Here is a 72,089-nt window from a genome sequence, read left to right as displayed (position 1 = left end):
TTAAGAAATTAAAACCGAAGATTTTGGATAGCGGGTGCTACCTATGAGAAAATTTGAAATTCCCAGACCCAGGCCCAACAGCGGCATCAGTAACCCATATATTGCCTGAATGACACAGCCTGGAGTTGGCTGATGCATCGGTACACACCAGCGCTTCACAATCTCCTCGAAAAAACTCCACAATTTTAGAAATTTTTTTAAAAGATTTTGGATAGCGGGTGCTACCTGTGAGAAAATTTGAAAGTACCAGACCCAGGCCCCACAGCGGCATCAGTAACCCATATATTGCCTGAATTACACAGCCTGGAGTTGTCTGATGCACGAGTACACACCAGGGCTTCACAATCCCCGCTAAAAAACACCACAATTTTAAAAAATTTTGAAAAAGATTTTGGATAGCGGGTGCTACCTATGACAAAATTTGAAATTACCAGACCCAGGCCAAGCAGCGCCATAATTTTTTTATTTGAAAATTAAAACACACTTTGAGTGTCCCGGACCCCATCTTGTGGGTACGAAGGACCAAATCCAACAAGCCCCCACAGCAACATCAGTAAAGCATATCTTGCCTGAATGACACAGCCTGGAATTGGCTGATTCACGAGTACACAGCAGGGCTTCACAATTCCCCCCCCCAAAACACCAACATTTTAGAAATATTTCAAAAAGATTTTGGATAGCGGGTGCTACCTATAAGAAAGTTTGAAATTACCAGACCCAGGCCCAACAGCGGCATCAGTAACCCATATATTGCCGGAATGACACAGCCTGGAGTTGGCTGATGCACGAGTTAACACCAGGGATTCACAATCCCCCCCCAAAAAACACCACAATTTTAGAAATTTTTGAAAAAAGATTTTGGATAGTGGGTGCTACCCATGAGAAAATTTTAAATTACCAGACCCAAGCCCCACAGCGGCATCAGTAACCCATATATTGCCTGAATGACACAGCCTAGAGTTGGCTGATGCACGAGTTCACACCAGGGCTTCACAATCCCCCCTAAAAAAACACCACAATTTTAGAATTTTTTGAAAATGATTTGGGATAGCGGGTGCTACCCATGAGAAAATTTGAAATTCCCAGACCCATGCCCAGCAGCACCATCATTTTTTTTATTTGAAATTTAAAACAACCTTTGCGTGTCCCGGACCCTAGCGTGTGGATACGAAGGACCAAATCCAACAAGCCCTCAAAGGGCTCATGTGGCCGTGAGATTTAGGTGCAACGTTTCCAGCGCCCTGACCGGCCATTGTTTCCAAGACTTTTCGCCAAGGCAAACCATGTGAAGAACAACGTGACGCCGCGTTGACCTGCACACATGGTATGCTGAAGGGCCACTGAGACTTGTCCGGGCAGTGGAGGCTTAAGACACAGTGGAGGATGTGGAGGCGGAGTAGCACACTGTCGCAGGACCAACGGGCTGACAGAGTGTAGCAGGAAGCAGAATTGAGTACACACCAGGGCTTTAGAATCCCAAAGAAAATACAACCATTTTTAAAATAATTTTAAGAATATTTAGGACAGCGGGTGCTACCTATATATTGCCTGAATGACACAGCCTGAAGTTGGCTGATGCATGAGTACACACTAGTAGACATGTGCAATTCGGTTCGGCACGAATGTCTAATTTACCGAATTTTACCATTTTCGTGCATTCGGATCGATCCGAATGCACGAAAACATATTTTGAACATTCCCGAATAGCCACGATAATACGAATAGCAAAGTAACGAATACATTCGTTATTTCCCGAACATATACTGTAAATAGCGAATGCATTCGTTATCCGTAAACGAACGTGAAGAATTCATTCTGATAACAAAGATAATAAAAAGGATACAGATAGTTTGATTTTTCGGATACATTCGGTATTCGGGTACATTCGGTAGATCTTTTTATTCTTTTTTGGGACTTTAGCGATCCTAAAAAAATTATGGAGATACCTTTTTTTATAAAAATTTCATAGGTTATCATAAAAAAATCATAATAAAAAATATACAGTAGTGATGGAAAAAATTGTATCTAACGAAATGTATCATTTTTATTATGAAATGTTTATTTATTTTTAAACAGGGATCAATTTATGTGAGCGGGTAAAGCACTAAAAATGTAGCCGACAATAAAAAAAATTTAGTGTGTGCGTGTTTTTCACTTTTTTTAAAACATTTTTTAGGTAGTACTACTACTCCCACCATGGAACACACTCTTCCATGATGGGAGTAGTATTTACCTGTACTAATTGGCAGATCGCAGGGGTCCCTTGCGATCCTCTTGTATAGATGCGGCGGCTGCTCTTCTATGGTCCCCTGCACTCACGTATATATACACATATTCATATTTCCCGCAGAGCTGTGATTGGCCAGATGGTTCCAGCCAATCACAGCTCTCAGTGAGAAATAGGAATATGTGTATATATATACGGCTGTGTAGGGGACCATAGGAGAGCGGCCGCCGCATCCATACATTATACAGGAGCATCACAGCAGGTGTCAGGAGTGATACCTGCAGTGATCTTTCCTTTACTAAAAGTACTACCACTCCCAACATGGAGTACACTCTGCCTCATGCTGGGAGCTGTAGTACCTGCATTAATAGACAGATCGCAGCGGGTGTCAGAAGTTACACTCGCTGCCATATGTCTATTAACGCAGGTACTACAGCTCCCAGCATGGAGCAGAGTGTGCTCCATGTTGGGAGTATTAGTACCTGCAGTAAGGGACAGATCCCAGGGATGTCACTCCTCCTGACACCCGCTGCGATCCTCCTGATGTGAATGTCGGGATCAGCTGTTCTCAGGGCTACAGAGCCGGGAGAACAGCTGACGCTGAGCCGTAGGTATACATCTTATATCTACTGCCCAGCAAGAACTTACAGTGAGCCTGCAATGTGTATACAGTATACACATTGCTGGCTCACTTAACCCCCTTGCTGAGCTGTACGCTATGCGCAAGCCCAGCAAGGGAAGAGTTAACTTACACTGCTGGACAGTGTAGGTTAACCCTTTGGGCGATATACACTATATACAGCTATCTATAGATAGCTGTATACAGTGTATACCGAAGACGAAGTCCAGCTTACTTCCCTCAAGTCCCGGGCAGGTCCGTGTAGCTCCGCCCCCTAGTGATGACGTCATTAGGGGGCGGAGCAACAGAAGGGAACAAGGCTAGTTAATCTGAAGCTCTGTTCACATTGTACGTTTTGTATAATGTGAACAGACCCTTCTGGCAGTGTCTACCCAAACAGGGAGACTCCAGCTGTTGCTAAACTACAACTCCCAGCATGCCCAGACAGCCAAAGGCTGTCTGGGCATGCTGGGAGTTGTAGTTTTGCACCAATTGGTGGCTCCCTGTTTGGGTAGACATTGCATTATGGGTGCTCTCCCCAGCGGACAGCGCCAGAAATGTCATAACCATTTTTTTTTGTGTTTTTTTTCGTTTCAGATCCGTGTATGCAGAGGATTACTGCGGATTCGATGGATTACGGCGGATTATTTTTTTCCCCTTTAATAAAATGGTTAACGAGGGCTGTGGGGGAGTGTTTTTTTAAATAAAATAATTTTTCCAATGTGTTGTGTTTTTTTTTTATTGAATTTTCAGGGTTAGTAGTGGAAGCTGTCTTATTGACGGAATCCATTACTAGGCCAGGGCTTAGTGCTAGCCCCAAAAACAGCTAGCGCTAACCCCCAATTATTACCTCGGTACCCACCGCCACAGGGGTGCCGGGAAGAGCCGGTACCAACAGGCCCGGAGCGTCAAAAATGGCGCTCCTTGGCCTAGGCGGTAACAGGCTAGCGTTATTTAGGCTGGGGAGGGCCAGTAACAATGGTCCTCGCCCACCCTGGTAACGTCAGGCTGTTGCTGTTTGGTTGGTATCTGGCTGAGAATGAAAATACGGGGAACCCTATGCGTTTTTTTTTAAAAATTTTTTTATTTAAATAAAAAAAAAAAAAACGCATAGGGTTCCCCGTATTTTCATTCTCAGACCAATACCAACCAAACAGCAACAGCCTGACGTTACCAGGGTGGGCAAGGACCATTGTTACTGGCCCTCCCCAGCCTAAATAACGCCAGCCTGTTACCGCCTAGGCCCAGGAGCGCCATTTTTGACGCTCCGGGCCTGTTGGTACCGGCTCTTCCCGGCACCCCTGTGGCGGTGGGTACCGGGGTAATAATTGGGGGTTAGCGCTAGCTGTTTTGGGGGCTAGCACTAAGCCCTGGCTTAGTAATGGATTCAGTCAATAAGACAGCTTCCACTACTAACCCTGAAAATTCAATAAAAAAAAAAACACAACACATTGGAAAAATTATTTTATTTAAAAAAACACTCCCCCACAGCCCTCATTAACCATTTTATTAAAGGAAAAAAAAAATAATCCGCAGTAATCCATCGAATCCGCAGTAATCCTCTGCATACACGGATCTGAAACGAAAAAAAACACAAAAAATTGGTTATGACATTTTTGGCGCTGTCCGCTGGGGAGAGCACCCATGATGCAATGTCTACCCAAACAGAGAGCCACCAATTGGTGCAAAACTACAACTCCCAGCATGCCCAGACAGCCTTTGGCTGTCTGGGCATGCTGGGAGTTGTAGTTTAGCAACAGGTGGAGGCTCCCTGTCTGGGTAGACACTGCCAGAAGGGTCTGTTCACATTATACAAAACGTACAATGTGAACAGAGCTTCAGATTAACTAGCATTGTTCCCTTATGTAGCTCCGCCCCTAATGACGTCATCACTAGGGGGCGGAGCTACATGAACCCGGCCCGGGGCTCGAGGGAAGTAAGCTGGACTTAGTCTTCGGTATACACTGTATACAGCTATCTATAGATAGCTGTATATAGTGTATACCGCCCAAAGGGTTAACCTACATTGTCCAGCAGTGTAAGTTAACTCTTCCCTTGCTGGGCTTGCGCATAGCACACAGCTCAGCAACGGGGTTAAGTGAGCCAGCAATGTGTATACTGTATACACATTGCAGGCTCACTGTAAGTTCTTGCTGGGCAGTAGATATACGATGTATACCTACGACTCAGCGTCAGCTGTTCTCCCGACTCTGTAGCCCTGAGAACAGCTGATCCCGACATTCACATCAGGAGGATCGCAGCGGGTGTCAGGAGAAGTGACATCCCTGGGATCTGTCCCTTACTGCAGGTACTAATACTCCCAACATGGAGCACACTCTGCTCCATGCTGGAAGCTGTAGTACCTGCATTAATAGACATATCACAGTGAGTGTAACTTCTGACACCCGCTGCGATCTGTCTATTAATGCAGGTACTACAGCTCCCAGCATGGAGCAGAGTGTACTCCATGTTGGGAGTGGTAGTACTTTTAGTAAAGGAAAGATCACTGCAGGTATCGATTCTGACACCCGCTGTGATGCTCCTGTATAATGTATGGATGTGGCGGCTGTTCTCTTATGGTCCCCTGCATGGCCGTATATATACACATATTCCTATTTCTCACAGAGAGCTGTGATTGGCTGGAACCATCTGGCCAATCACAACTCTGCGGAAAATATGAATATGTATATAGATACGTGAGTGCAGGGGACCATAGAAGAGCAGCCGCCGCATCTATACAAGAGGATCGCAAGGGACCCCTGCGATCTGCCAATTAGTACAGGTAACTACTACTCCCATCATGGAAGAGTGTGTTCCATGGTGAGAGTAGTAGTACTACCTAAAAAATGTTTTTAAAAAAAAGTGAAAAACACGCACACACTAAATTTTTACTATTGTCGGCTACATTTTTAGTGCTTTACCCGCTCACATAAATTGATCCCTGTTTAAAAATGAATAAACATTTCATAATAAAAAAGATACATTTCGTTAGATACAATTTTTTTCCATCACTACTGTATCTTTTTTATTATGATTTTTTTATGGTACCCTACAAAATTTTAATAAAAAAGGTATTTCCATAATTTTTTAGGATCGCTAAAGTCCCAAAAAAATTAAAAATTTACCGAATGTACCCGAATACCGAAGGTATCTGAAAAAAATCAACCCGAATACCCGAATACCGAATGTATCCGAAAAATCTAAACCAAAAATATTGCCGAACCGAAATTTTTTTCCAAAACGAAAAAACGAAACGAAATGAAACGAAAATTTTTCTGGTGCACAAGTCTACACACTAGGGCTTCACAATCCCTCCAAAAAAATACAATTGTAGAAATTTATGAAGAAGACTTTTGGATAGCGGGTGCTACCTATGAGAAAATTAGAAATTCCCAGACCCAGACCCAGCAGCGCCATCAGTAAACCATATATTGCCTGAATGACACAGGCTGGAGTTGGCTGATGCATGAGTACGCACCAAAGCTTCACAATCCCTAATAAAAAAGACAAACATTTTTGACGAAAAATGTTAACAAAAATTTAGGGCAGCGAGTGCTCTCTATATTTTACCAGAATGACGCAGCCTGGAGTTGGCTGCAGCATGAGCATTGAAATATGTGATTTTTTTATTTGAAATTTAAATCAAAATTTGTGTCCCGGATCCCGCCATGTGGGTATAAAGGACCTAATCTCACAAGCACCCATAGGGCTCATGTGGCCGTAAGATGTAGGCGCAACGTCTCCATAGCCCTGACTGGCCATTTTTGGTTTTTGTACCTTTGTTTAAGAACAAGCGCATATCCAAAAGTCCAGAAGACTCTATAATGCAGGACGGTGGACCACCAAAAGACATTTTTCTATGAAATAATTTTTTATGAAATAAAGAAGCAGAGTTCATCCCTCTGCATATTTTTTTTTTGAAAATGTTACTGTGATAATTATCAGAAAATTTGAAAAAAAAACACTATCCAAGAGTGTCTAATAATACATACATTGCACCATAAATGTTGAAATTTAAATTAAGCATGTATGTATGTATTTCAAAAATCCTAAAATTAAAGGCCCAAGCCCAGAAGCATCATGAAGTCAAGTAGTTCCTGAAAGACATAGGAGCAGTCAGGAGTAGGCATCAACAGTACCCAAGAGGCTTTAATAACCCCTTACATTGCACGATCACTCGCGAGATCGAACAATAACAGGTGTGTTATGCCCTCAGATGTCCGCATGCGCGCTACACTGAACGAACCAGCGTGTGTCTATCTTTCACCGACAGGTGCGGGTAACCCGCTGAACCCCATTCGCAATAGGGATCAGGGATTGCAATTATTTGCCAGGAAAGAAGAATCGCAACTAAGCGCGGGTCATAAGCTCGGGTTCATTAAGTCCCTGCCCTTTGTACACACCGCATGTCTCTACTACCGATTGGATGGTTTAGTGAGGTCCTCGGATCGGACCCGGCCGGGTAGGAGAAGGCCCTAGCAGAGCGCCGAGAATTTAAAGATCATAGTTGAAATTCGCATTAAGCATGTATTAGCTACTGCTAAACTTCCAAAAATTGAAGGCCCAAGGCCTGAGGCCTCAGGGAGGCAATTATTTCCTGAAAGACACAGAATGAGTCAGGAGCAGTCAGGAGCAGTACCCAAGAGGGTTTCATAACCAACCCCTTACATTTAAAGCTGAATGGGAGGTGGCATGTGGCCTTTAGGAAACGCTTATGGTGCCAGGACAGCTACACCCCTCAAGGAATGTAACAAGGGGTACAGTGAGCTTTAACACCCCACTGGTGTTTGATGACTTTGGATGTGTAAATGTAAAAAAAAAATTCACTAAAATGCTGGTTTTTCACCAAATTTAAAATTTTTACAAGGGCAATAGGAGAAAAATGTCCCCCAAAATGTATAACCCCATCTTTTCTGAGTATGGAAATACCCCATGTGTGGACGTCAAGTGCACTGCGGGCGCACTACAATGCTCAGAAGAGAACGAGTCACATTTGCAAATTTTGCTGAAATGGGGAGGGGGCAAAAAAAAAAACACATGTCATACTATTTTGGAAACTACACCCCTCAAGGCATGTAACAGGTGATAAATGTTCATTAAAGTGGAATGTGAAAAGGAAAAATTCGATTTTTTTACACTAAAATGCTGTTACCACATACCTCATATCTGGGCGTAAACAGCTCTGCGGGTGCACACTGGTCACGGAAGAGCAGGAGCACAGTCAGGGGCCTTGAGCTTCTACATAGCTGCCATGGAGCCAGAGCAGTGGGACCCCCCTCAAGGAGCCTTACATGGGGTAAATTACTAAAATGGGGTACACTAAGTTACTAAAGTGGGGTACAGGGGGACGTAAAATCATAAAAAAGGTTATGTTCCCAGAATTATGACCGCAGCGCATAGCCAGAACAAAAAATATGCCCACCCCAAACCCTATGCTCTGAGTCATCATTCTGGGAATGTGATGTGTGGCCATCCCTAACCTGTTGCCTCATTTGAGGCAACATAAAATAGTCCCCGATGATATTGACTCAGTGACCCATGACCCAATTTTGTAAAAAAATACCTCCAGAGGTCTTATCAGTTTTTTTTTCTTTTTTTTCTTTTTATGAAACATTTTTTTGGGCAATTTAGTGGTTTATTGGGTTAAAACTTGGAATGTACTCTGGACTTGGTACATTGGGGTCAAATTATGGAAAATTAAAATGAAAAGGGAAAATTTAGTACTGCATGGAAGTGTGATACTCCCTGAAGCAGTTTTTAATGCAGAGGCCCAGATGATCGGGGCAAGTGTCAATTTGAGTGGTGGTGTCCTTCCGTATCCCCCACTTGTGACACTCTGCATTTATTCTGGGATTGTCTCTTCTTTCCAGTGTGGGGGACCTCACCTGGAAAGTGCTGGCCCGGCACAATCCTGGCACCTATAACTTCAGTTCCTTGAGAACTCCGGCCTGCTCTTTCCTTTAGAACTTCTTCTTGGAACTGGAGGAATGTCCCTGTGTTGCCGGTGTGCTGGGACAGTACAAAAGAGTTGTACCAAGCAACCTGTACCAAGTAGACAGTAGTTTTTTTGTACCATACCGGTGTTTTCCGCATGTCCATGTATGGCTTGAGGACTTGTATATATATACTGATTGTAGCCCAGAATACAATCAGGCTTGAGGACCATTGTTATGGTACTTCACGCAGGGACAGTCTCCCCTTAAAACTGATAAGAGAATCATCTACCGAGAGCTTCCTGAAGGGTAGGTGTCCAAAAATTTGGCCCCAAAGTGATCGATGACTGGCCTCACTTTGTAAAGCCGGTCATAGGCGGGATGACTTCGCGGGGGACATGCCGCATTATCAGTGTAATGGAGGCCTTTCCGAATGGCCTCAAACCACTCCCGTGTCATGGCCATACTGTAAAGCTGGGTCTGGTAGAGGATGTCCCTGCTCCAGTACTGCCTGACACTGGGTTTTTTAACCGGGGGGGGGGGGGGGTAAAGTATGTAGTGTGTGTGCCTGATGCAACTTATGAGGGGGGGGGGTATCGCTGCGGCCCAAAAAAAACTGTCCACCAGTTTTGCTTTAGAAACAGTGGTGACATCATTGCCTGTGGCCGGAGCTCCTGAGATGAGTGCACATCAGGCATTCTGCTCTTCCTGCTCTGCTTATCTCAGCCCATTTATCATGTCTGACAGTTGCAGGTATTGTGCTTTGGGGAGCTGTCAGACACAGAAGCAGATGACCTGTCTCTGACCCCACACCCGTGTGAGTGTGAGCACACAGCAGCAGGGAAAGAGTGAGAGAGAGAGTGAGCTTAAAAAGTATTTTGAATTGATACATAAAACACAGTAAAAAAAAAAAAAAAAAAACATCATACATACATACATACATACATATATATACAAATCCATATGGTTAAGAAGAAAGTACAGGCAACTCACCACGTTGTAGTAACTTCGTGTTTATTTCTGGGACATACAGGTAAAGCGGCTCCACGCCACACCGGGATGCCGAACACTAGTGCGTTAACCGATGACAGCTGTTTCTTTCCTTTCAGGAACTTCAACAGATCGTCTCCATTCACCTGTGCACGTGACTATATATCTCCTCCTTCATTTGTGACGTCGTGCCGAGGTGAGCGGAGTTTCAATCTTACAAATAGATTTACCAATATTAAATTTATAGAAAAATTACTTATAAAACATAACATAGTTGTATATAAGTGAAAATAGCATATCTGCTGTGGTAAAAAACTGTTTAAAACCGGGCTAGTAAAAACAGAACTATTTGTAACCAAACCGATGTTCAGAGAAAGACTCCCATATCTATTCTATCATTTAACCCTCTCATGTCTTGAGCTCCCGTCCTCAATATCCAACGGGCTTCTATTTCTCTTAATTTTTTCACATTGTCTTGATCTGGTTTTATTTTGACTTTTTCTATGCCTAAGAATTTTATGTTTTTGATGTTTCCTGCGTGTTCAGAGACCACATGTTCTATCAATCGCGGTGAACCCTTTTTTGTTACTATAGAGTGCATGTGTTCTCTGAATCTAATATTCATGGGTCTGATTGTACTGCCTATGTAAAATCTCATACATTCACATACGATTGCATATATTACATTTTTGGATCTACAACACATGAAATCTGTCAATTCTCTAGTAATGCCCCCTATGTTTATACTGTCGCCAGCTATAAAGTGGTGGCACCAGTTACAATTTCCACATTTTTTATTTCCTCTGATTATTGATTTATTTAACCAGTTTTCTTCTGTTGTTCTTTTTTCCGTTATTTTACTTTTTACTAATTCGTCTTTTAAATTTTTTGTTCGCTTAAACGCTATCATGGGTTTTTCTATTTTTATTTTACTAAGAATCTGGTCTCTTTCTATTAAATGCCAGTTCGTGTATATAGATCTTTTTATTAATTCATGCATAGGACTATATTTAAATGTAAACGTAAACCTCTCTTTCTTTATGTCCTCATCTTTTATTTTAGTGTGTTTTCTGTGTCTCCTATTTTTTAATAGTGTGCTTCTGTCAATTTTTTTTAACTCTTTCTAGTGTGTTTTTTAATATTTGAGGTGGATATCCCCTATCTTCTAACCGTTGTATCAATTCATCGGCCTGCGTGTTGAATGCCTCTTCTGTACTATTTATTCGTCTCAATCTGAGTAGTTGTCCATATGGTATTGCTTCTTTTGTGTGGGAAGGATGGTAGCTCTTATAATGGAGTAGGGTATTGCTTGCGGTTTCTTTTCTGTAACCTATTGTAGCGAGTGTGTTATTTTGTTTTTTTATGAGAACGTCCAGAAATTCTAGTTCTGTATTGCTATATTTGGAGGTAAAAGCCATATTCATTTGATTAGTATTAAGATATTCAACAAATCTCTCAAAGTCTTTAGAAGAACCCTTCCAGAGCATGAACACGTCGTCTACAAAACGTGAATAGTGTCCAATATGCTCTAAGAAGGGATTTTCATCTGTAAAGACATATTTTTCCTCAAAAACCGCAAGATACAGGTTAGCTAGTGTGCACGAGACCGGGGTCCCCATTGCGGTCCCACCCCTTTGGGCGTACCATTGTTCCCCAAATTGGAAGACATTATTTTTCAGAATAAACTCTATCGATTCACAGACAAAGTTTACAAAATCTTCAGATTTCCCTGTCCGTATCAGGATTTCTCTAATGCAGTCGACGGCTAACCCCTGTGGTATTCGAGTGTACAAGCTTTCCACGTCTATTGACGTTAAGAGATAGCCTTCCACACTGGAGATGCCGTCGAGTGCACCCAGGAAATCATCCGTATCTTTCACTAAGGATGGTACGTCAGCCAGCAATGGCCGTAACAACCAATCGGTATATGCAGAGAGGGATTCCGTCAGTTAACCTACCCCAGAGACTATTGGTCTCCCTGGAGGGGAGTCCATAGTCTTATGTATTTTCGGTACAATGTACCATGTGGCATTTTTGGGGTTTAGTGGAAATAGCTTCTCTGCCATTTTGTCTGTTTGTAAGATTGAAACTCCGCTCACCTCGGCACAACGTCACAAATGAAGGAGGAGATATATAGTCACGTGCACAGGTGAATGGAGACGATCTGTTGAAGTTCCTGAAAGGAAAGAAACAGCTGTCATCGGTTAACGCACTAGTGTTCGGCATCCCGGTGTGGCGTGGAGCCGCTTTACCTGCATGTCCAAGAAATAAACACGAAGTTACTACAACGTGGTGAGTTGCCTGTACTTTCTTCTTAACCATATGGATTTGCATCTATCTTACCACTATCGTAGTACATGAGCACCACCACATGAAGATACGCTGCTAGCTAGAGTGCGCATATAGACTACCTAAGGGAGAATATATAGAGGGAGAGCAGTGCCAGCACTTCACTTTCTGTTATGAAGCCTTGTGATACATATATATACATATACATACATACAACCAAAGAATAAGTTGGCCAGCACTTTTGAGTCCGAACTATTGTAAAGACCTGGCTTACAGGTGCAGGCTGCTGGGCTAAATATACAGCAACAGGAGAATACAGCAGCACACTGCTAGCACAAAGATATAGATGAAACATGAGTATATAGATAAAACATGAGTATATAGATAGTGCAATAAATGAAAATATGAAACTATGAAATTATGAGGTACTTAGCTTGCAAATTTGGCACCAAATAGCGTGGACCGTCCCACCATGGTAAGGTGACCTCTTTCTGGGACGGACCCTACACTATGAATATGCCTCTGTGTGAACAGTACAGCAGGCATTGCAAGGTCTGAAACATCCAAGGCACCTTATATACATCTAATAGAGGTGGGTGGGGTGCAAGAGCCAACATGGAGGTAGCCACTCCCCCGTATGTGTAATACAACCAAAGAATAAGTTGGCCAGCACTATTGATTCCAAACTATTGTAAAGACCTGGCTTACAGGTGCAGGCTGCTGGGCTAAATATACAGCAACAGGAGAATACAGCAGCACACTGCTAGCACAAAGATATAGATGAATATATGCTAGATATAGATGCTGATGTATTCTCCTGTTGCTGTATATTTAGCCCAGCAGCCTGCACCTGTAAGCCAGGTCTTTACAATAGTTTGGAATCAATAGTGCTGGCCAACTTATTCTTTGGTTGTATTACACATACGGGGAAGTGGCTACCTCCATGTTGGCTCTTGCACCCCACCCACCTCTATTAGGTGTATATAAGGTGCCTTGGATGTTTCAGACCTTGCAATGCCTGCTGTACTGTTCACACAGAGGCATATTCATAGTGTAGGGTCCGTCCCAGAATGAGGTCACCTTACCATGGTGGGACGGTCCACGCTATTTGGCGCCAAATTTGCAAGCTAAGTACCTCATAATTTCATAGTTTCATATTTTCATTTATCGCACTACAGCTGTATAGCTTTTCATGTTCTATCTATATACTCATGTTTTATCTATATATCTTTGTGCTAGCAGTGTGCTGCTGTATTCTCCTGTTGCGGTATATATATATATTTTTTTTATTTTTTTTATTCAAAGGGTCACGTATACTTGGTGAACACTGAATGCCCCTTTAAAATATATTTGTGCAAAACTGTGAAATGTATTAAATAATTAAATAGATATAAAAAGCTGTTTGAATTTTTTCTTTTTTTCAGCTTGCTCATTCTTACACTAAACCTCTTGCTTGGCTTCTCCACAATGTTATGATCGCTTATAACATTGGAAGCAGACTGACCAATAGTTACAGTTTTCCTTCTATTGCAGCAAAAAATTCTAATGATTGTAAATTAATAATTTAGGCCTGGAAAAAAAATAAGGTGTGCTAATATTGATAAAAGAGGTTACATATGACAGCCAACTGCATATAATGAACCCTTGGGGGAGTCTGGGTCTAAGTACAGAGCAAAATAGCAGTGCCATAATGTATGAAATATGAGGCAAATTAAATTGTGTTTGCGCTACGAATGCAGCAGTGAAATGTTTGGCGTGTACACGCTAGGTGGCATAATAAATTGTCTTTCCATTTCTAATTTGAGATATGTTTAATAGCCTTTCACTTTGGAAAAGCAAAACACTGTGCTCCAACACCGGCGAGCAGGAGAACATTGGGGAAGGAATCTTAAATGAAGAAAAGCAAATCCACATAGTACAATACACATGTAGCAGAGCTGACTCTGATCACATTTGACTGATGATGGCTGCATATTCTCTGCACTTTCATAATAACCATCTGTCTTACTGGTAAAGGGTTATTATCATAAAAAGTGATGGCGTATCATATGGGTTTGTCATTTTTTTCTAAACAGTGGGGGTCCGACTGCTGGAATCTCCACAGATTCTGGGAAGGAAGAGCCTCAGTGCTGGTGGGTATCTTCAAAGGATCTCTGACAACTGCACGTTCTAAACTGCTGGCACGGTTAGATAGTGTTAGAGCAAGGAGACACATGATAGCATATACTTGTCAGAGACTCCATTAAGTAAAAATAATGACCAAGCCCCTGAGGGCTGGTACACCTTTTTGCTTTCCCTTCTATCAATGTCCCTGCTTGATTGACAGTCAGCTAGAAGCTGAGCCCTGTCTCCAAATTTTGAACATGCGCGCATTTTTTAAGCACAGAACAGGAAAGAGGTTTTGAGGCTGAACCCTGACTGACCATTAAGCAGGGACAGGGATGGACAGAGAGCAAGGAGGTTGTTACGCCGAGCGCTCCGGGTCCCCGCTCCTCCCCGGAGCGCTCGCTACACTCTCCTCACTGCAGCGCTCCGGTCAGATCCACTGACCCGGGGCGCTGCGATACCGCCTCCAGCCGGGATGCGATTCGCGATGCGGGTAGCGCCCGCTCGCGATGCGCACCCCGGCCCCCGTACCTGACTCGCTCCCCGTCAGTCCTGTCCCGGCGCGCGCGGCCCCGCTCCCTAGGGCGCGCGCGCGCCGGGTCTTTGCGATTTAAAGGGCCACTGCGCCGCTGATTGGCGCAGTGGTTCCAATTAGTGTTATCACCTGTGCACTTCCCTATATCACCTCACTTCCCCTGCACTTCCTTGCCGGATCTTGTTGCCATCGTGCCAGTGAAAGCGTTTCCTTGTGTGTTCCTAGCCTGTGTTCCAGACCTCCTGCCGTTGCCCCTGACTACGATCCTTGCTGCCTGCCCCGACCTTCTGCTACGTCCGACCTTGCCTCTGTCTACTCCCTTGTACCGCGCCTATCTTCAGCAGCCAGAGAGGTTGAGCCGTTGCTAGTGGATACGACCTGGTCACTACCGCCGCAGCAAGACCATCCCGCTTTGCGGCGGGCTCTGGTGAAAACCAGTAGTGACTTAGAACCGATCCACTAGCACGGTCCACGCCAATCCCTCTCTGGCACAGAGGATCCACTACCTGCCAGCCGGCATCGTGACAGTAGATCCGGCCATGGATCCCGCTGAAGTTCCTCTGCCAGTTGTCGCTGACCTCACCACGGTGGTCGCCCAGCAGTCGCAACAGATAGCGCAACAAGGCCAACAGCTGTCTCAACTGACCGTTATGCTTCAGCAGTTACTACCACAGCTTCAGCAATCATCTCCTCCGCCAGCTCCTGCACCTCCTCCGCAGCGAGTGGCCGCTTCTGGTCTACGACTATCCTTGCCGGATAAATTTGATGGGGACTCTAAGTTTTGCCGTGGCTTTCTTTCCCAATGTTCCCTGCACCTGGAGATGATGTCGGACCAGTTTCCCACTGAAAGGTCTAAGGTGGCTTTCGTAGTCAGCCTTCTGTCTGGAAAAGCCCTGTCTTGGGCCACAACGCTCTGGGACCGCAATGACCCCGTCACTGCCTCTGTACACTCCTTCTTCTCGGAAATTCGAAGTGTCTTTGAGGAACCTGCCCGAGCCTCTTCTGCTGAGACTGCCCTGTTGAACCTGGTCCAGGGTAATTCTTCCGTTGGCGAGTACGCCGTACAATTCCGTACTCTTGCTTCAGAATTATCCTGGAATAATGAGGCCCTCTGCGCGACCTTTAAAAAAGGCCTATCCAGCAACATTAAAGATGTTCTGGCCGCACGAGAAATCCCTGCTAATCTACATGAACTCATTCACCTAGCCACTCGCATTGACATGCGTTTTTCCGAAAGGCGTCAGGAGCTCCGCCAGGATATGGACTCTGTTCGCACGAGGCGTTTCTTCTCCCCGGCTCCTCTCTCCTCTGGTCCCCTGCAATCTGTTCCTGTGCCTCCCGCCGTGGAGGCTATGCAGGTCGACCGGTCTCGCCTGACACCTCAAGAGAGGACACGACGCCGCATGGAGAATCTCTGCCTGTACTGTGCTAGTACCGAACACTTCCTGAAGGATTGTCCTATCCGTCCTCCCCGCCTGCAAAGACGTACGCTGACTCCGCACAAAGGTGAGACAGTCCTTGATGTCTACTCTGCTTCTCCACGTCTTACTGTGCCTGTGCGGATGTCTGCCTCTGCCTTCTCCTTCTCTGCTGTGGCCTTCTTGGACTCCGGATCTGCAGGAAATTTTATTTTGGCCTCACTCGTCAACAGGTTCAACATCCCGGTGACCAGTCTCGCCAGACCCCTCTACATCAATTGTGTAAACAATGAAAGATTGGACTGTACCATACGTTTCCGCACGGAGCCCCTTCTAATGCGCATCGGACCTCATCACGAGAGGATTGAACTTTTGGTCCTCCCCAATTGCACTTCTGAAATTCTCCTTGGACTTCCCTGGCTTCAACTTCATTCCCCAACCCTGGATTGGTCCACTGGGGAGATCAAGAGTTGGGGGCCCTCTTGTTCCAAGGACTGCCTAAAACCGGTTCCCAGTAACCCTTGCCGTGACTCTGTGCTTCCTCCTGTAACCGGTCTCCCTAAGGCCTATATGGACTTTGCGGATGTTTTTTGCAAAAAACAAGCTGAGACTCTACCTCCTCACAGGCCTTATGATTGTCCTATCGACCTCCTCCCGGGCACTACTCCACCCCGGGGCAGAATTTATCCTCTGTCCGCCCCAGAGACTCTTGCCATGTCTGAATACGTCCAGGAAAATTTAAAAAAGGGCTTTATCCGTAAATCCTCCTCTCCTGCCGGAGCCGGATTTTTCTTTGTGTCCAAAAAAGATGGCTCTCTACGCCCTTGCATTGACTACCGCGGTCTTAATAAAATCACGGTTAAGAACCGCTACCCCCTACCCCTCATCTCTGAACTCTTTGATCGCCTCCAAGGTGCCCACATTTTTACCAAACTGGACTTAAGAGGTGCTTATAATCTCATCCGCATCAGAGAGGGGGATGAATGGAAAACGGCATTTAACACCAGAGATGGACACTTTGAGTATTTGGTCATGCCCTTTGGCCTGTGCAACGCCCCTGCCGTCTTCCAAGACTTTGTTAATGAAATTTTCCGTGATCTCTTATACTCCTGTGTTGTTGTATATCTGGACGATATCCTGATTTTTTCTGCCAATCTAGAAGAACACCGCCAGCATGTCCGTATGGTTCTTCAGAGACTTCGTGACAATCAACTCTATGCCAAAATAGAGAAATGTCTGTTTGAATGCCAATCTCTTCCTTTCCTAGGATACTTGGTCTCTGGCCAGGGACTACAAATGGATCCAGACAAACTCTCTGCCGTCTTAGATTGGCCACGCCCCTCCGGACTCCGTGCTATCCAACGTTTTTTGGGGTTCGCCAATTATTACAGACAATTTATTCCACATTTTTCTACCGTTGTGGCTCCTATCGTGGCTTTAACCAAAAAAAATGCCGATCCCAAGTCTTGGCCTCCTCAAGCGGAAGACGCCTTTAAACGGCTCAAGTCTGCCTTTTCTTCGGCTCCCGTGCTCTCCAGACCTGACCCATCTAAACCCTTCCTATTGGAGGTTGATGCCTCCTCAGTAGGAGCTGGAGCTGTCCTTCTACAAAAAAATTCTTCCGGGCATGCTGTTACTTGTGGTTTTTTTTCTAGGACCTTCTCTCCGGCGGAGAGGAACTACTCCATCGGGGATCGAGAGCTTCTAGCCATTAAATTAGCACTTGAGGAATGGAGGCATCTGCTGGAGGGATCAAGATTTCCAGTTATTATTTACACCGATCACAAGAACCTCTCCTACCTCCAGTCTGCCCAACGGCTGAATCCTCGCCAGGCCAGGTGGTCTCTGTTCTTTGCCCGATTTAATTTTGAAATACACTTTCGGCCTGCCGATAAGAACATTAGGGCCGATGCTCTCTCTCGTTCCTCGGATGCTTCTGAAGTTGAACTCTCTCCGCAACACATCATTCCTCCTGACTGCCTGATTTCCACTTCTCCAGCCTCCATCAGGCAAACTCCTCCAGGAAAGACCTTTGTTTCTCCACGCCAACGCCTCGGAATCCTCAAATGGGGTCACTCCTCCCATCTCGCAGGTCATGCGGGCATCAAGAAATCTGTGCAACTCATCTCTCGCTTCTATTGGTGGCCGACTCTGGAGACGGATGTTGTGGACTTTGTGCGAGCCTGCACTATCTGTGCCCGGGATAAGACTCCTCGCCAGAAGCCCGCTGGTTTTCTTCATCCTCTGCCTGTCCCCGAACAGCCTTGGTCTCTGATTGGTATGGATTTTATTACAGACTTACCCCCATCCCATGGCAACACTGTTATTTGGGTGGTCGTTGATCGATTCTCCAAAATGGCACATTTCATCCCTCTTCCTGGTCTTCCTTCAGCGCCTCAGTTGGCTAAACAATTTTTTATACACATTTTTCGTCTTCACGGGTTGCCCACGCAGATCGTCTCGGATAGAGGCGTCCAATTCGTGTCTAAATTCTGGAGGGCTCTCTGTAAACAACTCAAGATTAAATTAAATTTTTCTTCTGCATATCATCCTCAATCCAATGGACAAGTAGAAAGAATTAACCAGGTCTTGGGTGATTATTTACGACATTTTGTTTCCTCCCGCCAGGATGACTGGGCAGATCTTCTACCATGGGCCGAATTCTCGTATAACTTCAGAGTCTCTGAATCTTCCTCCAAATCCCCATTTTTCGTGGTGTACGGCCGTCACCCTCTTCCCCCCCTCCCTACCCCCTTGCCCTCTGGTCTGCCCGCTGTGGATGAAATTTCTCGTGATCTTTCCATCATATGGAGAGAGACCCAAAATTCTCTCTTACAGGCTTCATCACGCATGAAGAAGTTCGCGGATAAGAAAAGAAGAGCTCCTCCCATTTTTTCCCCTGGAGACAAGGTATGGCTCTCCGCTAAATATGTCCGCTTCCGTGTCCCTAGCTATAAGTTGGGACCACGCTATCTTGGTCCTTTCAAAATTTTGTGCCAGATTAATCCTGTCTCTTACAAACTTCTTCTTCCTCCTTCTCTTCGTATTCCTAATGCCTTTCACGTTTCTCTTCTTAAACCACTTATCATTAACCGTTTCTCTCCCAAATCTGTTCCTCCCACTCCTGTTTCCGGCTCCTCGGACATCTTCTCCGTCAAAGAGATTCTGGCATCCAAAAAGGTCAGAGGAAAAACCTTTTTTTTAGTGGATTGGGAGGGTTGTGGTCCAGAAGAGAGATCCTGGGAACCTGAGGACAATATCCTAGACAAAAGCCTGCTCCTCAGGTTCTCAGGCTCTAAGAAGAGGGGGAGACCCAAGGGGGGGGGTACTGTTACGCCGAGCGCTCCGGGTCCCCGCTCCTCCCCGGAGCGCTCGCTACACTCTCCTCACTGCAGCGCTCCGGTCAGATCCACTGACCCGGGGCGCTGCGATACCGCCTCCAGCCGGGATGCGATTCGCGATGCGGGTAGCGCCCGCTCGCGATGCGCACCCCGGCCCCCGTACCTGACTCGCTCCCCGTCAGTCCTGTCCCGGCGCGCGCGGCCCCGCTCCCTAAGGCGCGCGCGCGCCGGGTCTTTGCGATTTAAAGGGCCACTGCGCCGCTGATTGGCGCAGTGGTTCCAATTAGTGTTATCACCTGTGCACTTCCCTATATCACCTCACTTCCCCTGCACTTCCTTGCCAGATCTTGTTGCCATCGTGCCAGTGAAAGCGTTTCCTTGTGTGTTCCTAGCCTGTGTTCCAGACCTCCTGCCGTTGCCCCTGACTACGATCCTTGCTGCCTGCCCCGACCTTCTGCTACGTCCGACCTTGCCTCTGTCTACTCCCTTGTACCGCGCCTATCTTCAGCAGCCAGAGAGGTTGAGCCGTTGCTAGTGGATACGACCTGGTCACTACCGCCGCAGCAAGACCATCCCGCTTTGCGGCGGGCTCTGGTGAAAACCAGTAGTGACTTAGAACCGATCCACTAGCACGGTCCACGCCAATCCCTCTCTGGCACAGAGGATCCACTACCTGCCAGCCGGCATCGTGACAGAGGTGTACCAACCTCAGCACTTCAGGGGCTTGGGAACGTTTCTGACACATCACACCAAAGAATACAGAAAGAAAGTATTTTCCACATTATGAAAGCACAAACACATATATGAAAGGTAATATGTGCCTCCTTTCCCTAACAGCCATCTAACAATATCAGTAGTTTATTACTTGAATTGCAGCCGTCAGATTGCCATGTGTAAGGTACCATGTGTCTTCTTGTCCTAGCAGATATCTAATAGTGTCAGCAGTGGAAAACTTGAATTGGAGCTGGCAAAATCCCTTTAAAGCTTTTTCCCAGCCAAGTGGATTTTCTGGTTACCAGCTTGAAAAAACTGTGAATGGATCCCTGGGCTACATGAGCAATACACTTTATTTATTTTCATAATTGGGGGGAGGGGGGTCAGATGTCCCCCCTATCAAAAGTGATGGCACATCTGTGATGGGAAAAAAAACCTTTAGGCTGGGTTCTCACATAGCATTTCAGTTAGTATGGGTCCAAACACAGAAAAAGCTGCACATCTTTCCATTATAGTTTTTGCCTGTGTCAGTTCCCTCCTGGTTTGGTTTTGGTAAAAAAATACTGATCAAAATACTTAAATGGCACTTTCATTAAAACAAATTTTTGCTATTGCACTCCTTATGGTAAATAGAAAAATATTTCTAATGTTCTTTGTTTAAAAAAAAAAAATGAATTTTTTTATGTTTTATTTGTTTTTAAAAAGCTCCCTACTTGTCCAGAGAACATTCCTCTTTATCTCTTGCACAGACTTTGGACTCCTGCTGGCCTCTCAGAAGTCCAAAATCAGGAAATGCAGTCTGGAGTGCTGAGGTGTGCGTGTGTGTGTATGTGTGTGTGCATGCAGCCTTAGCCAATAATAGCTCATCTCCCACTGAACTGCTCTGGGCTGTGTGTAGCAGAGTAAGGGAGAAAGTTCTCCCCTGTATGGCTTCAGATGATGTCACAAATGCTCGGGAATGCCCCTTCCAAGTCTGTGAATCATACTGAGAAGGAGCAGAAAATACAGAGCAATATCAAAGTTGAAATCTAGCAAATAAAAATAAAGGGAGGGGGTGGTTTATCATGATGGGGGCAGTGAACTGGGGGGGGGTTATAAAATTTAACAAGATCTTGAGAGGTACTCTTTAACAAAATACTTTGTGTGAACTTACAAACCTGCTTATAGTGTTTGTGCTCAGGGCTTACATTCGTGCTCGTGGTCGCAAGAGTTGAATCCAGACTTATACACAACAATACATTTACTTACCAAGCGGTTTGAGTTCTTCTGTACTTGAGATCGGACCTTACATACAAACCTATACATCTATATAAAATGAGAATGACTAACGAAGCGGTTGAGTTGTGCCCATAACTGCATATGAGGGCACGCCTATAGAGGGCATACCCTATAATGAATTGATAAGAATGAGGGAGGGTTGGGAGGGTTCCAAGAAACATCACGTACGCCCGCCTGGAGGGTGCAGGGGCGTTTTATACTGACACCCCTAGTACAGCCCCGCCTAGAGGCGCGGGGGGCGTGGTAATTCACGTCCTCGCACAAACTCAGCCAAAGGCTTCCCACTTGTACTCAGGGCTTACATTTGTGCTTGTGGTCGCAAGAGTTGAATCCAGACTTATACACAACAATACATTTACTTATCAAGCGGTTTGAATTCTTCCGTACTTGAGATCGGACCTTACATACAAACCTATACATCTATATAAAATGAGAATGACTAACGAAGCGGTTAAGTTGTGCCCATGACCGCATATGAGGGCATGCCTATAGAGGACAAAAATCAAGAAGCAGAATTAATAACATTATTCCTGACCATAATAACCAAACAGCACACACCAGTCCTATCTATCTTCCCCTAAACGGTACTTACTAAACTCGAGAAACCAAGAGAGAGTTACGCCTGCCGGCTAGCGACCACATGAGGCAGTACCTGACAGTAGGAAGCTATGGCAGTCACGCCTACTAAGAACGACCCGACACTGGAACAGGACCTATCCGTGGATTTGTGCATATTGACATACTTACTGTGGCAGTTACAGCAAGGGGAAACTGGTAAAGCTTATCGGTCATAACGTGTACTCCGGACCGTGCTATAAGTGGCAACATTTTCACTGTTAGCTAAATGATGCGCAACCTGACTACGTGACAGACCCTTGGTGACAATGATCTTGCAAGGCCAAGACGCCTTTGACCAGACTAAGCCTCAGTAAGCATCTTACCTGACGAATTGACTGGGCTGTACAGTCAGCCATACCATAGCCTGCCTAGAGGCCGTCACTAAAATGGTCTCAGGAGTAACGACCTGCAGCAAGATGGGTCTCTACCTCATCGTCCCGCCTGTAGACTTGACAGATCTTGTGTAACAATTGAGCCTATAGCCTGTCGTGCCTGTAGATGTGACAGGTATTAAGAGAACCATTGTGCCTGTAGACATGGCCGGTATTTACGTGACTTATCATACCTGTAGATTTTGACAGGTCTTACATACCCTCGTGCCTGTAGATGTGACAGACCTCTGTGTGACTATCATACCTGTAGACTTTGACAGGTCTTAGATTACCCTTGTGCCTGCAGATGTGACAGGTCTTGCGTAATTGTTGTGCCTGTGACGGGACAATCTAACTTAACCTCAAACCTGTAGGCGTGACAGATCTTTGAGTGACCATCGTGCATGTGAAGGATGTTTGCGTGACCCTGGCATAAATGGACAAGTCAAATTAACCACCTATGAGTCATGAAGTTATAACTAGACCTGTGTTTAGGGAACAGTAACTGTGCAGTGAAACTTCCTGCAGACGTGGCAGGAAAAGACGGTAGGCAACCACCTATGTGTCATGGTGCCATTGCTCTGAAGACGTGTCAGTAAGGACAACTATGTAGTGCATCCCCCTGCGGACATGGCAGGCATGAGGGGTATACAACTACCTGTGCAGTGATGTTGTTGCACTGAAGATGAGTCAGTAACAACAACTATGCAGTGCCTCCCCCTGCAGAACGTGGCAGGTATGACAGGTAAACAACCACCCATGTGTCGTGATGTTGTTGCTCTGAAGATGAGTCAGCAACAACTACTATGTAGCGCATCCCCCTGCAGATGTGGCAGGCATGACAGGTATGCAACTACCTATGTGTCATGACGTAGTTACTCTGAAGGAGTGTCAGTAACAACTGTGCAGTGCATCCCTCTGCGGACGTGGCAGGCATGACGGGTATGTAATTACCTATGTTGTGATGTTAAAGATCTGAAAGAAACTGTAATTACAGCTACTCAGTGTAACCCCCTGCAGGCATGGCAGATATGACAGGTGTGCAAATCACCTAAGTGTTGTGATGTTGTTGCTCTGAAGATGAGTCAGTACAAGAACTATGCAGTGCCTCCCCCTGCAGAACGTGGCAGGCATGACAGGTATGCAACTACCTATGTCTCATGATGTAGTTGCTCTGAAGACGTGTCAGTAACAACAACTGAGTAGAGCATCCCCCTGCAGATGCGGCAGGTGAAATGAGTATATACTACTTGTGTGTCGTGATATGAATATGCAGGAGAATATGTCAGCGGCAATAACTTTAGTGCATGCCCTTGGACAAGTTAAAAGGTAAATGGTGAGTATATGACTAGATACAGATGCTCAACCTGTGTGTGTGCAGTTACTACGGTAACATGTGTAGCATGTCAGCTGCGGGAACCAGTAGCCAGAATATCAGCTGTGGTGCCGGGAAACATATGCGTAGTGAAAATGATGTGTGCGTGGTATGTGAGCTATAGTGGTGAGAGCTTTATGACAACACTATGTAGGTGAAGAGAATAAGAAGCTGTCTAGTTTTAATCTGACAGTATACGTGAAGTAATGGAAAGAAATAACATGGCACTGAGTACTACTAACCAGTAAGCCAAGGATAAATGTTATGATAACTATGGCCATGCATGACAACAAACGCTAAGCCTTATGAAAATGCGGCATGCGTGCTATGAGCCTATATGCAGTATAATTGGAGAAAGCTGTGTATGTACTTCTATAAGCTATAGGCATTTTTAGTGTAAAACAATGTACAGCAATTACCGGAAAACAACACAATAACCAAATACCACAAGCGTATGTACCTTAAATGCTAACAAGCGTGCGTTCAGTGACAAACAAAGGTATGAGAAGTATGATGATACAGCCACATGTGCAGTGTAACTATTTGTGACTGTACAGTACAAGCTATGAACATCTGTACAGTATAGCTGCGATAAAGCTGCGTGTGTATAAAAGCTGCGTATGTATGGTATGCACAGTATGAAGCTATGGGCTTATGAAGAGTGAGCTAAGAGCATGTGTACGGTAACACTGTATAAGTTAGATACGGCAACAAGTATGAGCGTATGTTCCGTATAACTACACGAGCATTTGTATAGAATGGATGGCACACATGTGAGTGCAATATGACGACGAGCACATAAGCGGTGCTCATGGTATGAACATTTAAAACTAACTGTACTCACAGCATGTAAATTTATGAGTGTATGTACTGTAAAAACACTAACCGCATCCGCTGCACGTAACACTGGGAGCGTATGCACTGTACACAACATTGTAACTGTACCTGCTGCACCTAACACTATGAGCGCATGTACTGTATACAACACAATAACTGTACCTACTGCATAACTATGAGCGTATGTACTGTATATATAGTAGAAAAAAAATTATATAATTGCACGTGCTGCATATGACACGATGAGTATATGTACTGTATGTGACACTGACTGTACCCACTGCATCATATATATGAACACATATATGTGCACACACACACACACATATATATATATATATATATATATATATATATATATATATATATATATATATATATATATACACACTTTTTTTTTTTGCCCCGCTGGGAATGAGTGTACAGTATAAATGCACTGTATGTATTGATGTACTGTGGAAACACATGGAATAGATGCTACAAAAATAAAGCACAGTATGATTGCACTATATGGAACGCTATGAGAGAAACACTGAACGAAACTGCTCGGTATACGGCATGGTATAGATGTTATGACTGAGAACAGTATGAACGTTATGAACGTGCGTTGGGTATGGATACACCTTGTATGAGTGAAGGATGTAAGCACGGTATGGAACTAGAATACTATGAGCCTCTGTACTGTGTAAGTGCTATGAGTGTACATGCAGTTTAGTGCTATAAGTGTAAATACTGTATCATGCTATATAGGTACACACCGTATGACGCTATATGTATCTCATGAACGCTATGGGTGCACACTGTATAGACACTCCTAGTATGCCGAATATGACAGATATGCGCAGGTGTCTGGTATAACAACTATGAGTGTGCCCAGGACAGTGTGAGCTCAGACAAATATAATGTAAGAAATATGAAAGGCGTGCTTGTCTAAGTCATGAATAAACGTATAACATGAAAATTCGGAATGAAACTCAAGGAATGCCATGACCAGTATCAGCTTATGACTTTGATACCGCATGAAAAAGAAAACGTTCTGGGTAAAGCTGGGGAGCTTGTTGCAGTATGACCGGGCAGGAGATGAAGTGAAAGTTTACTGTGCGTGCAGGGAGGGGGAAAGGAGGCTGGATAGAGGTCAGCTGCTCCATGCACCCAGCGATCGTCTGGCCTGCAGTTAACCCCTTGTGTTAATCACAGTGGCAACCACCAGTTGAAAACACACCACCTGCCAGCATTTTGCCCCAGCCTGAGATCAATACAGACAGCGACCTGTGAAAGCTCCTCCATGCTGCATGCACGCAGATGCCTCCCACTGGCCCCTACTCGTACCTGTAAGTGACTGAGCACAGCTGGAACTTCTGTGCTCAGAGGGAGGGAGGCTGTACTTGCGGGCAGCGGGTATCCCATCTGAGGCAGCCGTCGGCTACGTGAACAGCAGAGTTGCGCCCCCAGTAGCTTCAATGCAAGCGCGGCCGCTTGCTGCTGCTGGAAGCTAGGCGGGAAATCCAAACCCCGAATGCTGGTCTCCCAAGATGTCACGCCCATTCCGAGAAACGTCACATACGCCCGCCTGGAGGGTGCAGGGGCGTTTTATACTGACACCCCTAGTACAGCCCCGCCTAGAGGCGCGGGGGGCGTGGTAATTCACGCCCCTCGCACAAACTCAGCCAAAAGCTTCCCACTTATCTGGCCTTGCAGTTTTTACCTCACTCAGGGTTCTGCTGCGATTTGAGACTCACTGGCAGTTTTCCTAAATCACAGCATGCTAAAACTATTCTATGTTTTAAAACAAAAACACCATATTTTCAGCATAGGATCACTATTTACCTCTGCGCCCATACAGTATTCAGTGCTGCATAGTGCAGCACTGGATACTGTACATGCTTTCAGTGGGGCTGAGCTGTGCCCTCAGCTATACAGTGGGGCTAAGCTGTAATATTGGACACACTGTAGGCAAGAGTGGAGCAAACTTGGATAACCTCTTTTAAAGGGGTATTCCGGGATTATTTTTATTTATTTAACTATGCTACAGGGGCTGTAAAGTTAGTATAATTCATAATAAGGTGTATGTACCTATGTTTCATGGTGGTCTTGCAATTCTGTGATTTTTGCCCTAAGGTTTACTTTTAACAGCATACAAAATGTGTGTTGTCTCAGGTTTCCCAGGTTGCAGTGTGACCTGAGACATTACATCACTAGTCAGGTGATCAGAGGGTCCCTGTCTTTGCTTCAATGGATGAGCGACCGCTGGGTAGGAGGAAGATAATTCTGTTTTTGCAACAGCTGGAGGTACCCTGGTCAGAAAACACTAGTCCATTGCATTGAAGAGATCACAGGTGTGTTTCAATGGGTGAGGCGGCTGATGTGTGGGAGGGAGAGAAGTGAACTCACACTTACAAACAAGAAATGATGGAATTTGTAGTTTAAGGGGACAAACTCGAACAGTTCACAAAAAGATAGCCTTAGTTTTTTGGTAATCTCACAACATAGCCATTTAGCCCCAAGACAAGTATGGATTCTTCCTAAACATGTCCATTACTGTCTGGCAGGTACGCACTAAAACCACTTTATGGTGGATAACCCCTTTAATGTTAACTTAAAAATAATACCTCTATTAGTCTGATTAGCAGAAAATGGTCTTTTTGCCAAGTTTTCTATATATTTTAATCTAATTACAAGAAGCCTGGATATAGCCTGACTGCCTCAGCAGATGGCAATAATTGGTGTAATTTATATTATAACAGTTGTGACAGATGCTAATCGCTAATTAATACATTTAGCTTATAGTCTAGTAATGGCCAATAAAAACAAGCAAGAAAACTAAGAAAAATAGTAACCTAGATATCTACTTGATGTATTGGTGAAATTATTCTCTGAGGTTATTTCAGGTGGACACTAATTTCACAGGCTGGAGAAAATGAAATAATCGATAAATGCTTACTATAGGTAATTGTGGGGGTTAATGGAGAAATCTGAAAACATACAATAATGATTCTATCACGGGCTTACCTTGAATCTAGGCTTGAATCTAGTTCTTGTGAACCCCTTTGCCTATATATTTTTGAGCTTGGAAATAGGAAAGTTTCTCTTCGGTGTGTGTGGTTGAATCTAGGATAGCACCACAGTTATTAAAATGTAACAACAATCTATGACAGAGATTGGCAACCCCTGGCATGCGTGCCATGAGTGGCACACAGGGTGCATTTGAGTGGCACGCAAGGGAGCACCGACCGGGGGCACAGTTACTAACTGGGGCCAGTCCCGAGACGCCGTCACTTTAAAACAGCACTGGCTGGTAGTATGGGATGTGCTTACATGCAACACGTCTATTATCAGCAGTGCTGAAGACGCGACCTGGAATGTCAGATGATCTGTCCCCTCAAGGGTGGTGATTCTGGGGTCTGTATTATGGTGGGGTCTGATTCTGGGGTCTGTATTATGGTGGGATCTGATTCTGGGGTCTGTTTAATGGTGGGGTCTGATTCTGGGGTCTGTAATATGGGGGGGGGGTGATTCTGGGGTCTGTATTATGGTGGGGTCTGATTCTGGGGTCTGTATTATGGTGGGGTCTGATTCTGGGGTCTTTATTATGGTGGGGTCTGATTCTGGAGTCTATGTTATGGTGGGGTTTGATTCTGGAGTCTGTATTATGGTGGGGACTGATTCTTGGGTCTGTAATATGGTGGGGATTGATTCTGGGGTCTAGATCATGGTGGGGTCTGTTTCTGGGGTCTGTATCATGGTGGGGTCTGATTCTGGTGTCTGTATTATGGTGGTGGCTGATTCTGGGGTCTGTATTATGGTGGCGTCTGATTCTTGGGTCTGTATTATGGTGGGGTCTGATTCTTGGGTCTGTATTATGGTTGGGACTGATTCTGGAGTCTGTATTATGGTGGGGACTGATTCTGGAGTCTGTATTGTGGTGGGGATTGATTCTGGGGTCTGTGTTGTGATGGGGTCTGATTCTTTGGTCTGTATCATGGTGGGGTCTGATTCTGTGGTCTATGTCATGGTGGGGTCTGATTCTGTGGTCTGTATCAGTATCATGGTGAGGGCTCATTCTGGGGTATGTATCATGGTGGGGACTGATTATGGAGTCTGTATTATGCAGGTCTGAATTAAAATGGTTATCCGTACTGAACAAAAACTTTATTAGCAGTTGAGTTAATCCCCTTTCTCTGTATTGTCTTTACTGTATGCCTTTGCAGCGGGGACAATATATTTTAAACATTTTGAAAAAAACTACTGTGTAACAAGCCACACCCCACAAACCCTATCCACTATAAACCACATCATAATAAGCCACACCCATATTGACGGCACACCAACAACATATATATAATGAGTCAACCTTTAAGAAAATGTATAACACAGGATTTTCCTTTATAGGATAATAAAGAAATTACAAAGTGTGCCGCTAGTTTAATGCAATCAAAATCTGCATTTATGCTTGCTCCATATATGTCTGTGTTTCCATAATGTGAAATACCTATATCCTCTGGTGTAATATGTCAGAAATGCTCCTAAGCCCCTAAAGTGCTGAGACTGGTACGCCTCCTTGCTCCCCGTCCATCTCGGTCCCTGCTTGATTGACAGTGAGGGATCAGCCTCCAACCTTTTTCCTCTTCTGTGCATACAAAATATGTGCAGGTTCTACATTTCATGTAGCCTATCCCTTCACTGGAGATCAGCAGTGACATCACTGAGAATACAGCCTATGCCTTCACTGGAGATCAGCAGTGACATCACTGAGAATACAGCCTATCCCTTCACTGGAGATCAGCAGTGACATCACTGAGAATACAGCCTATCCCTTCACTGGAGGTCAGCAGTGACATCACTGAGAACACAGCCTATCCCTTCACTGGAGGTCAGCAGTGATATCACTGAGAATACAGCCTATCCCTTCACTAGAGATCAGCAGTGACATCACAGAGAACATAGCATATCGCTTCACTGGAGATTAGCAGTGACATCACAGAGAATACAGCCTATCCCTACACTGGAGATCATCAGTGACATCACTGAGAATACAGCCTATCCCTTCACTGGAGATCAGCAGTGACATCACTGAGAATACAGCCTATCCCTTCACTGGAGGTCAGCAGTGACATCACTGAGAATACAGCCTATCCCTTCACTGGAGGTCAGCAGTGATATCACTGAGAATACAGCCTATCCCTTCACTGGAGATCAGCAGTGACATCACAGAGAATACAGCCTATCCCTACACTGGAGATCAGCAGTGACATCACTGAGCATACAGCCTATCCCTTTGTCACGAACCGACACAAGCGGGTGGTAGAGTTATCTATAAAATCCCTATTTGTCTATGCAAGACCAAAATTATTGATTAAAAAATCCCCCTTACACCACCCAATTTAAAGGTATCGCTTACACCACCTGTCAATTTCAGGCCGACAGGAAGCTATCAATCCAATCTGGATATGCTACAATTCCCAAATATAATCTACTATCCCCATTAGTATATGCAAAAAAATAAAAAGATTCATCCAAATCTATAATGTAGCCGAACAGGTAAGTAAATTTAAGACTATAACTTAGCTCTCTTCAAAGACAATGTGCATCCGTTTTACCAGACATAAGGTATGACTTAATAAATGAATGATTTATTATGAAAGAAAAATATTCACAGTACATCTAAAAATAGACATTAACAAGACAAAGTTTGACCACACAGAAAATAAAATAAATGGGAAAAAAATAGAATCCTTACTTCCAAAAAGTTAGAGTTCTATTCCATAGGGTCTGGTAGGAAATGGCATCTGGCATCCAAAATTAGATCTTGTCCCCCATGCAAACGCACCCTAGTCCCCCCAGGTCTGTAGTTTTATACCCTGCTATGCATAGGTGATCCCTCTATGTTAAGCCCCTGGGTGTGACAAGGAGGAGAGATAGATGTGGTCCACTTACTTTTGATACCTTTATGCCCAAAGAATAGGAAATGTCCTCCATCTTCTATCATGGGCCAGACCCCCCACATAATTTTCCTATATTTGGGTTCTCCATCAAATCCTCTTTCTAGTGGTACCTGACATGACCCCCTTATTGTGTATGATTTAACCAGTGCATACAGTTCGGGCAGAGATCAATACACAAGGGTCAGTGTATTGATGTATTGACTCTTTTTAAATGTAGTATGATGGAGAATCCAACCGTATAAGATAGGGGCTGTGGACGTACTTCCCAGACCCCATATTTAACCTCTTAACGATGAAGGACATATATTGACGTCCTCTGCCGGCTCCGGCGATGTGCCTCGACCCCGCGTCATATTGGGTCGGTCCCGGCGGCTATCATCGGCCGGGACCCGTGACTAATACAGGATATCACCGATCGCGGTGATGCCCTGTATTAACCCTTCAGACGCGGCGATCAAAGCTGACCGCCGCACCTGAAGTGAAAGTGAAAGTATCCCGCCTGCTCAGTCGGGCTGTTCGGGACAGCTGCGGTGAAATCGCGGCATCCCGAACAGCTTACAGGACACCGGGAGGGCCCTTACCTGCCTCCTCGGTGTCCGATCGGCGAATGACTGCTCCGTGCCTGAGATCCAGGCAGGAGCAGTCAAGCGCCGATAACACTGATCACAGGCGTGTTAATACATGCCAGAGATCTGTGTAAAAGATCAGTGTGTGCAGTGTTATAGGTCCCTATGGGAGCTATAACACTGCAAAAAAAAAAGTTACAAAAAAGGGTTAATAAAGGTGATTTAACCCCTTCCCTAATAAAAGTTTGAATCACCCCCCTTTTCCCATAAAAAAAATAAAACAGTGTAAATAAAAGTAAAAATAAACATATATGGTATCGCCGTGTGCATAAATGTCCGAACTATAAAAATATATTGTTAATTAAACTGCACGGTCAATGGCGTACACATAAAAAAATTCCAAAGTCCAAAAAAGTGTATTTTTGGTCACTTTTTATACCATTAAAAATTTTATAAAAAGTGATCAAAAAGTCCGATCAAAACAAAAATGGTACAGATAAAAACTACAGATCACGGCACAAAAAATGAGCTTTCATACCACGCTGTACATGGAAAAATTAAAAAGTTATAGGGGTCAGAAGAGGACATTTTTAAATGTATACATTTTGCTGCATGTAGTTATGATTTTTTCCAGAAGTACGACAAAACTAAACCTATATAAACCTATATAACCGTATGGACCTACAGAATAATGATAAGGTGTCAATTTTACCGAAATATGCACTGCGTAGAAACGGAAACCCCCAAAAGTTACAAAATGGCACTTTTTCTTCGATTTTGTCGCACAATTATTTTTTTTCCGTTTCACCGTGAATTTTTGGGTAAAATGACTAATGTCACTGCAAATTAGAGTTGATGATGCAAAAAATAAGCCATAATATGGATTTTTAGGTGGAAAATTGAAAGGGTTATGATTTTTAAAAGGTAAGGAAGAAAAAACGAAAGTGCAAAAACTGAAAAACCCTGCGTCCTTAAGGGGTTAATATTGGAAGACATGACATTTTCACAGGGGGCTACTTCCCATACCTCTCTTATTGACGCCAGGTCTAATTCGCTAGTGGAGGTGTCAAATTTACCATCCAGGTAAACAGTGTCCATTAATTGGCACAGTTATGTTAATTGCCCCCAACTGGCTACTGGATGCAATAGTTTAGACTGTCATCTCTGGGTAGTTTGGAGGGATTCTTTGGAGTGTTAAAATAACACAGATAAGGTTGAATTAAAAGTTGTGCATACTGATGGACATTTATGCAGGACATGTATCACCAGTAATGAACGACAAGCAATCACAATGCAACATGGATACATATTTTAGCCATTGTATATGACACCCTTCACTGGAGATCAGCAGTGATATCACTAAGAATACAGCCTATCCCTTCACTGGAGATCAGCAGTGACATCACTAAGAATCCAGCCTATCTATTCACCAGAGATCAGCAGTGACATCACTGTGTATTTGATGCTACTGCCCATCCCTAGAAAGTGCCTTCAGCTGTGCCCGTGTGTCCTGCTCGCAGCAGCAATCCTCCGCTACGAGCAGACACAGAGGGAGCTGCAAGTCGCGCGCTGATGTCAGATATGCTGCTGATGTCCTACGTGTGACCCTACCCTAAAGAAAATCTGCAGCATCACCCGCACTGACCTGCTGGTGCTGGTAAAAAAATACAAATATTTAAATTAGGCTCTTGCTCATGGGTGTAGGAACCTGGGGGGGGCCCTCACCTATCCCCCATGAAAAGGGAGGCATATCCTCCAGTTGTGCCCACAGTCTCAACTTAAAAAGTAAAACTACTTCCACAGAGTTGACCCTACATCCATCACCCTCCCAAGACTCCGTTTTGAACTGTATGCACGCACACAATTGAAAGCATGCCATGATTTCTGCACCGCAGATGATGTCACTCATAAGCACTTGCACCATAGAGAAGAAAAGATGCAACCCGCCTGTTCTGGAGATCACTGTGTGGGACAAGGTGAGCACGGTTTTAATTTTTTTTTTTATATCCTGGGGGGAGAAGGAGAACATACCTAGCTACAGTCCTATCTACCCAGCAACCTGGCTGTCTTCCTACCTACCTAGCTACCTACCTTACTACATACTGAACTGGCTATCCACCTATTTAGCTAATAAGATACCTAGCTATCTACCTAGATAGAAACCTACCTATGTAGCCAGCTACCTATCTACCTGGCTATCTACTTACCTAGCTAACAAGATACCTAGCTAGCTACCTACCTATCTATTTAGCTAACAACCAACCTAACTACTTAGCAACCTACCTATGTAGCTAGCTACCTACTTACCTGGCTACCTACCTACCTAGCTAACTTACAACCTACTGAGCTAGATAACAATCTACCTAGCAAGCTACCTGCCTACCTGGCTACCTACCTTTTCACAGGTAGGTAACCCTCCCTCTCTACAGTAGGACTGTCTAATAAGGGAACTAACTACTTTATGATATATATACACAGCTATCTAATGGGGTAACTACCTGCCTACTGTAGGGGATGAACTTACTTAATGTGGGACCTACTTTCCTACCCACTTTTACTGTGTGGCACACCAAGGGGGACATCATTAAGGGGCCAATAGATGGTGAGATTGTGTAGAGGTGGGGAGGTCATTGGAAAAATGCGAAGTCTAACATGTCTGTTCTGAATCAAAGAGTTTTGGCTGAAAGAAGTTGACACGGATGGAGAAGAAAAGGAAAAAGAATGGCTCCGATCAGAGAAGATGTCACCTGTGAGTCCCTAGATGTAACTATAATCACTCATATGGTATACTGTACAGATCCTGACCCTGATTTATCAAAATATGTGAGAAAAATGTGGAGGGGTTTTCCTATGACAACCAATCACAGCTCAGTTTTCCTGTGATTGGTTGCTGTGGGCAAAATCCGTTAAGTTTTTTCTCACACATTTTGACAAATCAGGGCCCTGGTAACCACTTGTATATGGTCCTGTATATAATCACTTATATAGTATACAAATCCTGTATACAGCTGGTATTTACCTCTATATGGTCCTGTATACAATCACTCATATGGTGTACAGCTCCTGTGCACAGTTGGTATCTACCTATATATGCTCCTGCATGTAATCACTTATGTGGTATGCAGATCCTGTGTACAGCTGGAATCTAACTCTATATGGCCCTATATATAATCACTTATTTGATATACAGATCATTTTTAGGATGTGTTGCAGATGGGTGGAAGACTAAAGGAGCCGCTTGGCAACCAGATTGAACATGTTTGCCATGTTATGGTTTATTTTTATCGCTCCAACCCGTTTGCTTGGAGCCTGGATGTGGCAGCAGCCTGACGGGACCATAGGGCCTCACAATTAAAGAGATTTTTTTTTAAGTCAATTGAATATTTTGAAAAGATTAACAAGTTTAATGCTCCAGCAGCATGAGGAGATCATATGGCGGCACAATGACACAGCCTGGAGATGGCGGCAGCCAATGTAGGCAGCAGAACTGCACAATGACAGAGCCTGGAGGTGGCAGCAGCATGACGAGACCATAGGGAGGCACAATCACAGAGCCTGGAAGTGGCAGCAGCATGAGGAGATCATATGGTGGCACAATGACAGAGCCTGGAGGTGGCATCAGCAACATTAGGAGTCCTGAAAGTGACCCGGTGACATAGTGGGGTGGTGGGTGGCAGCACCAGTAACAGCCGACGAAGGTGGGTGAAAGAAGGAGCACTTGGCATCAGATGTGTGGCATCAGGCTGGTGGCAGGATCAGAATATTAGCTGAGGCCGGTAGGCAGATGAAACCGGTCTCTTTTGTCGAAGTGTTGATGTGGCACCATGGATAATCTACTTTGTTGCATCAGTAAATGGTGGGTGGAAATCCTAGCTGATCCAAGCCTGGTTTATCTTGACAAAGGTCCGTCTCTCCACCTTTTGGTGGACAGGCGAGTTCTCCTTGGGTTGCGGAGAAAAAACTTTAACCAGGAAAAAATGGAGAACTGTGGAGTGTGTATATTTTTCACTTTTTTACAGTAATACACCCCAGTACGGTTGCAACAGAAAAAAGCATACTCTGCCTACACTATGGTTGCTTGCAGTCTTTGAATGGATAGTGCTTCCTGTGATTATGTCAATTGGCAGACTATGAAACTACTTCGAAACTCTCCCTGCCTGCCTGCAGTGATGCTGGCTTGAGGTCAATGGATTTCCCCTGTGCTGATCTGTATTGTCAGTAACGCTGATTAGTGCGCACACAGTCTCTGATCTGCTCCAGGAAATGCCCGTCTTCGGCAGTGGATGCCGAATATATAGGGCTGTGACATAACATGGCTGGCTGGCTGCTGATAGGCTGCATGCCGCCATGTGATTTAGGGTGATCCCACCTACCCACCTTCCAGCATTCCCTGACTTCCTTGCCCCATGTCCTCACATGTGTAGCCACCATTTTAGCCCCCCAGCCCACACAAAATGTGGTGAATGAAGTGATTCATTACCACGAAGTGTGAGGAAATTCAGATTCGTTCAGAATCAAATTTTTCATGAAATTCGGAACAAATTCGACTTTGTCAGCTTCGATTCGCCCATCTCTAGTGATAATATTTTCTCCTTGTTTTCTAGTATTAATGGTAATATTGGTCTCAGTATACAGAATGTTAGTAATATGTATGGTAATATTTCTCTTTGTATTTTGGTATTCAGGGACGTGCACAGACATTTTGAGGGGCAGGGTCTGAAGTGAAAACAATGGCAAGTCTCATATTTATTTATTTTAATGCTCACATATTGATGCCACATTGCCCAGTTGTTCCCAGTAGATTAATGGTGATACCTGCAGTTGTGGTAAAGGGTGTGATGCAATACCACCCAAAGGTATACCGACGATCCTGGGTTAGTCGCATGGGCAATAATGACTCCGACGCCAAGTTACAGACAACGATACCACAGTCTATACAATTCAGCATGGGCCCATGGAGGTGACCAGTGACTTCAGAGACCTTAAGGGGTTGCTGGGACTTGCAGTAGATTTGGACAATTATAGTGCAGGCCACTCTGACTTGACATTAGATTACTGTGGATGGCTTGACTTGACTTGAGACTGCCTAAGCTGTGACTGTAACTTACTTGTTGACTTGAAGGCTTGTGGCTGGAGAACAGAATTGAGGACTCTTATGGACTCCATACACACTCTAGGACTTGACTGCACTGCAATTCAGCAAGAAGAATACTGTAAGAGCTAAGACCAGAGTTCAAAAAGAGAGAAGAGACTCCTCCCAGGGCTTATATAGGGGAGACTCTGGTGGTAGTTTAACACATGGCAGAAAATATATATACATAAGGGGACATGTGTCAGGGGCCCAGGGGACACTGCAGGGAAACTGCCTGACAGGGCAGTAAGGGTACAGGGGTAAAACTCCTGTACTGGGCCACCACAAACTCTACCTCTTAAACACAGCAATCCTTGGCACCCAGTCCTGGAGGGCGGACGACAAGAAGTGGCCACTGAGGCCTGGTGATGACAACAGTTCCTGGGGCATTATTGTAGAATGTTATTCACAGGACTGAATATGAGTAACAAGGGTCAAGTCCATGTAGCATTTTGTGAAAATGTCCATACATGCTCCTTTGGGAATAAATTTGTAAACATATGGGAATTTATAAACCTTAGAACTGTAGGGCTGCCGGAGGATCTCTACCCAATGCCTTAGCTGCTGGGGCCCTTTGGCACTACAGTGGGGATCAAAAGTTTGGTCACCCCAGGTAAAAATTTGTATTAATGTGCATAAAGAAGCCAAGGAAAGATGGAAAAATCTCCAAAAGGCATCAAAAGTGCAAAAGTTTGGGCACCCTACAGAGTTAATATCTTGTACTGCCCCCTTTGGCAAGTATCACAGCTTGTAAATGCTTTTTGTAGCCAGCCAAGAGTCTTTCAATTCTTGTTTGAGGTATCTTTTACCATTCTTCCTTACAAAAGTCTTCCAGTTCTTTGATATTTCTGGGCTGTCTGTCACGTACTGCTCTTTTAAGGTCTATCCATAGATTTTCAATGATGTTGAGGTCAGGAGATTGGGAAGGCCATGGCAAAAACCTTCAGTTTATGCCTCTTGACGTAATCCCCGTGGAGTTCAAGGTGTGTTTAGGATCATTATCCATTTGTAGAAGCCATCCTCTCTTTAAATTCAGCTTTTTCACAGATGGCATCAAGTTAGCATCCAAAATTTGCTGAAATTTTATTGAATCAATTTTTCTTGAGATGTTCCCTGTGCCACTGGCTGCAATACAACCCCAAAGCATGATTGATCCACCCCCATGCTTAACAGATGGACAGAGGTTCTTTTCATTAAATTCTGTTCCCCCTTCTTCTCCAAACGTACCTTTGCTCATTCCGGCCAAAAAGTTCAATTTTAACCTCGTTGGTCCACAGAACTTGTTTCCAGAATGCATCAAGCTTGTCTATATGTTCATTTGCAAAGTTCAAACGCTGATTTTTGTGGTAAGGAAGTAGAAGAGATTTTCTTCTGATGACTCTTCCATGAAGACCATATTTGTACAATTCTCTTTATAGTGGAATAGTGTACCACAACTTCAGTGTCTGCCAGATCTTTCTGGAGGGATTGTGCAGTCAAACGTGGGTTTTGAATTGTTTTTTTCACAATCCTGCGAGCTGTTCTGTCTGATATTTTCTTGGTCTTCCAGATCTTGCTTTAACTTCTACTGTTCATGATGACTGCCATTTCTTAATTACGTTCCGAACAGAGGATATTGACATCTGAAAAGTTTTGCTATCTTCTTATCGCCTTCTCCAGCTTTGTGAGCGTCAACTATTTTCAGATTTCTAGACAACTGCTTAGAAGAACCCATGGTGCTGATTGTTGGGGCAAGGTCAGATGAGTCTGGGCATTTAAAACCTTTGAGATTGACATCACCTGGTCTTCACAGATGATGATTGAGAACAATCCATGACACTGGCAGGTCTCAGCTTTCCATAGGGGGCAGTGCATGCTATAAATTCTGCAGGGTGCCCAAACTTTTGCAGATGTCATTTTTTCATTTTCTGTTATTTTGAAAGTGTAAATGATGGAAAAAAAAATCTAACTTTTGTTGACATATCAGAATGTCTAATCTGTAATTTGATGCCTTTTGGAGATTTTTCCATCTTTCCTTGGCTTCTTTATGCACATTAACCCCTTAAGGACCCAGCCATTTTACACCTTAGGACCCGACCATTTTTGAACATCTGACCACTGTCACTTTAACCCCTTGGGGACGGAGCCCACTATAACCCTAAGGACGGGAGCATTTTTTGCAAATCTGACCACTGTCACTTTAAGCATTAATAACTCTGGGATGCTTTTACTTATTAATTTGATTCAGAGATTGTTTTTTCATGACATATTATACTTTATGGTAGTGGTAAATTTTTGTCGATACTTACATCATTTCTTGGTGAAAAATTCCAAAATTTGATGAAAAATTTGAAAATTTTAAATTTTTGTAACTTTGAAGCTCTCTGCTTGTAAGGAAAATAGACATTCCAAATAAATTATATATTGATTCACAAATACAATATGTCTACTTTATATTTGCATCATAAAGTTGACATGTTTTTACTTTTGGAAGACATCAGAGGGCTTCAAAGTTCAGCAGCAATTTTCAAATTTTTCACAAAATTTTCAAAATCGAAATTTTTCAGGGACCAGTTCAGGTTTGAAGTGGATTTGAAGGGCCTTCCTATTAGAAAACCCCCACAAATGACCCAATTAAAAAAAAATGCACCCCTCACAGTATCCAAAATGACATTCAGTAAGTTTGTTAACCCTTTAGTTGTTTCACAGGAAAAGCAGCAAAGTGAAGGAGAAAATTCAAAATCTTCATTTTTGCATGCTCTTGTGGACCCAGTTTTTGAATTTTTACAAGTGGTAATAGGAGAAAAAGCCTCCAAAAATTTGTAACCCAATTTCTCTTGAGTAAGGAAATACCTCATTGTGTATGTCAAGTGTTCGGCGGGCGCAGTAGAGGGCTCAGAAGGGAAGGAGCAACAATGGGATTTTGGAGAGTGAATTTTGCTGAAATGGTTTTTGGGGGGCATGTCACATTTAGGAAGCCCCTATGGTGCCAGAACAGCAGAAAACCCCACATGGCATACCATTTTGGAAACTACACCCCTCAAGGCACGTAACAAGGGGTCCAATGAGCCTTAACACCACGCAGGTGTTTGGCGACTTTTCGTTAAAAACGGATGTGTAAATGAAGAACATTTTTTTTTCATTAAAGTGCAGTTTCTTCCCCAAATTTACCATTTTTACAAAGGGTTATGGGAGAGAATGCCCCCCAAAATTTGTAACCCCATCTCTTCTGAGTATGAAAATACCTCATGTTAGGACGTAAAATGCTCTGCGGGCGAAAAACCATGCTCAGAAGAGGAGGAGCGCCATTGAGCTTTTGGAAAGATAATTCGTTTGGAATGGTAGTCAGGGGCCATGTGCGTTTACAAAGCCCCCTGTGGTGCCAGAACAGTGGACCCCCCACATGTGACCCCATTTTGGAAACTACACCCCTCACAGAATTTAATAAAGGGTGCAGTGAGTATTTACACCCTACTGGCGATTAACAGATCTTTGGAACAGTGGACTGTGCAAATGAAAAATAAATTTTTTCATTTTCACGGACCACTGTTCAAAAAATCTGTCAGACACATGTGGGGCGTAAATGCTCACTGTACCCCTTATTACATTACACAAGGGGTGTAGTTTCCAAAATGGGGTCACATGTGGGGGGGGGGGGGTCCATTGTTCTGGCACCATGGGGGCTTTGTAAACTCATGTGGCCTTCAATTCCGGACACATTTTCTCTTCAAAATCCCATTGGCGCTCCTTCTCTTCTGAGCATTGTAGTGTGCCCGCCGAGCACTTTACATCCACATATGGGGTATGTTCTTACTCAGAGGAAATTGAGTTACAAATTTTGGGGGGCTTTTTTCCTATGTTCCTTGTGAAAATGAAAAATTTAGGGTAACACCAGCATTTTAGTGAAAACATTTTTTTTTCATTTTCCCATCCAAATTTACATCTGTGGGGTGTAAATGCTCACTATACCCCTTGTTACGTTCCGTGGGGGTGTAGTTTCCAAAATGGGGTCACATGTGGGTATTTATGTTTTTGCCTTTATGTCAGAACCACTGTAAAATCAGCCACCCCTGTGCAAATCACGAATTTAGGCCTCAAATATACATGGTGCGCTCTCACTCTTGAGCCTTGTTGTGCGCCCGTAGAGCGTTTTACGCCCACATATGGGGTATTTCCGTACTCAGGAGAAATTGCGTTACTAATTTTGGGGGCCTTTTTTTCCTTTTACTGCTTGTGAAAATAAAAAGTATGGGTCAACACCAGCATGTTAGTGTAAACATTTTTTTTTACACCAACAGGCTGGTGTAACCCCCAACTTTTCCTTTTCATAAGGGGTAAAAGGAGAAAAAGCCCCCAAAAATTTGTAGTGCAATTTCTCTCGATTACGGAAATACCCCATATGTGGCCCTAAACTGTTTCCTTGAAATACGACAGGGCTCTGAAGTGAGAGAGCGCCATGCGCATTTGAGGACTAAATTAGGAATTGCATAGGGGTGGACATAGGGGTATTCTACGCCAGTGATTCCCAAACAGGGTGCCTCCAGCTGTTGCTTAACTCCTAGAATGCCTGGACAGTCAGTGGCTGTCCAGAAATGCTGGGAGTAGTTATTTTGCAACAGCTGGAGGCTCCGAAACCTTGCCGTACAATCCGTTTTTAATTTTTATTGGGGGGGGGGGGGGGGGGGACAGTGTAAGGCGGTGTATATGTAGTGTTTTACTCTTTATTATGTGTTAGTGTAGTGTAGTGTTTTTAGGGTACATTTGCACTGGCGTGTTATGTGAGTTTCCTGCTAGGAGTTTGCGCTGCGGCGAAAGATTTGCCGCAGACCAGACTTGAAGCAGGAAACTTACTGTAAACCTGCCCGTGTGAATGTAACCTGTACGTTCACATGGGGGGACAAACCTCCAGCTGTTTTAAAACCAAAACTCCCAGCATGCACTGACTGCATGCTGGGAGTTGTACTTTTGCAACAGCTGGAGGCACACTGGTTGGAAAACCTTCAGTTAGGTTCTGTTACCTAACAGTATTTTCCAACCAGTGTGCCTCCAGCTGTTGCAAAACTACAACTCCCAGCATGTACTGACATACCGTACATGCTGGGAGTTGTACTTTTGCAACAGCTGGAGGCACACTGGTTGGAAAACCCTCAGTTAGGTTCTGTTACCTAACAGTATTTTCCAACCAGTGTGCCTCCAGCTGTTGCAAAACTACAACTCCCAGCATGTACTGACATACTGTGCATGCTGGGAGTTGTACTTTTGCAACAGCTGGAGGCACACTGGTTGGAAAACCTTTAGTTAGGTTCTGTTACCTAACAGTATTTTCCAACCAGTGTGCCTCCAGCTGTTGCAAAACTACAACTCCCAGCATGTACTAATCGCCGAAGGGCATGCTAGGAGATGAAGTTATGCAACAGCTGGAGGTTACGCAACTACAACTCCCAGCATGGTGAGACAGCTGTTTGCTGTTTCAGCATGCTGGGATTTGCAGTTTTGCAACATCTGGAGGGCTACAGTTTATAGACCACTGCCCAGTGATTTCCAAACTGTGACCCTTCAGATGTTGCAAAACTACAAATCCCAGCATGTCCAGACAGCAAAGAGCTGTTTGAGCATGCTAGAAGTTGTAGTTTTGCAAGATCTGGAGGGATAAAGTTTAGAGACCACTATATAGTGGTCTCAAACTGCAGCCCTCCAGCTGTTGCCAAACTACATATTCCAGCATGCCCAAATAGCAAACAGCTGCCTGGGCATGCTGGGAGTTGTAGTTTTGCAACATCTGGAGGACTATAGTCTCAGACTGTAGCCTGCCAGATGTTGCTAGGCAACTTACCGGCTTCTGTAGGATCCAGGGAGCCGTCCTCTTCTGCCGCACACCGCACGCCGCCAGCGCCGATCTCCATCACCGCCCGCCGATCACCGTCGCCTGCAGCCTCCGGAGGGATAAGTGGACCTTTGGCGTTTGGTCCCCGTCATTTTCCCCGTCCTGCCCCGCCTATTGTGGGTGGGCAGGATGGGGAAAATGAAAGTAAACTCCTCCGCCCCTGATCTGCTCTTGGTGGTCGCATCTAGACCACCAATAGCAGAGATAGGAGGGGTGGCACCCCTGCCACCTCACTCCTATCACTGTAGGGGGATCGTAGTTGTCTTAGAAAACCGCGATCCCCTTCTATTCCGGGTCACCGGGTCACCATAGACCCGTAATGACCCGGAATCGGCGCAAATCGCAAGTGTGAATTCACTTGCGATTTGCGCCGATCGCCGACATGGGGGGGTCTAATGACCCCCCTGGGCATTTGCACGGGGTGCCTGCTGATAGATATCAGCAGTCACCCCGGTCCGGTCCCCGCCTGGCGCGCGGCGGGGACCGAAATTCCCACGGGCGTATGGATACGCCCTTCGTCCTTAAGTACCAGGACGCAAGGGCGTATGCATACGCCCTTCGTCCCCAACAGGTTAAACATTAATAACTCTGGAATGCTTTTAGTTATCATTCTGATTTCAAGATAGTTTTTTCGTGACATATTCTACTTTAACATAGTGGTAACATTTTGTGGTAACATCCTTTCCTGGTGAAAAATCCCAAAAGTTGATGAAAAATTTGAAAATTTTGCATTTTTCTAACTTTGAAGCTCTCTGCTTGTAAGGAGAATGGATATTCCAAATAATTTTTTTTATTCACATATACAATATGTCCACTTTATGTTTGCATCACTCCCCCGTCCCCCACCACGTCTTCCTCCCGTTCTCTCCGGACTTCCAGGGGACGGGCAGGGCGGGAGGAAGTAACCGCCCCCCCCCCCCCCCCTGTGATTGGTCGGTTAGCTAACCGAGGAATTACAGGGAATAGGAGGAGGTGGCAGGCTTGCCACCTCACTCCTATACTTCAGCATGGCCTTGGCTGTCTGTGACAACCGGGATCATGCAAAATTACCGGGCGGTCGGGTCCCAGAGACCCTATCAGCCCGGTATCGCCACAGATCGCAGGGGCGATTTCCCTTGCGATTTGCGACGATCGCTGACATGGAGGGCCTACATGGCCCCCCTCGGCATTTGCCCTGGATGCCTGCTGAAGTATTTCAGCAGGCATCCACTTCCGATCTCTGCCCGGTGCGCAGCAGGGACCGGAAAACGCCATGACCTACTCATATGTCATGGGTCCTTAAAGACCAGGGTGCAGAGACGTATGCATACGTCATGGGTCCTTAAGGGGTTAATGCAAATTTTTACCTGCGGTGCCCAAACTTTTGATCCCCACTGTAGTTACTTCTCCCCAGAAGTCTATACATGTTTTTATACAACATATCACTTTTACATTTCACTTTTATATACAGCCACTCTGTCACTATACGTGACTTACTCATATCTCAAGAGAACCCTCTGGTGAGTCGAGCACCCTGTACACGTGGACAGGAAAATTGAATAAACATGCGTATATTAGACAATTGTGGACTGGTAATATACATCCTGGCTACAGTCCTACTAGCTATTATACTGGGCTAGTTTATACACAATACACTTACTTGCACAACATTAGCATTTGACTATGCTAGACTGACTGAAATGGATGACATACTATACAGACAACTTTTATAGGGTACTATCAGGGTGCGTTCACACGCTAGTAACTAGCAGCGGATTTTCCGCTGCAGGAAACAAGCTGCAAGTTACGCTACCATTCATTTGAATGGATCCACGGACAGCATGGATCCTCGGGAGAAGCATATGCACTACCTCACGTGGACAGGAAAATTGAATAAACATGCGTACATTAGACAATTGTGGACTGGTAATATACATTCTGGCTACAGTCCTACTAGCTATTATACTGGGCTAGTACACGTGGACAGGAAAATTGAATAAACATGCGTACATTAGACAATTGTGGACTGGTAATATACATCCTGGCTACAGTTCTACTAGCTATTATACTGGGCTAGTTTATACACAATACACTTACTTGCACAACATTAGCATTTGACTATGCTAGACTGACTGAAATGGATGACATACTATACAGACAACTTTTATAGGGTACTATTAGGGTGCGTTCACACGCTAGTAACTAGCAGCGGATTTTCCGCTGCAGGAAACAAGCTGCAAGTTACGCTACCATTCATTTGAATGGATCCATGGGCAGTCCGCAAATCTGACACTATTGCGCACTTTCTGTGGACCCACTTAAATCAATGGTAGCATAACTTGCAGCGGGTTTCCCACAGCAGATAATCCGCTGCCCTGTTACTAGCGTGTGAACGCACTCTAATAGTACCCTATAAAAGTTGTACCTAGCTGGTATTTGTCATGGCGGTGAGGTAGTGCATATGCTACCTGCTACCTCCTATATAAATTGTCATAAACAAAAGACACTGTACACTTGGACATTTTAGTACAAACATATTATACACACTTTATTACATTATGCCTGTAGATAACACAATAAAACAACATTTTGCATGCACCTGTTTAAAAAATGGGATAAACAAAATATAGTACACTGACAATATATATTTTGATTTTTTTCGCTCCACGGTTCTGGTACGTTTTGAGTTTTCAGTAAAGGATCACGGCTAAAAGCCGGGCACATGCTTACGTATATGGTTGCAATCAAACTTCTTGACAAGTTCGTCAGGCACTTCTTCTTAAACGTTGCATAACCTGAAAACAATAAGAATACTTCACACACAAAGTTAGTCTCACAACTTTTAGCAGAGCGGGTACACATAGACTCTTCAGCCTGGGCACTTGCCATCCCAGCCTTGCCTGTCAGACTGCTTCTGAGGCTGGAACATGTAGCGGGGTCCACAGGACTGTGCCCCCTCTAATGGACTCACTCCGGTGTTCCAGTTCACCCAGGACAAGGTAGACTCGGTAATGGTGGGGCTGATGGTGACCACCATTTGCACTGCAGTAGCTTACGCCACTGGGGGAACAGCAGTTGGTGCCTGTTGGGCTGGCCAAACCTTCTTGACCACTCGAGTAGGCCTGGGCACTTCTGTAGATGACTGTGGTAGAAACTTTGGTGCCATGACAGGCACTTCAGGCAAGTAGGCCTCTTCTTCCTGGATGGCAGTAAATCAAAGGGATCTGCGTCCCAGTCGTCCGATGGGAAGAAGGCAAATGGAATCTGAGTTGGATTCTTCAGACGGGTCACTGCAGCCACCCATTCTCCTCTCATACTCTGTACAGGAGTATACTCCACAATCTCCCTGCTCTCTAGAGAATGCAGTGATGGGGGGAGGTAGTCTCTCTGCACTGCCCGAAAATTGACCAAGATGGTCCCACCATGACGACAGTCCAAGAGGGTGCCAAACCCCAGCACTTTTTCAAATTATACCATCGTGGCTCGGCGGTGTTCCATGGGTGGCTCTCCCTCTCGGGGATGCTCCAACTTTCTGATGTATAGGGCCTCTAATGCTTTGGTGTCCTGTTGTTGCGCTTGTTGCACCTAATATGGCAGCAGCTTTGGCCCATATTTCTCCATTCTTTGGGCCCTCAGCCCTTCTACAGTCTCGGCCACCTGGGCTTCTCTCCCGGCTCTCTCAGACTGGGTTGTCGGAACTGGGGGATGGGAATTCCCTGGAAGGGGAAGAAGATGCTCCCTAATGTATTGGATTAGTCCGGGCTCATCACCAAAGAGCCACCGGGGTAATGATGGTGACCGGTGACGTACAGCAGACTTCTGGACCTGGGGGATTTGCTCTGGGCTAAGGGTAGAAGGAGGGGTAGAGAAAGCGGCCTCAGCCAAGATACTCACTTCTGACTCCTCTGTGGGGATTTCGGCCCAGGATTCCCAGGTCCAGTGGTGAGGGGACAGCCTCATCAGCGATGATGCACAGGAAGATGCCGGCGTTCCCTCCGCCGGGGTTGCTAGCTGGCCTCCATCGTCCTTGGGAAGCGGGACTTTGTAGCAGGCCATTTCGGCCCAGATGGAGATGCGCTGTAGACGATCTGCCAGATCCTGAAACATTTGCGCCATGGCAACTTTACGGGCCTCCGGCACTCTCTTAGGACTCTCCAACCTCGTGCTTGCCTCCTCTGTCATGTTGCTCCACTTGCAGACTTCCGGCAAACTGAGAGGATCCAGCAGCATTGCTTCTTTTATACAGGGCTCTGGGAAAATGGCTGCCAGACGGAAGTGCGTCAGCGGTGCAGCGCTGACTTCCACTCCCCCGGAAACAAGAGGCAGTTCTTTACAGTTCCACTTCGGCATTGATACAGCATCATGGTTTCCACGTCCAGGAGTGTCCCGCGCGCTTCTCAGGCACATCTTTAACCCTTGCAGATACAGGCAACACTTCGTAACGCAACATAGCCTCCGACCTGAACTTGCACATGTGCACAGTACTTGAACACTTCACAATGGCGGACAACAGCCTTTTCTTCACCTCCCCCTCTATTTCACTAGTGCTTCGGATAAAACACTTTTTACTGACAAAGTCCCGTACATTTTCTGGCGCAAAGAACTATGGGGGAAAACATTTTTTTTATAAGCCGCAACATAACAAAATGTGAAAAAAGTAAAAGGGTCTATAAACTATGGGGGACAACAATTTTATTTTTATTTTTTTATAAGCCGCAACATAACAGAATGTGAAAAAAGTAAAAGGGTCTATAAACTTCCTGAAGAGAGTGCTGCTGCAACCTTCTTTTTTGCATACTCTGTATTTGACACAGCAGCGTGTACCCGCGTATTAGGTAGTTGTGCAGGCTATGTTTCTTTTTGCTTTTTGCTGTGCAATTTAGGGGGAGTGGCACCCTCTCTAGCCATGCACCCCTCCCCTTTTTCACAGGAGGTTTTTAAATTGATAGGGGATCCAGCATGTCACCCAATCAGAGGCCATATGCCCAGCAGAGGTGAGTGAAATGAGTGTTAGGGTCCCATCCGAAATTAGGCAAACTCTGCGTGGTGGATGGGGGACACGTTTACGTTTTGATCAGAAAGTACGCTAAGAGCCTCCATTTTTTGACCAAGAGTACTGCTACAACCTTCTTTTTTGTATACTCGTTCATCCTCAATGCATTGTATCTAAGTCAGAAAAAGGTGAAGCTTCAGCTAAGCTGAAGTTACTTTTGTAGCAAACATTATGAACAACTCGCCGTGATATCACAATGATTCATCTGTGTTTTTGGGACTGCATGTAAACCAACTACAATATCTGAACTCAGAGTTATCATGGGGATCAGTGGGAACAGTCCAACTACAAGTTCAGCTCTGCTACTTCTGTATACTAGAAGATAAGCCACTTCACCTGTTATGCACTGAGAAGCCAGAAGAAGGCAGAGCATACACACTTTTATTTAAGATGCAAATAAAAATACACTCCCGATAGTTTAAGGTGCTCCCAAGAAATGTGACTTTGTAGCCAGTAGGCAAGCTGGCATGTTGCATTTAAAATGAATATACATCAGCTATAAATGCACGAAAGCTATTGACTCACAGACAGAAGCCTCCATCTTCTCCACCATATGGTAAAAACAATCCAATTCGTTTTATAGCAACCTAAAAACTGTAAGTACATTTTCTACAGACTGCAATAAACTACAATTTGTCTTAATGAAACTGTTGTCCAAAACTCCAAGTGCATGAAATGATGTATTTTTCATATATAAATATATATATATATATATATATATATATATATATACATATAATATAAAATATAAAATGTTATAAAATGTATATAGTAACCAGATATGTATGCACTTTTTACCTATATTTTTATATCTAATTATTCAACAACACTATAAAACAGGGCCCACACAATACAGCAGTTTAGTGCTATGTGCAATAATGATTAAATACTACCATCATATAGTATTAAAATGATATTGCCATATAGTGCCCACATAACACTCACATGTACTTCCCACACACTATTAACATTCAAAGTCCAATGCGGGTGTAAAATCCCTGCACTTACTTCTGGAACCAAAAATAGAGGAATATCTACTCTGCTCCAATCTCTGGTTGCTTTTAAATGACCTCAGTGGAGGTTCTATAGAAAATAGGCCGTGATTGTAAATAAATGGCCAGAACTGAGTTCAGTAACCACAACCACTGCACAATGGCATTGGTCACATCATAAATAAGATAAAAATGAATAAAAATGTATCAAAAAGTCCCATCAAAACAAAAATGGTACCAATAAAAATTAAAGATAGGCAGTCAGACAGACTGACAGACAAACAGATAGATATTGTAAATAGATGCTTTAGGTAGAAACTGTAGAATGATACTGATAAATAGATACTGTAGAATCGATGATAGATAGATAATAGTTAGATAGATAAATGATAGATAGATAGATATGAGAGAGATAGACAAATAGATAGATAGATAGATAAATAATAGATAAATAAATAGATAGATTATAGATAGATATGAGATAGATGATAGATAGATAGATAGATAGATAGATAGATAGATAGATAGATAGATATGAGATAGATGATGGATAGATATGAGATAGATGATAGATAGATAGATAGATAATAGATAGATAGATAGATAGATAAATAAATAGATAGATGATAGATAGATATATAGATAAATATATAGATATAGATAAATATATAGATAGATAAATGATAGATAGATAGATAATAGAAAGATAGATAGATAGATAGATAGATAGATATGCGATAGGTAGATGATAGATTGATAGATAGATAGATAGATAGATAGATAGATATGAGAGAGATAGATAGACAAATAGATGATAGATAGATAGATAGATAATAGATAAATAAATTGATTTATAGATAGATAGATAAATGATAGATAGATAAATGATAGATAGATAATAGATAGATAGATGATAGATAGATAGATAGATAAAAAAAATAGATGATAGATAGATAGATAAATAGATAGATAGCTACAAAAATAAATGATCCTGGCAGCACTCCCTTAAGGTGCAAATAAACAGCTTTTATTTACCCATGCTTGAAAATGACGGTGTAATGCAGTTGAAACGTTGTTGTTTCCACATGGGTAACACCTGTTTATTTGCACCTTATGGGAGTGCTGCCAGGATCATTTCTTTTTGGATCTATCCTCATGGTCTGCAATTGGGACTGTGTTTTTGCCTGCTTACCCCCCTCTGTATTCTAGACCAGTGGCATTGCTAAGGTTGGTGTCACCCGGTGCGATATAAAATGGTGTCACCCCCATACCTACCCCCCCAGTAAGTTTTTAGCCTGTTGTGACAGGCGCCACTGATGTAGAGCATTGTGAAAAATTCCAGTATAATAATCAGATATACCAGTTGCCAAAGAATGGGAAAGTGCTAAAAAAGGTTTCATCAATTAAAACTACAGCTCCCAGTATGACCTAAGCAGTGGTGAGGTTATGCTGGGAGCAGGCCCGGTGCTGTCATAAGGCAAACCATGCGTCCGCTTGAGGGCGCATGGACTCGCAGCTGATGGGGGCGGAAAAATGAAGACTTTTTTTTATACTAAGACCCCCACCTGTGCGCCCCGCCGCCGCACAGCAGAGACCACTGCTACCACTCCACCCTCTCTGGTTTTATTGCTGCGGCCCACTGAGATTCCCGAAATGGAGCTTCGCTTGTGTAGGCAGAAATCCTTGCACCGGCCCTGGCTGGGAGTTGTAGTTAGAACTTACAAGTGACTCCAGCTCTGATGGGACATAATGAGGAAAATACACAATAATATCAGTGACTACAGGTGACTTCTCTATAGTCTTTCCTTATGCACCCTCATCATACATAAGGAGGATCATCCTCCTGCCAGTGGCACCCCTATCATCCAGGATGGTGGGGGTGCTACTGGCAGAAGGATGATCCTCCCAATGGATTATGAGGGTGCTACAGCCAGGATGATGGGGGTGCTACATCTGCAGGAGCATCCTCCTGCCAGTAGCACCCCCATCATCCCGGAGGATGATCTGCTGATGGATGATGGGGGTGCAGCACCCCCATAATTCATCAGTAGCACCCTCATCATACATAAGGAGGATCATCCTCCTGCCAGAGGCACCCCCCCCCCCCTCATCATCCAGGAGGATGATCCTGCTGATGGATGATGGGGGTGCTACTCACAGGAGGATGATCCTGCTGATGGATAATGGGGGTGCAGCACCCCCATCATTCATCAGTAGCACCCCCATCATATATAAGGAGGATCATCCTCCTGGCAATGGCACCCCCCAGAGCCTCTCAGCACCCCCTTTCTCCCTGTTACATTAAAACATTAAATCAGTGTTTCCCAACCAGGGTGCTTCCAGCTGTTGCAAAACTACAACTCCCAGCATGCCCTGACAGCCAAAGGCTGTCTGGAAATGCTGGGAGTAATAGTTTTGCAACAGCTGGAGGCACCCTGGTTGGGAAACACTGCATTAAATACACAGTTTTGCAGAGAGGTCTCACCAGTCTCTTGTCTTCACTTTCTCCTCTCCCCGGGCGGCTCCAGGTCCAGGAATGTCCGGGGGTTGGGGAGGAATTTATCACCCATGCAGACGCGGAGCACATGAGGCAGGGATACGTCGGGGGAGGGAGCAGACGTGTGCACGGCACTTCTGTTCCCAGAAAGCATTGCAGGTCTTAAAGAGGCAGCTTCCTGGGGCTGGGGGATAGGATTGTGTCGGGGGCTGAAACTGGAGTGCGGCATCCTGCAGGTCATGGAAGAAGCCTCTTCTGTCTGGGGATGCTGCAAATACCGGCTGAGATGAGTGACGGTGTGCAGATGCGGGGGGGGGTGCTGCCGGCCGTGGTGTCACCCCTCCAGGCTGGTGTCACCCGGTGCGCTCCGCACCCCCCGCACCCGGGTCGCAACGCCACTGTTCTAGACTACATCTGGTCGTGCTGTCTCTGTCTACTCCTACTTTAGATAGATAGAGCTCGTATTATTATACCTCCATGGTTCAATAAATGGCAGATATATAGTGCTACTTCACACTGGGTTATGATATATAAATGTATCTATATATACAGTATATTATTATTATACCCTTATATTTCGATAAGTGGCTGCTCAGCTTTAAAATCTCCTTACTATAATATTAAAAGTTAAATTTTTTTTCAAGGGGATTTTCACCATCCAAGCAGATAAAGTGATGTTTGTGGCATTCAGGTCTGTAAATAATAAGAGGGTGATTTGTGTCAAAAAGGATTGATTTCATTGATGAATGTCACCCAGCGCACCAAAGTGACACATCTGATCTATCACTCACAATCCCACTGGCCTATTTAAGCGCTGGAGATAAATGCAGAAAATTCAAATGTGTTCATGGTGCTGTCAGCAGATAGAGCGCTTCTGTGTCCTTTAAATAGTCTTTTAAGTGAGGAAAAAGATGCATTGGATTTTAAAGAGATCCTTAGAAATCTCTGTGTGTAAAGGTTTATGTGAAGATTGAGGAGTAACTTTATGCACAATGCGGGGAGATTTATGGACCAAAAGACACCAACATGCAGTTATACATTTCAGTATGAAGTGGCATGTGCCAATTTTATTATGTGTTTTAGACTGCCATCACACGTTGCAGTTTTTAAGCCAAAATTAAGAGTGTATTAAAAAGAAATGGGAAATATATAGAGAGGACTTATAATCCTCCTTCCTATTGGATACTCTTCCGGCTTTGGCAGTGGAAATAAAAAAAAAAAACTGTGATGTATAAAGCTTAAAGCTAGGTTTCCACACAGGTTTGTTTCTGGCTTTTTTGTAAATTGCCACTGCTGTTTTCGAGCCAAAGTATATGTCCTTCTGTCCTACTGGGATGATGCACAGTTCGTGAAGCCAGGGAAGTGTTAACCACCACACTCCAAGGTTTAGACAGTTCTGCTGGGCCAAGTGCAGGAGGCCATAGCAGCCACATATGCAGGGTAACGGAAAACTATTTTTTACTGAGGCAGGAATAAAGTTAATATCCTTTACAGTACAGATCAGAGCAGAGGAAATGCAGAATAAGCCTGTGAAGCCTTTTGCCTTGCTGGGACTTGTGGTACCTATTACTTGACTGAATGGTGGCTGATATGGACTTGGTACTTTAGATTTCTAGGCTTTAGACTTTTAGGCTTTGACTTGTGACTTGAGACCACCCACGCTGACTTAAGATTGACTGACCAGAGCTTTCGCTTACCGTCAGGCATAGACTGTAGACTATAGAACCAAGAGCTCCCTGAGGCTATCTCCTGATATCCAAGACTGTAGACTGGACCTGTGCAATTGGGTGCTGTAGATGCGTGGCTACTGACTTTGTTACAACTCCTCAGGACTCTCTCCGGGTACCACAGACGTTTCCTAACTCCTCTCCACACTGTACCTCAGCTCACACACTTTCTCTCTCCAACTACCTAGCTCCTCCCCCCCATACACAACTTAAGGCTAAGGCACCAGGATCACATAGTTTATTCTACACTAGCTGAGTACCCGGCGTTGCCTCTTTTTTCCTTCCTATTCCTTGTTGTGGAGGAAAATCAACAGAGGAAGCTTTTTACTTCATATCCTGTCCTCATATATTGTTGTCGTATCCCAACCCCACTTCCCATCCTCATACCCTGACCTCCTATCCCGTCCTCCTATCCCGACCCCCTATCCAGTCCTCCTATGCCGTCCTCCTATCCCATCCTCCTATCCTGTCCTCCTATCTTGACCTCCTATCTCGACCTCCTATCCCGACCTCCTATCCCGACCTCCTATCCCAACCTTCTATCCCGACCTCCTATCTCGTCCTCCTATCTCGACCTCCTATTCCGACCTCCTATCCCGTCCTCCTATCTCGACCTGCTATCTCGACCTCCTATCCCGACGTCCTAACCCGACCTCCTATCCCGACCTCCTATCCCGACCCAACCTCCTATGCCATCTTCCTATCCCGTCCTCCTATCCCATCCTCCTATCTCGTCCTCCTATCCCGTCCTCCTATCTCGACCACCTATCTCGTCCTCCTATCCCATCCCGTCCTCCTATCCCGACCTCCTATCTCGACCTCCTATCCCGATCTCCTATCCCAACCTCCTATCCCAACCTCCTATCCCGAGCTTCCATCCCGACCATCCTGTCCTCCTATCTCGACCTCCTATCTCGACCTCCCATCCCGACCTCCTATCCCGACCTCCTATCCCGACCCAACCTCCTATGCCATCTTCCTATCCCGTCCTCCTATCCCATCCTCCTATCTCGTCCTCCTATCCCGTCCTCCTATCTCGACCACCTATCTCGTCCTCCTATCCCATCCCGTCCTCCTATCCCGACCTCCTATCCCGACCTCCTATCTCGACCTCCTATCTCAACCTCATATCCCAACCCGTAATATGTGTACCAGGTATTGAAATATCTCCAGCCGTACGGAAGTTATGTGGGAACATACATTTCCCATTGATTTGCATGGGATTTTGAACAAAAACCCCGTCCCTCACAAATGGGGTAGTTAAGGGTTAAATTATATTTTACTGACCTCCTTTCCCAACCTCCTATCCCGTCCTCCTATCCCGTCCTCCTATCCCGTCCTCCTATTCCGTCCTCCTATCCACCTGTGGCTCATTTATAAATTCCTCCACCCTCCTCAGTTTCCTGCCGGATCCTCATTGCCTTGAGCCTGAGAGAAAGCATTTCTGTTATTGCCTTGCCGTGTATCAGATCTCTTGCTTTGTGACTCGACCTTGCTGCTCTGCCGCCTGCTTACTGACCTCCTGCTATGTCTAGACTACGCTACTGAGCAGCCTGCCCAGACCTTCTGCTATCCAGACTACGAGGTGCCTTATCCCTTCTGTGCCTTGCATCTCCTCAGCCGCCTGTGTGGTCGAGTCGTGCCAGGGGTAGCAATCTGGGTGTCGCCTGCAGCAGCAAGTCCATCCCGCTTTGCGGTGGGCTCTGGTGAAAACCGCTCCCTGGTACAGTCCGAGTCATCTTCCACACAGGTCCAGCGGATCCACATCCACTGGGTTCCTGTCTTCAGAAACGAGAGTGTTACACTCCTACTGATGAAACCTCCAGGCTCTGTCATTGTGCTGCCATGTGACATGTGACTCCTTGTCAGATTTTGTCCTTTGTACCCACATGCGGGGGCCCGGGACACTAAAACTTGGGAGTTAAAAAGTTAAATTTTAAAACCCTCAATTTCAATTTAAAAATCTTAAATTTCTATTTAAAAATCTTAAATTTCTATTTAAAATTCTTAAATTTCTATTTAAAATTCTTAAATTTCAATGGTCTCCTCATGCTTCTGCCAACTCCAGGCTGTACCATTCAGACACCATATGGTCTCCTCCTGCTTCAGCCAACTCCAAGCTGTGTCATTCAGGCAACATATGGTTTACTGATGCTGCTGGGCCTGAGTCTGGGAATAAAAATTTAAGAATTAATCTTTTAATCTTAGGTATTGTGAAGCCCTAGTGTCTACTCATGCTACTTCCAACTCCTGGCTTTGCCAGTCACACATTATATGTTCTCCTCATGCTTCAGCCAACTCCAGGCTGTGTCATTTGGGCAATGTATGTGTGGTGTCCCGGTACCGTATCCTATACGTTACCTGTATAGAGGTCCCCATAGCCAGAGTCCCTAGGACGTCGGGGTCCATCTTGTCTAGTCTTCCCCTTGTCACCTCTCAGTTAGTCAGTAGATAAATAGTAATTCTATTTGATATTTATATAGCTATAGGTATAGAAACTGTATATATTTGGTTATTTACCTGTATGGAGTGTAGCAGGACCTGCGGGTCACGTGATCAGGTAGAAACTCTGTGGTTTTGCTTAAGGACCTTTGGAGGTCCCCGTGACGTGTCCACCCACCATGCCTTGTAACGGTGAGTGACAGCTGACACGGACCAATCCAAAATGGCCCTGCCCATATAAGGGAGCGGCGGCCATTAATCTCTCTCTTTCCTCGTGGGTTGCTGATGAAGACAGATCTGCGCAGCTGTCATCAGCAGCAACCAGGCCTAAGCCTTGAGGCAACAGTCATCTCTCAAAACTATGAATTACTTCAATTCCTATAACCTCAGCAAGATCACCGGACCTAAATATTCCCCTAAATCAGGACGGATCTCTGCAAAAATCCTAAATCTAATAACTCTTTGGATAAGTCAATGGTCCTCAGCATCTGTCATGCTATATAGAGACTGTATTATTAAGACTGTTACTGTTAATTGGATTTATCACAAGTACTTAAGTAAAGTTTATGCAAGTTCAAGTTCATCTCCATTGTGGACCTTCATTCATTTAAGCACATACCTATCGTTTCTGGTAAGGGTGGCGATAGGCCGGAGATTTACCTCAGGGTATTAACCCTCACCCTGGCGTCACGAGTGACAGAGGTTAAATTAACCCCTTATATTCTGAAGCAACACCCCAACTACACTATACCCCCCAACGACTACCACAAAGCCTTTTTGGCGTTGCACGAACAGGATTCGGGTGTGTGTCTACTACAGTTGCCACTAGTGAAAGTGTACCCCCCCAAGCAACAAACTTTATTCATGTGCTCTAAACCATGTTGTTGTGTACGGGAGTGATGTCTGTGGTGCACCATGCAAGGGGGCCACAAGAAAAGTAAGGGGGGAGGCGAAAATTCATCTGCAACTAAGATGTGTAAACTGCGCAATGAGTTGATGCTGTGATCCTCTGGTCCGGTCAGCACAGGAGGAGCTGAACTGCTGCCGGAAAAGCGCGCGAGGAAGGCCTGCGCTGTGCCCCGCCCCTGGGCGTGGCTGCCAAGTTGCTGTATCACAGCCGAAAGGAGTCGTCTCTGGAGGGACCGGAAGTCGGGGCTGCACCGATGGCGTCCTTCCTGCCGGCCGCCATTTTGGGGAAGCCCACTTTAAAAGACATCACACACAGCGACCTCTTTAGTCTGCACAAAGAGCCGGAGAGTACAGACATGGCAGAGAGCAGCCTTCCACGTGGTGAAGATGGCAAAATGGCGCCAGAACAACGAAAAGTCGTGGAAGTTGCAGCCCGACTTTTTCAAGAACTTGCTGACCGTCTGCAGCGGTTGTCATTAGACTAAGAGGGGGCCTGCAATCTTCCCCCACTGCCTGATGATGACGACGATTGGCCAGACACACCTCCAGCGGAGAGCGCAGGGACACCTGGAGGTGCATCGGCGGTGAGATTTTCCCCTCACCACAGAACTTGGGGCTCGTGGGCCGAGATCCCATCGGAGGAGTCTGCAGTGAGTACCCCGCCAGAGGCGGCCTATTCTTCCTCCTCCAGCCCTGAAGCTAAAGTTCCTCTATCTGATTTGCCAAGTGCATGACCGTGCTCACCAAAATTGCCGCAGTGGGTGTTTGGAGATGAGCTGGAGCTGATCGAATATATGCACAAGGTACTTCAGCCAATACCTGGGAAGCCACTCCCACAAATTCCAGCTGCACAAAGAGAAAGGGCCCGTCAAGAAGCTGAACTGGCCGAATTGATGGAAAAGTTAAAGACCCGACACAAAGAACTGTATGTCCCTAAGCATGTGCATTTGCCTTATGAAGAAAAAGTGTGGTATCAAGAAAATACCAAAGAAATGGAGGCATTGTACATACGCAAATGGGATCATCCCCGAGAAGGGGAGGAGCCATTAAAAAGAAGAAGAGCAACCCTGGCCAAGTTCGACAAGGTCAGAGGTTATGGGACACTTCTTGACTGCCACACTGGCAGACCATCCTCGTAAACCGGTGAGCAGTACAAAGGCCATATCTTCATAAAAAGATCTACTCCTTGGAGGTGGGTGAAATTGTGGAGTACACCCCCATCCAGAGCCTGCGTGGAGAATGGGCTGCTGCGGTCACAAGACCAACTGCCCCAACACAGCTTCCTTTCAAGTATTTCCCGTCAACTGATTGGGAATCAGACCCCTTCAACTTGAGGCCAAAATGGTCCGCTCCTAAAGCCTCCATCAACGTACCCAAGGAGGAGGAGCCTCAACAGCAAAGATCATCTTTTGTGTACAGAAAAGTGTCAAGTTCATCATCTTCTGTGTACAGTAAAGTGCCAAGTCCCGCTCAAGTTCAAGAAAGTAAGCACAAATTGCGGGCACCAAAGACCGTACCTAGACCTTCTCGGAGCAATGAGAGTTTGTCTGTTCCAGAGGTACCAACTCACGTACCTAGGCCCTCTCGGAGCAATGAGAGTTTGCCTCCTGCACAGGTACCAACGTATGTACCACATATGGTTTACTGATGCTGCTGGGCCTGGGTCTGGGAATTTTTTTTTTCCGTTATAGTAGCACTAGCTACCCAAAATCTTCGGTTTAAATTTCAGAATTCGTCTTATTAATCTTAGGGATTGTGAAGCCCAAGTGTCTACTCATGCTGCTGCCAACTCCCGGCTGTGCCATTCAGACACTATATGGTCTCCTCATTCTTCAGCCAACTCCAGACTGTATCATTCAGGCAATATATGGTTAACTGATTCTGCTGGACCTGGGTCTAGGAATAAAAATGTTATGGTAGCACTAGCTACCCAAAATCTTTGGTTTAAATGTCAGAATTCATCTTTTAATCTTAGGGATTGTGAAGCCCTAGTGTCTACTCATGCTGCTGCCAACTCCTGGATGTGCCATTCAGACACTATACGGTCCCCTCATGCTTCAGCCAACTCCAGGCTGTGTCATTCAGGCAATATATGGTTTACTGATGCTGCTGGGCCTGGGCCTAAAAAATGTTTATGGTAGCACTAGCTTCCATACATTTTCAATTTAAATTTCAAAATTCATCTTTTAATCTTAGGATTGTGAAGCCCTAGTGTCTACTCATGCTGCTGCCAGCTCCAGGATGTGTCACTGTGTCATTCAGCCACTATATGGTCTTCTCATGCTGCCAACACCTCCACGCTGTGTTATTCAGCCACTATATGGTCTCCTCATGCTCCCAACACCTCCACGCTGTGTCACTCAGCCACTATATGGTCTCCTCATGCTACCAACACCTCCAAGCTGTGTCATTCAGCCACTATATGTTCTCCTCATACTGATGCCACCTCCAGGCTCTGTCATTGTGCCGCTCTGCGGCAGTGATCCTTAAAGCAATGCCTGTAATCTGCATGTCATACTGAATAACATTATTATTTCACTACCCCAGCACACTCCATATGCGTGTTAGACCAAAGCAAAGTCTTCTACACCCCTACTGAGGTTCTCTCTGGGATAGAAATAGCTGTTTTTAATATAGATTTGCCGCAAATAAATTCGGATCGAACCAATTTTTTTTCAAAAGTTCGCTCATCTTTAGCTAAGAAGTCTGATCGCGGGCGTCCAGCCACTGGGACCTCCTGCCATCTCTGGGCGGCACCCTATTTTATCCCTATATCCAGAGAATAACCCTCGCTCTGAACATTAATGTTCAGAACACCAGCTTTGATCCTTTGGATAGGGGATAAGATGTCTAGGGGTAGAGTACCCCTTTAACAGAGACAAGGCTTCTGGTTCTGTTCACATTGCGCATCCAAACACAATGGCTCTGAGCATACGGGAGTTGCAGTTTTACAAAAGCTGGAGGCAACCAAGTTGGAAAAAACACTGGCCTGGGGTGTTGGGTTTTGGCACCTCACCGATAAGATTTTGATGGCATATCCTGGAAATGAAGTTCTATTCAGTCACCGCTACTACCACATTTAATATATTTTTTAAGCTGAACGACATATACTATGACTATGAAATGCTTTAAATGAAGATATATCAGGTTGTAAGGTTCTGTTGAAGACTGGGGATGGCAGGCTTAGAGCTTTGCTTTCACATCCATCATCCTTATCTTTCGCAGTGTCTAGCTGGAGGTTACACTTCAGGAAATATGCCTCTGTATTCCTCCACATTTTCAGAGAATAAAGTCAGTGTGGAACCAAGAAGTGCAAGTTGCAATGCATTATTTATTCTACATTTTAGTTTTACAGGGATTGCGATAAAAAAAAAAAAATATTTTTGATGAGTCCTTCTATGCCGCCGTAGAATGCACAGTAACAATATCTCCGAACCGGAATGGCCAGAGAGCAGTTATATTACTCACCTTTACCCTTTAGATGTGCTTTCCGGAGGAGTTCCCTGAGTGCTGTGGTCTGAGATGAAGATCCTCTCTGAAGTTAAGGTATAGGTTTTTCTGCACATTTGTCGAGCTGTAATTCTCTGCAATTCCTACTATGCAATACAGGTGACTTGTACAACTTGGATTCTTTAGTCTTTTTTATCCGGGTTTTCAAACCTGTGTCTTTCCAGCATGTTGTGGCCTAATAGTAATGTTCACAGGGGGGGGGAGGTTGACAATGACTATGACATTGCTAGCACCTCTTTTAACCAAATTTACAGAGACCTAACTGCTGTGTGGGGGTACAAAACAGAGCCTAGATGCCCACTGCAATATGAGGGCACAAAGGGAGTCAAACTGCTATATGTGGAAACAAATGTGGGTGTAACTGTACAAGAGGGTAAGTAAGGAGGGGCGTAAAGGGGGGGATTGGCAGAGCTATCCAGCATTATTATACACAGGAACTTGTTTCACAGTAGTATTAGTCAGCAAGTGTTCACTACCATCAGCATAGAACATATAACTGCTGCATAGTACCTGAATAAAGCCACCATACTGTTATCAAATATTAACTCCACACCATGGTCACATGTTACCTCCACATAACATCTAAATTGTACTACCACACTGTGTATTATATCCACACCATGACCGCATATTACATCCACATAATGTGTGAATAATAGTGTTGCTCGCGAATATTCGCAATGCGAATTTTATTCGCGAATATCGCATATTCGCGAATTCGCGAATATTCGCGAATATAGCACTATATATTCCTAATAACAAATATTCGTTTTTTTTTATTTTTTTTTATTTTTTTTCACAGTACACATCCCAGTGATCATCCCTCTCTGCTTCCAGCGTGTGTGGTGTAAAGAAGGCTCTAATACTACTGTGCGAATTTTCGCATATGCTAATTTTCGCATATGCAAATTTTCACTTATGCTACTTTTGTATATGCTAATTTTCGCATATGTTAATTTTCGCAAATATTCCGATTATGCGAATATTCGCGAATATATGACGAATATTCGTCCATATATTCGCGAATATTCGCGAATTCGAATATGGCCTATGCCGCTCAACACTAGTGAATAACACCACCACACTATTACCACATATTACCTCCACATAACGTCTGACTAGTACCACCACACTGTTACCAAATATTACCTCCACACTATGGCTGCATATTATATTACCACTATATAGTGACCATAACAGTAAAACATGCCAATCCTTTACACTGTATAGGATTTTTTGATGATTGGAGTTGTTCTCCTTCCCTTTTCTTCCCAATCCAGCCCAAACCACCATGAAGACTCCTTTCAGATATGACTCATCTTTGCAGAGCATGTTACCAAGATGTCTTTGGTTCCTTCCTTTTTACAGCACCCTCCCCATCCATTCTTCACCCTCTGGACTGACTTCCCATTCTGCTATCCCTTTAACAACCTGCTGCTGCCCCTGATGCCCTCATAACTATAGTTAACGCAAACAATATACAGTAAAACAGATAGTGATCCAAATGGTGCCCCCACACTGAAGTCGACAATAGACCTTATTGGTAAGGTCTATTGGAATATTGAAAATGTAATTTACCTGCAATAACAATCTGCCATGTTCAGATGATCATGAGGTCTGTAATGTAAAATACATGGAATTCATTCATCATATTAAATGTTTCATTTCAAATGAGTCATAATACAAGAAGTGTAATCCTACATATTGAAAGATATAATACTATCCGTAATTTTTATTAGCAAAAGAACTAATGTAATTGAATTATTCATGATCACTGTAGTTTTCTACAGACTCTCTACTTCACATGTCAAGTTTTAATGATCTGCGGTTATTACTTTACTTGGCAATATTAACCCCTTGGCACTGCCGGTTCATAACTCTCCGTATTTGTCATAAATGCGGTTTAAATTACTCCTCAGCATGCTTGGCATTAATGAGCTCTGTGCCATTACCAAATTAAGCCTAGATGCAAAACTCTGAGGGGTGCAATGCTGGAAGAATTTAAAATCTCATTTAAAAAGAGTTTAAAAAGGAATTTAAAAATCTAAAAATAAGGAACAATAACGGAAAAAAAAGGGAACAAGCTTTGTTCAGGATTATGTTCAGTGGGTATACTGGTTATAAGTATGTCAAGCAGCTGTACCCAACGTCAACCTGTCCCTACAAAAAGCAAACAAGATTTTTTTTTTCGTATATAAAAAGAGAGAAAAAAATTGTCATTCAAATGTAACATTGCCCCTCTATAAATCCATTTTTTAAAACCACGGGGAGACTTTATCATTGGTTTTACCCTGTTTTTGTGTTGTTGATTTGTCACACTATTTGTCGCAGTTGCTGTTTGCGACTTTGCTTTTACTAAAATTATGTAGCTATGCCATAGTCTGGTTCACTTTATGCAGTGGTTATGAAGTTATCTGCATCCACATCAGCCCAGACCCGGCTTACAAAATTGTCTGTGAACAGCATTTGTAAAAATTCAAACATTTTGGTGCAATGAGTTAAAAAGTCAGAGGAACCATACAAAGTAGTGCTCTGAAGTGCAATTAAATAAAAAAAAATGTGTTAGCACCATATTTATCACATGTCATGATGCATCCATTGAATAAATTTGGCGCACGTACGCATTACCACAACACAAATTAAAAGCTGTAGAAAAATTGTTCTTCTACACCTCCCAAAATAAATTCTCCTCCACATCTCAAACAAAGGAATTTTAAAGGGGTAGTCTGAGAGAGAAAAAAAAAAACTAAAAAAAATAAAATAATAATAATTCTCAATCATTACATATGAAACATACTTTGTAATATATTTTAATTAGCTGAGATGTAACCTTTTTTTCCCAACCACTATATGAAAACCTTCCACAGGAAGCTCTGTAGTTCAGCTGGTTTCTTCTTCATGGGGTCTTCACTCTGTTCCTGGTTCCCCCTCCCTCTTCCCTGTCACAGAGGACAGGTCATCCTGTACTCTGAAGGCTTTGCTTGACTATTCAAGCCATCCCCCCTGAGATGACAGCAGCTGCTTCAGTCTTAGGGCTCTTTTACCATGCCATCTGACTCCGCTATTTGGAGTTCCGTCGGCAATTCGGTCAGAATGACAAGAGTTTGGTGGGGAAGTGGGGGGGAAAATAGTGCAAAGGGGTTGCCCAGTGTTTTTTTTTTTTTTTTGATTGAAAGGGGTAAACTGATTGATAACTGAAGGAACCATATCTAATTCACCACTCTTCTGCCTTTTGCTTTTCTGTCAGGGCTCACACGCTACCGCTGCTGCACTACTTTCTGCTCAGCAGACTTTCCCTGCTGGGCCCTGGTCATTTAATCTGCAACAGTTCAGGCTGCCTTTGCTCTTGCATGGCCTCTGAACTTCAAGTGTGTTGTTATTATTACTGAATATGATTCCCTCTATGACCTGGGCCTGTCAGATATCCACTTTGGTTCCTCATCCTGACTTCTGACTTTGCTGCATCCGGTATCCTGAATTAAGCTATTTCTGAGTACCTGCTTTGGCTCCTGACACCTGGCTGTGTTTGACCAGGGGACCCTGGATTTTGCTGTTGTTTGCTATTTCTGCATTTTTTATTCCTTTAAAAAGGGTTAATTCTGGTTTTGTGGTTTCTCACTGCCTGGGTCTGGAGCCAAAGCAGGTACTCAGGATAAGCCAAAGTCAGGATACTGGAAGCAGCATAGTCAGAAGTTAGAGCCAGGATCAGGAACAAAAGTGCATATCAGCAAGGCAGCTTTTGGAAAGCTGGAAAGTTTTTATCTGTCCATGAACCAGTTTGGCCTTTAATATATATTTATATATGAGAAACATCACCAAATAACTTAAAAATATTTTTTTCCCATAGAAATACACTGAGTATGCACCAGAAATAAGATCTTGCTATATAAATAGTACATAACAATGAACCCCTCCCATAATGAATAGCACTTTACTAAAGCTCACCTATATTTAAGCATTATGTCACTGCATCAAACACATTAATTCTCCCTGCATACATAGAAGCTGGAGACAGTCAGTGATTGATCTGTTCTAAATCACCATCATTGATCACTGTCTTTACTTTGAAGGAATTATGCTCTGGACTAACTTTTTTTGTTTGGCTGTTATATTTTATGCAGTTGGACTTTTCATGAAAAATTACAAGGAACAAGGCAATGATCTTGCATGATCAGCATTGTTCAAAATAGAGTCAGATGGGAAATAAAATTGATTGTACATTATGACAGAATGTGCTTTATATAATATTCAGACTGTCCAAATTGTTGTTAGAATGGTCCCCTGAAGATAAGCTAATGATCAGCTGAAACCTGTGGGGGAATTTTGCTGAATTCTCTACAGTGTCACCAAAGGGGATATATAGATCTTAATGAAATTTAAGGGATGACAAAGTAATGCACACAAGAAGAGGCACTTTGTAGCCACAGAATAGGACAAAGCTGCAATATCCTGCACTGCTTCTACTAAATGTATTGAGTGTAAGTGTACTATGCCACATAGGTTCAGCGACACCTATAGGCAATGTAGACGCCTGTCTACAGCACCCATTGGATGAGGGCACCACCTCATTCAACTCCCCTCCAGCAATGTCAGAGCTTAGGGGAGGAGAAGCAGCAGGTCTTTAGAGCTTCTGGTTAGTCCTGTCCCCATCCAGGGCCACTTAGAGGGCATCCATCAGGACCAGAAAATCCCCACATTTAATGACTTATTGTAGTTTTGCCATGATTTTCCGTAAATTGTGCCAAAAAAGGTGCAATTTTGTAGCGATTTTTGAAAAACACAACCAAACCATTAAAGATAAAATACATTCTGTAACAAAACTGAAATTAGTGAAGGACCTTTGGTGACATCACACAGTCACATGATTAAGGTCCTGCAAGATCCTAACACAGGAAAGGAGGAAACATGAAACTGTAAGTGTTTAATATGTGTACTGTGTATATAGTGTATGTAGTGTGTATATTGTGCATGCTGTGTTTATAATGAATGCAATGTGCATCCTGTGTTTGTGTTCAGAATATAGTGCATGTTTTGTGTATAGTGTACACAGTGTGTGCATATGGGGGACAATTTATCAAAACATGTGTAGAGGAAAAGTTGACCAGTTGCCCATAGCAACCAATGAGATCGCTTCTTTCATTTTTCAGAAGCCCTTTCAAAAATTAAAGAAGCGATCTGATTGGTTGCTATGGACAACTGGTCAACTTTTCCTCTACACAGGTTTTGATAAATCTCCCTCTTATAGTGTATGCTGTGTGTATAGTGTATGAAATATAGAAACTGTACAGTCACAGTGGTTGGCACCAAGTCCGCTAATTAGGGTAGCACACTCAGTGCCGGTGTGTAGTAAGCAATCTTACTATATTTGGATGGAGTGTATAAAATGTGCCTGTTGTGTACATTGTTTATGCTGTATGTATAGTGTATGCATTGCTGTGTGTATATAGTGTACGTATTGCTCATGCTGTGTGTATATAGTGTACGCATTTTGCATGCTGTGTGTATATAGTGTATGCTGTGTACATCTGTGGTGTCCCATTACCGTATTGTATATGTTACCTTTGCAGAGGTCCCTATGAGTCCCTATGACGTAGGGGTCCCTCTTCTGTAGTTATCCCCTTGTCACTCCTCAATTAGTCTGTGATCGTATAGAAGTTCATATAAGTATAAGTATATAAATATATGCATATATTTAATTGCCTACCTATTCAAGCGTAGCAGGACCTGCAGGTCACGTGATTAGTTCAGAACTCTATGGTTTTGTTACAGGACCTTTGGAGGTTCTCATGACATGTTCACCCACAATGCACTATAACGGTCAGTGACAGTTGTTACGGACCAATCCTAAACGGCCAGCCCCTGTCCATATAAGGGAGCTGCGCCATCTTGATCGCTCTCTTGGGTTGCTGACTCTGGAAGAGGTAGGACCTCCGCAGCTTACAAGACGTTTTACTAGGTCAAAGCCTTGCGGCCTAGGCCTCTAACATAGAGGATAGACTAAGCAATTCCCCGCTACTCATCGCAAGATCACTGGACCTAAACGCACCCCTAAATCCAGCGGATCTCTGCTACACAATCCTTAAGAAGCTAAATTGAGCTTATCTGATCCCAACCAACTGTCAATCGCTGCTCAGCTATATGCATAGAGACTCTGTATCTGGACTGTTACTATTGCTGCATGTACAGAAATTCTTCAGTAAAAGTTCCTGCAAGTTTTCGGTTAACAGTGGTTGTGGACAATCCTTTATTTCTGCATCACCTATTGCTCTTGGGAAGGGTGGCAATAGGCCTATCAAGAATACAGCATTTAACCCTCTCCCTGGCGTCACGAGTGACAAGGGTTAACAGCACCCTTAAATATCCTGAATAGCAACACCCTAACTACCCTACACCCCCACAAGGCTATATCCCAATTCCGCCACCACGTATCCATGTATATAAAACTCAATCGGGGAGATTTATCAAAGTTGTCTATTTCCTACATCAATATAGACCAACCTACAGAGCGTTAGGCCGGTATTTTGTGCGCTTAATTTATCAAAAGTCGCACAGCTCTTGATAAATTCTGGTGACTTAATCCTTACTCACCCCCATTTGCCAGGGTTGGGGTTTTTATTTAAAGTCCCATACAAGTCTATGGGAAATATATGTTACTGCATAACTTCCAAACAGTTGGAGATATTTTGATAATACTCAGTCACATGTTACTTATATGTCCACTAAAAATATAGTATACGTAAATTGACCCTTAACTACCCCCATTTGTGAGGGTGGGGTTTCTTGTTTAACCCCTTAACGACACTGGACATAAATGTACATCATGGTGACGTGGTACTTAACGCACCATGACGTACATTTACGGTGCTCGCGTCATGCACGGCAGGTCCCAGCTGCTATAAGCAGCCAGGGACCTGCCGGTAATGGCGGACATCCGCGATCGCACAGATGTCCACCATTAACCCCTCAGATGCCGTGATCCGATCAATACAGATCACGGCATCTGCAGCAGTGCGGTACTTTGAATGGATGATCGGATCACCCGCAGCGCTGCAGCAGGGATCCGATCATCCAGCATGGCAGCCGGCGGTTCCCTCACCTGGCACCGGCCGTCTCCCGGGGTCTTCTGCTCTTGTCTGAGATCAAGCAGACCAGAGCAAAAGATCACCAATAATACTGATCAGTGCTATGTCCTATATATAGCACTGAACAGTATTAGCAATTAACTAATTACTATGAATAGTACCCTATGGGGACATAAAAAGTGTAAAAAATAAAAATAAAAAAAAAGTTACAAAATGTCAAATAAAAAATAAAAATATTTGAAAAATCCCCTCCCCAATAAAAAAGTTAAATGTCCGTTTTTCCCATTTTACCCTCAAAAAAGTGTAAAAAAAACCAAAGAAAACAATACACATATTTGGTATCGCCGCATGTGTAAAAGTCTGAACTATTAAAATATATTGTTAATTATCTCCTACGGTGAACGGCGTAAACGTAAAAATTTTTTAAAAAGGCCAAAATTGCTGCTTTTTTGTCAAATTTTATTACCCCCAAATTTTTTTTTAAAATGATAAAAAGTAAAACCTAAGCAAAAGTGGTACTGATAAAAACTACAGATCTAGGCGCAAAACATGAGCCCTCATATAGCCCCATATACGGAAAAATTTGAAAGTTATAGGTGGTCAAAATAGGGCAATTTCAAACATACTGATTTGGTCAAAATGGTTTGAGATTTCTTTTTAAGCGGTACAATTATAGAAAAGCAGATAACATGGGTATCATTTTAATCGTATTGACCCACAGAATAAAGAAAACATGTCATTTTTACAAGAAAGTGTACAGCGTGAAAACAAAACCTTCCAAAATTTGCTAAATAGTGGTTTTCTTTTCAATTTTTACATTTTATGGTAAAATAAGTGATGTAATTACAAAGTACAATTGGTGATGCAAAAAACAAGCCCTCATATGGGTCTGTGGAAATATAAGAGAGTTATGATATTTAGAAAGTGAGGAAAAACGAAAATGCAAAAATTAAATTGGTCTGGTCCTTAAGGCCAAAATGGGCCTGGTCCTTAAGGGGTTAAAGTCTCATGCAAATCTATGGGACATGTATGTTCTGGCATAACTTCCATACGGCTGGAGATATTTCAATAATACCTGATCACATATTACTTATGTTTCAAATAAAAATATATGATAGTTAAATTAACCCTTACCTACACCCTTATATAAAAGATGGGTTTTTGTTTCAAGTCCTGTGCAAGTATATGGGACTTTCAGTACCTTTCTTCACAAGCTCCGCTCTGCATCTCCTGTGAATGTGTCAGTCCGGCTTGCAAGCCAAACCCGCCATGTATGCCATGCCCCATATCACAAAGACATGCTAACTGTTCAAGCTCTTAAGGACGCAGGGTTTTTCCGTTTTTGCATTTTCATTTTATCCTCATCACCTTCCAATAATCATATTGCTTTTAATTTTTCACCTAAAATTCCATATTATGGCTTATTTTTTGCACCACCAATTCTACTTTGCAGTGACATTAGTCATTTTACCAAAATATCCACGGTGAAGCGGTAAAAAAAATTCATTATGCAACAAAATTTAATAAAAAATGCCATTTTGTAACTTTTGGGGGCTTCCGTTTCTACGCAGTGCATTTTTTTGGTAAAAATTACATCTTACCTTTATTCTGTAGGTCCATAGAGTTAAAATGATACCCTACTTATATAGGTTTGATTTTGTATTACTTACAAAAAAATCATAACTACATGCAGGAAAATTTATACGTTTAAAATTGTCATCTTCTGACCCCTATAACTTTTTTATTTTTCAGTGTACGGGCCGGTATGAGGGCTAATTTTTTGCACCATGATCTGAAGTTTTTACTGGTACCATTTTTTATATTGATCCGACTTTTTGATCACTTTTAATTCATTTTTTCAAAATATAAAAAGTGACCAAAAATACGCTATTTTGGATTTTTTTGTGCGTACGCCATTGACCGTGCGGCGATAACACATATATTTATTTTTATTTTTACTTACACAGTTTTTTTTTTTAAATGGGAAAAGGGGGTGATTCTTACTTTTATTAGGGAAGGTGTTAAATGAAGTTAAATGCACTTTTTTTTTTTTTTTTTTGCAGTGTTATAGCACCTCCTGGTGGCTATTTCACTGCACATACTGATCTCATACACAGATCATTGCCGTGCATTGACAAGGCAAAGATTAGTGTAATCGGCGGTCGATTGCTCAAGCGACAGAGGCAGGTGAGGGGACCTCCGCTCGCGTTCTAGCTGATCGAGACATTGCGATTTCACCGCGATGGTCCCGATCAGCCCGTCTGAGCTGCTGGTAAGCTTTTACTTTCATTTTAGACGTGGTGATCAACTTTGAACGCCGAGTCTAAAGGATTAATAGTGCACGGCACAATGATCAGTGCCGCGCACTATTAGCCCAGGGTCCCGGCTGTCATTAGGCGCCAGGATCGGGAGCAGGGCACACAGGTATGCCCAGCATCCTTAAGAGGTTGAGCCACACCCCTTTTATTTTCTTCCCTTTTGGTGCATCGGTCTGGCTTGCAAATCACCCCCTTTTTCACAAAGCTATGTCACCTTCTATTTTTGGCTTATAATATCTTCATCACAACTCAGTCCCACCTGAGGATGGGATATGAGGATGGGACATAAGGACAGAATATGAGGATGGGATATGAGTACGGGATATGAGGACGGGATATGAGGTTGGGATATGTACCACTGTACACTGTATAAGGTTGGGATATAAACCACTGTACTAATCACTAGTCAGACCACACATAGAATACTATGTACAGTACTGGGCACCAGTGTACAAGAAAGATATAGTGGAGTTAGAGAGGGTTCAAAGACGGGCAACCAGAGTAATGCGGGGAATGGGAGGACTACAGTACCCAGAAAGATGATCAGAATTGGGGTTATTTAGTTTAGAAAAAAGAAGGCTTAGGGGAGACCTAATAACTATGTATAAATATGTCAGGGGACCGTACAGTGAGCTCTCCCATGACATATTTATACCCAGGACTGTATCTATAACAAGGGGGCATCCTCTACGTCTAGAGGAAAGAAAGTTTGTACACCAGTTCTTTACTGTAAGAACAGTGAGACTGTGAAATTCTCTGCCAGAGAAGGTGGTCATGGTGAACTCTGTAAAATAATTTAAAAGGGGTCTGGATGCATTTTTGGAGAGTAAGAACAGGTTATGTATAATATATTTATAGGGACAGAATGTTGATCCAGATATTTATTCTGATGCCATATTTGGAGTCGGGAAGGAATTTTTACCTCTAGTAAGAGGATTTTTTGCCTTCCTCTGTAGGGACTCATTAGGGATATAGGTTGAACTTGATGGACTTCTTTCTTTTTTCAACCTTATGAACTATGTTCCTATGTTACTATGAGGACGGGATATGAGGTTGGGATATGAGGACAGGATATGAGAATGGGATATGAGGACGGGATATAAGGACGCGATATGAGGACGGGATATAAGGACTCGATATGAGGACGGGATATGAGGATGTGATATGAGGACGGTATATGAGGACAGGATATGAGGTTGGGATATGAGGTCAGGATATGAGGACAGGATATGAGGACGGGATATAAGGTTTGGATATGAGGTCGGGATATGAGGATGGGATATGAGGTTGGGATATGAGGATGGGATATGAGGTCGGAATATAAAGTCGGAATATGAAGATGGGATATGAGGAGGGGATATGAGGAGGTGAAATGAGGTTGGGATATGACAGCAATATATGAGAATGGGATATGAAGACAAAAGCTTCTTCCTTTGTTGATTTTTCTTCCCAATAAGGATTAGGAAGGAACAACTGGGCAACGTCGGGTACTCAGCTAGTATATAATATAATAAGCATCGAGCATGCCATATGTATGTGCAGGGCCATGGGGACTAAGAATTTTATGCTGGCACCTGAGATTTGTCAGCTCTCTTTGGGCAGCCATGAACTGCCTCCCACCAGAAACCCAAGCCGAAGTGTGCTGCTGTATGCTGCAGAGGAAGTTGTGTAATTCTTTCCAGTGTGACTACAGTATTCTCTGCTGCCACCTCAGTCCATGTCAGGAACTGTCCAGAGCAGTAGCAACTTCCTATAGCAAATGTATCCTACTCTGGACAGTTCCTGACACAGACAGAGATGGCAGAAGAAAGCACTGTGGTCAGGCAGAAAAAAAATGCATAACTTTCTTTGGAGAATACAGCAGCTGATAAGTACTGGAAGGATTAAGATTTTTATATAGACGTAAATTACACATCTGTTTAACTTTCTGTCATCAGTTTATTTGGAAACATTTTTTTTCCTCCAGCGTACCACTTTCAGTTTACGCCCAGCTGGCTGAATCCTAAATTGTCAAACTAAAAAACCCTCATATGTTTGGAATTTAAAGGGTTTATCAAGAAACTGTAAAACTGTCTATGATCAGGACACCCTAAGCTAATTAATGACAGTAAAATCAAAATTTTGGAGGGGTTTGCACGGGTTTCCTTTTAAGTGGTTTCCTTTTTAAGACAACCCAGTTATAATTGCCTACTAAAATCCAGAGCGGATAGCTGCTAATGTATAAAGTATGTCCATTTTTGTTGTTGACCACCAGTTAATAGTGCAATATCTGTTAAACCCTGTGATGCGAACCTCAAACATGGCAAATCAATTTGCCCAATGAATCAAAAGGTTTTTTGCAAGACATCTATTCAGATATATAAAAATATATGGTCATTTTCAAATAATTTTGTAAAGAGTCAATATCATGAAACAGTGAACAAAAGAAACATACAAATTTTGATGTAAAATTGAATCACAGAAAAAATATAATATTTACAAATAATATACTATTTGTAACTCACTTGATCATGCGGTTGCTATACATATCATTTTTATAATTTTTTTTTTCTTTGTCTAACTTCTATATTCGGCTCACAAATCCCTCTGTTCTGCTGCTCACTCATTCTGACATCCAATGCTCTGGTAGGGGCATGTCCAAGGAAAGTGAGTCTGCCTCATTCACCATGAATTCACTCCCTCCCTGAGTCTGCTGTGCTGAGTCTCTTCATTTAATCACTGCAGGCTGCTCTGTAACCCTTCCTTTCTGTTTTCATGCTGCAGTTTGAGACAGGATATTAGTGAGCACAGAGGAGTGCTGGTCCCATTCTCACTTACTGGACTTTGTCCCAGTCAGTGCATCAGTTGGGACAAAGATGATGCTGCAGCCAGACAAGGCGTGTTCTGGATGGTATAGGGACTCCTAGTAGCCTTTTTCAAAAGCCATAATTTATTAATTATTTTTTAACTATTTTGCATGACACTAGCTGTATTTTTAAATACTGTATTTATTAAAGCATAGATAATATAAACAATGCTATAAATAAACATGAAACAATCAATATACTGCAAAATAATGCAAAATTATTCATAAAATTTCTATTTCTGCTTCCTTTTCTTCCATCTTGGTTGCTTTCTCTGGGGAGGCTTATTAATCTGTTTTTACTCTTTTAGCAGTTTGCGTTCTTCTTTGATACTTTCATTTCTTTCATTCCCCTAGATTTTTCAATAAGTCTAAAGTACATCAGAAGTTTCTATGTATTTTTGCACTTTTGATGTTTTACTTCTTAATATAACTTTAAAGGGCTGCGGATGTTCTCATCCTACTGTAAGTGGGGACACACGGCTCAAGTACTGTATCACATCTAGATCTAAAAGGAATTTGGGTACCTGAATTGATCAAATGCGATCCCTATCTCAAAAACATCATACCCACACAGCCACTAAT

Source organism: Hyla sarda, chromosome 6 (assembly GCF_029499605.1).
Source record: "Hyla sarda isolate aHylSar1 chromosome 6, aHylSar1.hap1, whole genome shotgun sequence".
NCBI classification, from domain to species: Eukaryota; Metazoa; Chordata; class Amphibia; order Anura; family Hylidae; genus Hyla; species Hyla sarda.
This window is presented reverse-complemented; position numbering follows the sequence as displayed.